This window comes from Pinus tabuliformis, chromosome X (genome assembly GCF_031772625.1).
Source record: "Pinus tabuliformis cultivar Carrire ecotype Pingquan chromosome X, CPIR1, whole genome shotgun sequence".
Classification (NCBI taxonomy): Eukaryota; Viridiplantae; Streptophyta; class Pinopsida; order Pinales; family Pinaceae; genus Pinus; species Pinus tabuliformis.
Window position 1 is genome coordinate 1,699,922,435 of NC_142308.1, and position 72,089 is coordinate 1,699,994,523.

Here is a 72,089-nt window from a genome sequence, read left to right on the forward strand (position 1 = left end):
GCGGATCTTTGAGTATGTGGCTTGACTAGAAAGAGCCAATATGCGTCAGAGGTTAAAGTATTTACTCCAGTAATTAACTTCCTCTGTTCCTCTAAGCCAGGATAACTTGCTTGTTCGAGCATATCTGCTGTTTTTATACTTCCAGGAGTGCATTTAGAGATCATATTTGCCAGATAAAGTGTATCATTGACTAGGTCGGTCGTGTTGCTGGTAATTATTTTACACCTGGAAGCCGCCCTTTCTGCCTTCATTACCTGAGTATTCCATTCAGTGAAGAGTATGTCCTTATACGTTTCATGGATTCGGGACAAATTCGCCGCTTTCCCTTCTGGAGTGTCTTGCCACTCAACATATTCGGATATGGCATCTTCGGCCTGATCTAGCTCATTTCTGGCCCTGTCTATTTGCTTACACACTGTCGATATTTCGCATAATGACTCCGCCTTAGCAAGTTGTTGACATAGAAGTCTGATCTGAGACAGTAATGCGGTATTTATTTGAGTTGCCTCTGCTCTGAAATTTTTTACGTTCTGTGTGCTCTTGATGCCTTCGAGCTGTGCTGATAGTTGAGCTATTCGCTCATCTTTCGATTGCATCATCAGATAATTTGATGCTTTCAACTGTGACAATGCTTCTGACAATTCTTTTGCCTTTTGCGCTTCACTTTGGTTTATCCTCTGTCTTTCAATTTGCAGTTGCTGGGTTAACAAATTGTTTTCCTGCTGTTGAGCCAGCAACTGCTCTTCCACCTGTGCTGCTTTATTTTTCGCTTCAATCACCTCTGCCTGCAATGCATATATTTCATGATCTTTAGTCTTCAACAGAAGACTTACCTCCGATGCTTTGTCGATGGTTGCTGCAGAATAAGCTCCTGTGAATTGAGATAGTTTAGTTAGATCATCGGAGGGATCTAAATCCTCCTTCCAGACCATATTGCCCGTGACTGTTTGCTCAGGCAAGATAGAAGGTTGATCAAGCCTTCGTCTTTTCTTAGAGCGCTTAATAACGGCTCTATGCTTTGGGCTGTAGAAAATATCCAGGGGAGGAATTTCTTCCACCTGGAGAACAATTTGATCGGAAGGGTCCTTATTGATGATCTCAACATCCTGTGAAATGGGTGGGCCGCTGGTTCCTCCTAGAACCTGAGAAGAAGTGATATCGGGCGCATCGCTTGTTTTAGAGGAGCCTGTGTCTTTGGAGCCTTCCTTACCACTGATAATGGAATCGAATTGATTCCATTGTTTAATCAATTCAGGATCAATGGAAGATTGCTTATGGGCTTTGCTCCGTTCTTTCTCTTGTTCTAACTTCTGCTGTTCTTCAAGTGATTTTCGCTGCTGCTCCTCTTGCGTTTTCCGCTGCTGCTCCTCCAATTCCTTTTTCTGCCTATCTGCTAGTTCTTTCTTTAATCTCTCTTCTTCCTTCTTCTTCCTCTGCTCTTCTTCCCTCTGTGCCTTTTGCTGCCTTTCTATCTGCTCCTTTTTCTGCCTCTCTGCTTGCTCTTTTTTCTGCTTCTCAGCCTGCAGCTTTTTCTGTCTTTCCTCCTGTTGTTTATCCTGTTCTTTAGTTGTAACAGGAGGTGAATGTATCTATTGCCGACCAGGCTCGCTTGAGGAAGACACTGGGGTTGTGGATAATAACTCTAGGGGCAGAGTTTGCAACCTCTGCTCCCTAAGTTTATTAAACTCAGTCAACGCCTCATCGTTGTATTTCATTATGGCAAGCTGTTTGACTTGGCTTATTGTCTCGGCACCTACGAACAAGTCATCAAATATATCCTCTTGATGATCAACTTTTGTTAATTTTGCTTGTTCTAGGGCAATGTAGGCAGTTTTCTTTGGATCATAGAGTCTGCTTGGGAGAGTGGCCAGGGATAAAGCTTGGATTTTTGCCGCTTCTTTTTCTGCGTGCTTGTAATTAAGCAGAGTAAAAACCCCAATTCTTAAAGGAAAAGAGGGCCAACCTTTCTTCTTCTCTTCTTTGAGAGTTTGTGTGACACTGTCGGCCATAATCTGGTAGCAGATTTCCCGGGCTAACAGCTTGTCTGGGATATACAAAGGGAGGACATGTGGCCTAGCCTTACTCCCAAAAACTCTGATATAGGAGAAATACTCTTCCCCAAACCAACTCGCTACGGCAGGTAAGTCAAAGGAGGCTTCATAAGAAATTCTGGAAATGGGTCTGTCAAAAATAGAATAGTAAATGGGCGCCATGAAACCATTACAAATTTGGTACAAGTGGTCCTTGTAAGAGGACTTCCACAATTTCTGATGGTATAAATGAATGGGTGTTGGATCCTGGGTGGTCCATCTCCAACCGAGGACAGGAAACTCAGAATTAAGACACAGGGTATCCATAATGTAAGCAGAATAATAGAATGGAGGGATTTTCCTTTCGGAGACTATAGTTTTGTTTCTGAATTCACGAACAGCTACGACCAATTTATCAGAAAGAATAGTGGCCCAGTCCATGATTATAGAATTGATAGCCGCTTTCATTAGGGGAACCATGTCAATATTGATATTAACAGAGTCCTGTAATCCCCACAATCTACACATCATAATCCCCGCATAGCAATAGGGAGAAGCCAAAGAAACATTGGAGTACTTACCCGAACTTTCATGCTTGTGCTTGGCTGGGTTCTGCCTCCAATCTCGGAGGGGTTCGGATGGTGATTCATTTTCTTTTGCGAATTTCTCCACGAAGGTTCTGTTGTAGACTAGCTTCAGTTCAGGCAAATGATACATTCGCTTCAGGTCATCAGGCTTGAATGACCCAAAAATCCTTCCGTCCCTTGTATGGAAAGTTCTATCAGTGATGGGGATTTCTTCGATTGCCCAGCGCACCACGTCTGTGTAAGGGAGAACCTGCTCTCCGGCCGCTATTCTGTGTAAAAAGGAGTCGGCCAAGTCTTTGAGCGTTGCATCAGACTTACTTAATACATCTACACTAGCCGTTCTCACTGTCACTTTTGGTTGCTCGGCCTCCAACAGATTATATGTGCCTTGCCATGTGGTCCTAGAAAGACCAACGCACGTAGTGTCCGAGATTAAGCCTTTCTTTGAAATTGGAGCAGCTTGACCTGCAACAGATGTTGTAGTAGAACCAGAACTCCTCTTATTTTTCTTCCCCATCATGTTCAGGCTTTCTTCAACAAACGAACTCTACACAAGTGCGAGAGAAATCGTAACACGAGGAATAATGAAGACAAAGCATAAATGGAAAGGTATATATCACTTGAAGCGTGGCGCTATTAATCTTCAAAAAGTGGCTGCGGATCCAATCACTGGTAAGAGATTGCATATGCATTAATGGTGATTTTAAGGCTTGCTACCCATTAAATGACCTTTACGCTGTTATTCAGTTGAATGACCACCCAACGCGTGCAACAGATATGATATGCCTTAGACGCAAGTATTCGTTAATCGAAGGGGCAAGGTTATTAAATACGCATGCATTACCTTATCCCTGCATTTAACGGCATTTTGAAATCTGCGCCTTATCAACTGGATTTAAATATAACTTTAAAGTTTAAAACAATCACTTTTTGAAAATGGCGATTACCGATGAACAATGTCGCATCGCATGGGGGGAGAGTGTTACATTATCATTTGAAAGTAGCCCTGGCGAACGCCGATTGCGATATCGCATCGGACTAGCATGTCAACCCATTACCAGATGCAATTTAAGTGATTTGCCGAACTCCGATAGCGAATTCGCATCGCATCGGGGAAAGAGCTGGGCGCCTTATAAAAATGCATGGGATACCACCGACGGCCGATAGCGATATCGCATCGGGTCGGGGTTTATAACTTAACGCATTTTCTCATAAGAGGCAGTACCGATAGCCGATCGCCGATATAGCGTCGCATCGGGGTATGAGATATGTGATCTTTTTGTGTATGCCATGAATACCGCCGATTGCTGATAACGATATCGCATCGGCAAAGGCCAAAGTGCTGTTTAAGTGCGTCTCTCTTGTCATTGCGATATGCGATCTTGCGATCGCTTTATCGCAATAACAAAAGATTGTTTTATTTTGGTAACATTGTTATTTGAAAAAGGCTTCATTTTACATACTTATTTGATTATCATGGCTTTTTCGAACAAATTCATTAATACCAATTAATTTCTAAAAGGGACCCATTTCATACGTTGTTTATTTGTAAATACAGATGATATGAAATGGGGGGTTGTTGTAGGACACAACAATTGGCGATTCGTTGGTAGAACCAGTTATCTCTGAAATTAACATAAACATTCAAGCCTTTTATAAATAGAAACTCAATCAGAAGGAGAAATTTCTAATATAACTAGATATTCATGTGTTCTGACAAAAGTGAATTCTATTTTGTTAACTTCGTCCCATTTAGTTTAAAGAAACCAAATACATAAAAAGTTTCTAAAATAAGTCTTTATTGGTTCATAATGATAAAAATAGAAAACTTTCCCATATTAGCTTTTATAATTAACTCCTTTGTCATAGGTAGAGCCTCTGTTGCCAGCAGACATTTATAGTCTCGACAGGGATACCTTTTAACCATAATATTGTCTACTTTTCCATTCACATAAGAGTGTGATTAACAGAACGAATCCATAAAATGTTTTCATATTTCACTTCTTCATCTGTTTTTCTTTGTAATAAATAAGATAAAAAGCCACTGTCCTGGTTTGGTAGCCAGCTTATGACAATGCCATTCACTGGTAATAAGTTAACTGATCAAGCCGGCTCGTGATGAGACCCCTTGTCTTGAAATTTCAAGCCATTACCCTGTTTTGGTAGGCAGTATTGGTAATGTCAGTTAAGCTATTTCCCTATGAACATGGTAAGCAGGCTTATGATAAGACCTCTTATCTTTAATCTTTTATATTTTAGAATTACACTCTGAATAATCACATCCTTTAGTGAATGGGGTGAACAATTTTCTCCTTAAGAGCCGATGGATGACAAGTGAAGAGTTGAAGATACTGAAAAATGGTTTTAGCCTCTATTTCTTTTAACAGATAACCTTTGGAGACTATTTTGGAAACAGAAAATGATTCAGAACTTTTACCTCCTGAGAGTAGTCTTCAAAATTTAGATTAAAATTTCAGAACACAAGGATATCTAATTTCCTAGAAACTATTTCTTTTGAGTGAGGATTCTATTATCTAGAAACAAGTATTTATATTATTTCTGTGAGACAGCTTTCTCAAACACAAGAAAAGGTCAATGTAGGTACTCTACAGTTTTATTTCCTACTAATCCTACAAACTACGCAAATCTAAAAAAGGAGAAGGGGTTACCTTCTCAGTTAAAGAATTTCTTCAGGATCAGGCCATTGACGGGGAGAGAATCTCTCAACCCTGATAAGCTTTGCAATATAAAAGTTGAATGGCCTATCTTTTCACAGATCTGAAATGGTCCAAGCCACATTTTCTGAAATTTGGTATGCTTGCCTTTATCCTCATGGGCCTTGTCCCATTTGAGAACTAAGTCACCAACTTGAAGTTGTTTGGAAGAGGATGATGCTGAGTCAAAAGATGCTTTGATGATTTGTTGATGCTTGGCATGAGTGATTCTGGCCTTTTCCCTTTCTTCTTCTAATTTGAGAATTTGGTCATGTCTAAGTTGGATAGAAGAAGGCGGAGTCTCTTGAATAAACTGCACTAGGGCTAAAGATGGAAGAACAAGATTTGTAGGCAATACGGCTTCTATTCCATATAACAGATTGAAAGGAGAGGTCCCTATTGAATCCTTTTGTGTTATTCTATCAGCCCATAGTGCAAAGACCAAAGATTTATGCCAGTTTCTATGATTCTGTTCAACAGTTTGCTTAATGATTTTGATGAGGTTCTTATTAGTAGATTCGGCTAAACCGTTTCCCTGGGGATAGTAATTGGAAGAATATTTCAGTTTAAACCCCCTTTTAATAGCAAAATCATATATAGCGTTTCCTGAGAAATAAGAAGCATTATCGAAAACAAGAGCGTTTGGAACACCGAACCTGGTAATGATGAATTGGTCGATGAACTCGATGATTGCCTATGCATTTGCTGCCTTCAAAGGAATAGCCTCTACCCATTTAGTGAAATAATCAGTAGCGGTAAGGATATACCTATGTTGTTTGGAAGATGGTGGAGTAATTTCCCCGATGATATCTAATCCCCATTGTTCGAATGGCTGTTCAATGTTGACAGGTTGCAGAGGGAAAGCGGGTTTTCGTTGTCTTCCACCAGATGTTTGGCAATTAAGGCATTTTCTTACATGCTCATGGCAATCTCTAAATAGAGTAGGCCAATAATATCCAGCATGAATAATCTTATGAGCTGTTGTGTCGGCTCCAAAATGTCCTCCAGCTGGTCCATCATGTAGCTCCTGCAGAACCTTTAGTGCTTCAGGTTTCTCAAGACATCTTAGCAGGATAGAATCATAATTTTGTGTAAACAACACATCATCAATGAGAGTGAAATTCTTAGCTTTCAACCTAATGGCCCTTTTATTTTTGTAAGATAAATTTGGAGGAGCGTATCCGTTCTTCAAATAAAATATCAAATCAGCATATTGAGATTCAGAATCAGTGACACTTATCTGATTGATGGATTTAATCTGATCTTCATCGCTTGATTCGTGAATGTTTGATGCTCCTGCCAATATCCTGCAAAAACCTTGGCCCCTAACAATCTTTGCTAGCTTTATTTCTAAGTCATACTCTTGAAGCGCTGTAACCCAATTGGCTCTTTTTTCACCCAATTCTTTCTGAATTAATAGTTGTCTTACCGTTGGGAAAGGAACTATAACTTTCGTATGGGTTTTCAAAAGGAAGGGTCTATAATGTTTGACTACTTTGAACACAGCAAAGGCTTGTTTCTCCACATCTGAATAATTTAATTCGGCACCTTGAAGATTTGAACTAAAAAATGATATGGGTGCTTCTAGGTTGTTATCATTCAGTTGTGTAAGTACTGCAGCATATGAAGTGTTGGATGCAATAGTATATAGTGTAAAATGATTAGAAAAATTCGGGGTATTCAAAGCTGGGGCATTGATTATTGACTGTTTGATAACATCAAAAGCTTGCTTTTCTTCTGATCCCCATTTGAAGACTGAATTCTTCTTGATCATTGTCTGAAGTGGTAATACAATCTGTGAAAAATCTGGAACAAATCGTTTGACAAAATTAATCTGACCTAAAAATGACTGCATTGATTTCTTGTTATGTGGGAAAGGGATTTCAGAAATTTCATTAATCCGATCAGGATCAATATAAATACCATTTTTGGATACTATAAAACCTAAGAGTTTTCCTTGGTCTAGAGCAAAGAAGGACTTTTTTGGGTTTAGAGAAATACCATATCTTTTGCATCTCTGAAAGATCTGATTTAAGTCGTGCAAATGATTATCTCTTTTCTTAGAATACACAGTAATATCATCTAGGTAGACGACTACTGATCGATTAATTAACCCTCTGAAGGCCATGTCCATAGCTCTCTGAAATGTCGCTCCGGCGTTTATAAGACCAAAAGGCATTTTCTGATATGCATAGGTTCCCCATTTTGTCCTGAATGTAGTTTTGAGCCGGTCATCGGGATGTACCAGAACTTGATTGTACCCTGAGAAACCATCTAGAAAAGAAATCAATTCAGAACCTGCCACCGATTGGAGAATTTGCTCCATAGTGGGCAATGGGAAGTTGTCTTTTAAGCTCGCTTTGTTTAAATTCCTGAAATCAATACAAATTCGAATGTCGCCATTTTTCTTCCTGACTGGCACCATGTTAGAGACCCAGTTTGAATGTCGGACTGGAAAAATAATTTTGGCTTTTAAAATCTTATTAAGCTCCGACTTAATCTGGCTCTCCAAATTTGGGTGTATTTTTCTTAATTTTTGCTGAATTGGTTTTTTATCAGGAAGCATAGGAATGGTATGCTGGATAATAGATGTATCGTATGTCTTTAAGTCATCATATTTCCAAGCAAAAACCTGTTTGTTCTTTCTCAACAATTTAATAAATCCTCCCTTTTCATTCTGAGATAGTCTTGTTCCTAAATTGATGTTTTGAGGAGATTCGTTGGTTCCTAGATTTATCAATTCAAACCTAAGGGTAGAACTTTGAAGCTTTGTGTTGATTACAGGTTTAAACTTGTCTTTGATATCATAAAGATCTTCTAATTTTACCACTGGTTTGGGGATCGAATTTTCTTTGGGCACTCCTTTCATCTGGGAATCATGATCATCTTCCTCAATAACTTGCTTATCATAAGAATTCTCAGAAGTTAAAAACTGCAAAATATCATCGTCATGATTAAATACTCTCCAATTAGTGACATTGTCGGGAATTGAAGGTCTGAAAAGTAATTCTACGAAAAATCTATCAAGGTTGTAGTCTTCAGAAGGTAGAAGCTTTGAAGCTACATTGGTTAGCAGATCTGCGGCTGCATTTTGAGATCGAGGTATAGAAGAAATGTTGAATGCAAGAAAGTGTGAGGTAAGCTCCTGAACGAGCGATTGGTAATGTTTAAGGTGAGTCGAAAGGCAATGAATTGCATTTCTAACCTGTTTGACAATGATCTCCGAATCACCGAATACCTTTAGATATTGTACCTTCAAGCCGATTGCTTTATATAATCCTTGGATTAAAGCCTCATATTCGGCTGTATTATTAGTGCACTCAAACTCTAACCTACAAGACAACATTGTCTTTTCTCCTCGCGGACTAACCAATATACATCCAGCTCCTGAACCTTCAGGGGACTTAGAGCCATCAAAATACAGAGACCAAAATAAAGGAATATTAACAAAAGTATCTACATTTTCCTCAGCATCATTAAAACATCTGGACCTATCAGTTTGTGAAAAATTTTCTATTTGAGATGTAAAATGATTGACTGAAAAAGGAGATGGTTGGGCAACAAAGTTGCCAAAGAATGATTCTACTGAATAATTCCCCAATATGTTATTATTGAATGCGACAGGCTGGTTTTCTTGCTCGAATTCAGTAACTGTGTGGGTCATATGTTTCTCACGATCGATCCTTATCTGATTTGGCTTTCCCTTGTAGGGAAGCCACATGTGTGACCAATCTGTAGAGATATACCCATGCAATTTTTCGGACCAATCTCTGCTCAATATTAAACCATAAAATTCGGGTATGTCAGCAATTAAGATGTCAATTCTCTGGACAATTCTGGGGTCGGCTGACAACCTGATGGTTACAGAATTAATTTCTCCCACTACCTGCACTTTAGTTCTATCCAACTGTACAATATGAATTGCAGATTTCTGGGGTTCAATGTTTAGCTTAGAGCAAACTGAAGCTGGCATTATATTAGATGAGGCCCCTAAATCTATTAAACAGTTGTGTAGGTTTCTATTATAAATCTCATAAGTAAGCAGGAAGGGTGGAGTGTGAGAATTTGATTTATCTCCGATCAAGACTGAATCGGTAATTTCAACCATGCCTGCAGGAGGCTGGCCTGAATCGTTGGCAGCTCTTGCACTGGGAAGGGGAATAGAGGGAACATCATTTAACTCTTTAAGAAGTTGCTTTTGCTGATGCTTCAGTTTACTGAGTTCAAACATGGTTATATTTGCCTTGGTTTTCTTCATATCATCAACAATGTTATATTCCATGGAATCGGATACCACTAGAGTCTTGGATGTTGAAGGAGAACTAAAAGTTGAAGGCTGATTTGAAGGAACTACCACAGGTGACTTCTTTGGGGGAACTTTTTCTTTTGCTGTAGTAGCGCCTGCGCTCCTCTTCTTTGAAGTTGCCTGGGGAAGTTCAGAAGCAATTTTACTTCTAGTAGTAACCGGGAAGGCTTCTTCTTCATTCTCAGTATCAGAGTTTGGGAGTATAAAATCCCACATTCCGTGACATTCAGCCACATCTTCATCATCATCGGTCTGTGAAGGTGTTTCCTCTTCCTCTTCTTCTTGGTCTGAATCGGCGTTAGATATAACATTAGGTGGCTTTGATTCGGATTTCTTAAAAGTCCTAAATGGTCTTTTGCTTGAAGTTTCGGCCACTTGATTTTTAATCTCAACCATTTCATTAGACAATGTTTTAAGGACCTTCTGTAAACCTTCCATGTCATATGGGTCCTTGGGGGTTTTCTTCTTGGAATCTTCTTTAAACGAGACTTTTTTAGCTTTTCTATCTTCTAGAGCAGCTTTCTTTTCAAGAGCATTGATGCGCTTTTCAACTGCAAGTGCTTCTTTCATATTTTCAGCTAAGGTAGGCTTGCCAGCCCTGTCCACAAAGATAGCTATGTTGGCGGGTAGGGCAGTGTTGTACCATTCGCTTCGGATTTGCTCACTTGGTTTAGAAGCGGTAGGGATTTTATTCAGTAGTTTATTAAATCTGGCATTAAATTCTTTTATTGGTTCCCTGTGCTCTATTCTCAAATTGGAGAGGTCATTTATTAAAGTTGCTAGGGACCGATCGTCTCCATACTTGGTGAGAAACTGCTCTTGGCATGTAACCCAACTGGTAATCGAACCAGAGGGTAAGGAAAAATACCAGGATCCTGCTGATCCTTGTAAAGTATAAGGGAACAGTCTTAATACGACATCTTGCTCTGTCACTCCTTTTAGATTAACTGCTAACATGAAGTTGTTGATGTGTTCTTCGGCTTGGGTTCCATTATCTGGATTAAATTTAGGCAGCCATTTTTCGGGAGCATCTGGTAGATCATGTAATGGTCCAGGCATGTTGACAGCACCCGGTCTAGTCCATGGATCTGCCATTATGCTAGCGACAGTTGTTGTCACTACTGTCGGGGTTCCAGATGTTTGGTGAGGTATTGAAGAGTGGATAGGTTGGGATATTGAGGCTCCTGTTCCCTGATGAACAACAACTTGTAATGGAGGGGTGGGTGGTTGACTTTGCAGATGAGGAGATGAAATGGATGATATGGAAGAAAAATCCCCACTGTCAGATCCTTCAGTGTTTTTCTTTGACTTTTTCCTTTTGGGTAAAGGAAACTCAGTAGGTTCAATACCAAGTTTTTCGCTCTGAAGTCTGGTAAGAGGATGAGTGAGGTTGAACTGCGAAGTCGCACTGCTTTTTGATATCTCAGATTTCTGTGGTGAGATCGAGAAGCTCTGAAGTTTATGGATTAGAGACTGAACTTCAGGAGATTCAAGACTTAGTTGTTCTGGGATATGATGGGATTGAGCAGTGGTGATAGATTCCTCTTCTTCTTGGTTATAGGCTGGTGAACCAGTATGTAATTGAGAAGAACGAGGAGATTTGGAGGGATAATTACTCTTAGAATGACTTGCCGATTTGGGTCGGCTTGCCATTCACAGTTGCCCTCCTTCTAGCGCCAATTTTGTTGACGCCTCGAAAATCGCTGCCACAACAAAGGGGATACCACCCGGTCCGGACCTTAATGCAGCTCCTTTTCCGTTTGGAATAGTGGTTCCGACTGGGGATAATGGGACCAGTTTCCCAAGAAGTATAAGTGAATGGGATGGATGAATGACTTATGAGATAAGATGGTAATGAGCGGACAGCTAAACTATAAACAAAATGTAATAACTATAATCGGATCCCGGGACTTATTACTAGGCAAAGCGTAGCGTTTGATGATCTGTGCTTTAAGGCAGGCATATAAATGACTCTAACACTTTAAGCATAGACGTTTGAACCATTTAAACATTGCTCTGCATAATTAGTTATGCAGAGTGATTAGAGCGAATTACTACGCTTAATCATTCATATCATTGATACATGCATGAGTGAAAGAGATAACAAATCAACACAAACATTCAATAGTGAAGCGAAATGACGATTCGCTGTTATATCGCATACATGCATTCAACAATAGCAAAGATAATAACACAGCAATTCATATAATCAGAAAGAACACAGATATAGATAATAGTACCATGTAAGCTGATCGATCAATCCAGTACATCAATCACTATGTCGCAGTCCTTCCTTCCAATCGGAAAGCATTCCAAACAACAAACAATCGTGCGCAATTGTATAAAACAGCCTTCTAATCAAAATTCAGAACCATTGGTCGAGTTTCACAAAAAGAATATAGACTGAAGCACAATAGTGCAAACTTCAGCCTTTAAGTCTTATTACAAAATTTTACGACCCTTTCCAAAACAATGAAAGGGTCTATAAATACTATACTAATCTAAAGATCTAAACAACTGAAAAGCTATTAAATTGGCATCAATAAATGTTTTTTCCATTTTCCTGGCGATCTGGAAGTTGGCGGCAATGCTTCATTCGGTGGGTTCTTTTCCTTTACTCCTTAGCTCACATATCGCCAGCATTGGCTCTACTTCTGGTGGAGTGTTGAGACGCGAAGTCAGCTGAGCATCATAAGTAGCATCTTGAATGTCGGGGATGAGGCATCCGAGGGCATCCGTTAAACACTTGAGAGCGGATCTTTGAGTATGTGGCTTGACTAGAAAGAGCCAATATGCGTCAGAGGTTAAAGTATTTACTCCAGTAATTAACTTCCTCTGTTCCTCTAAGCCAGGATAACTTGCTTGTTCGAGCATATCTGCTGTCTTTATACTTCCAGGAGTGCATTTAGAGATCATATTTGCCAGATAAAGTGTATCATTGACTAGGTCGGTCGTGTTGCTGGTAATTATTTTACACCTGGAAGCCGCCCTTTCTGCCTTCATTACCTGAGTATTCCATTCAGTGAAGAGTATGTCCTTATACGTTTCATGGATTCGGGACAAATTCGCCGCTTTCCCTTCTGGAGTGTCTTGCCACTCAACATATTCGGATATGGCATCTTCGGCCTGATCTAGCTCATTTCTGGCCCTGCCTATTTTCTTACACACTGTTGTCGATATTTCACATAATGACTCCGCCTTAGCAAGTTGTTGACATAGAAGTCTGATCTGAGACAGTAATGTGGTATTTATTTGAGTTGCCTCTGATCTGAATTTTTTTACGTTCTGTGTGCTCTTGAGGCCTTCGAGCTGTGTTGATAGTTGAGCTATTCGCTCATCTTTCGATTGCATCATCAGCTCATTTGATGCTTTCAACTGTGACAATGCTTCTGACAATTCTTTTGCCTTCTGCGCTTCACTTTGGTTTATCCTCTGTCTTTCAATTTGCAGTTGCTGGGTTAACAAATTGTTTTCCTGCTGTTGAGCCAGCAACTCCTCTTCCACCTGTGCTGCTTTATTTTTCGCTTCAATCACCTCTGCCTGCAATGCATATATTTCATGATCTTTAGTCTTCAACAGAAGACTTACCTCCGATGCTTTGTCGATGGTTGCTGCAGAATAAGCTCCTGCGAATTGAGATAGTTTAGTTAGATCATCGGAGGGATCTAAATCCTCCTTCCAGACCATATTGCCCGTGACTGTTTGCTCAGGCAAGATAGAAGGTTGATCAAGCCTTCGTCTTTTCTTAGAGCGCTTAATAACGGCTCTATGCTTTGGGCTGTAGAAAATATCCAGGGGAGGAATTTCTTCCACCTGGAGAACAATTTGATCGGAAGGGTCTTTATTGATGATCTCAACATCCTGTGAAATGGGTGGGCCGCTGGTTCCTCCTAGAACCTGAGAAGAAGTGATATCGGGCGCATCGCTTGTTTTAGAGGAGCCTGTGTCTTTGGAGCCTTCCTTACCACTGATAATGGAATCAAATTGATTCCATTGTTTAATCAATTCAGGATCAATGGAAGATTGCTTATGGGCTTTGCTCCGTTCTTTCTCTTGTTCTAACTTCTGCTGTTCTTCAAGTGATTTTCGCTGCTGCTCCTCTTGCGTTTTCCGCTGCTGCTCCTCCAATTCCTTTTTCTGCCTATCTGTTAGTTCTTTCTTTAATCTCTCTTCTTCCTTCTTCTTCCTCTGTTCTTCTTCCCTCTGTGCCTTTTGCTGCCTTTCTATCTGCTCCTTTTTCTGCCTCTCTGCTTGCTCTTTTTTCTGCTTCTCAGCCTGCAGCTTTTTCTGTCTTTCCTCCTGTTGTTTATCCTGTTCTTTAGTTGTAACAGGAGGTGAATGTATCTGTTGCCGACCAGGCTCGCTTGAGGAAGACGCTGGGGTTGTGGATAATAACTCTAGGGGCAGAGTTTGCAACCTCTGCTCGCTAAGTTTATTAAACTCAGTCAACGCCTCATCGTTGTATTTCATTATGGCAATCTGTTTGACTTGGCTTATTGTCTCGGCACCTACGAACAAGTCATCAAATATATCCTCTTGATGATCAACTTTTGTTAATTTTGCTTGTTCTAGGGCAATGTAGGCAGTTTTCTTTGGATCATAGAGTCTGCTTGGGAGAGTGGCCAGGGATAAAGCTTGGATTTTTGCCGCTTCTTTTTCTGCGTGCTTGTAATTAAGCAGAGTAAAAACCCCAATTCTTAAAGGAAAAGAGGGCCAACCTTTCTTCTTCTCTTCTTTGAGAGTTTGTGTGACACTGTCGGCCATAATCTGGTAGCAGATTTCCCGGGCTAACAGCTTGTCTGGGATATACAAAGGGAGGACATGTGGCCTAGCCTTACTCCCAAAAACTCTGATATAGGAGAAATACTCTTCCCCAAACCAACTCGCTACGGCAGGTAAGTCAAAGGAGGCTTCATAAGAAATTCTGGAAATGGGTCTGTCAAAAATAGAATAGTAAATGGGCGCCATGAAACCATTACAAATTTGGTACAAGTGGTCCTTGTAAGAGGACTTCCACAATTTCTGATGGTATAAATGAATGGGTGTTGGATCCTGGGTGGTCCATCTCCAACCGAGGACAGGAAACTCAGAATTAAGACACAGGGTATCCATAATGTAAGCAGAATAATAGAATGGAGGGATTTTCCTTTCGGAGACTATAGTTTTGTTTCTGAATTCACGAACAGCTACGACCAATTTATCAGAAAGAATAGTGGCCCAGTCCATGATTATAGAATTGATAGCCGCTTCCATTAGGGGAACCATGTCAATATTGATATTAACAGAGTCCTGTAATCCCCACAATCTACACATCATAATCCCCGCATAGCAATAGGGAGAAGCCAAAGAAACATTGGAGTACTTACCCGAACTTTCATGCTTGTGTTTGGCTGGGTTCTGCCTCCAATCTCGGAGGGGTTCGGATGGTGATTCATTTTCTTTTGCGAATTTCTCCACGAAGGTTCTGTTGTAGACTAGCTCCGGTTCAGGCAGATGATACATTCGCCTTAGGTTATCAGGCTTGAATGACCCGAAAATCCTTCCGTCCCTTGTATGGAAAGTTCTATCAGTGATGGGGATTTCTTCGATTGCCCAGCGCACCACGTCTGTGTAAGGGAGAACCTGCTCTCTGGCCGCTATTCTGTGTAAAAAGGAGTCGGCCAAGTCTTTGAGCGTTGCATCAGACTTCCTTAATACATCTACACTAGCCGTTCTCACTGTCACTTTTGGTTGCTCGGCCTCCAACAGATTATATGTGCCTTGCCATGTGGTCCTAGAAAGACCAGCGCACGTAGTGTCCGAGATTAAGCCTTTCTTTGAAATTGGAGCAGCTTGACCTGCAACAGATGTTGTAGTAGAACCAGAACTCCTCTTATTTTTCTTCCCCATCATGTTCAGGCTTTCTTCAACAAACGAACTCTACACAAGTGCGAGAGAAATCGTAACACGAGGAATAATGAAGACAAAGCATAAATGGAAAGGTATATATCACTTGAAGCGTGGCGCTATTAATCTTCAAAAAGTGGCTGCGGATCCAATCACTGGTAAGAGATTGCATATGCATTAATGGTGATTTTAAGGCTTGCTACCCATTAAATGACCTTTACGCTGTTATTCAGTTGAATGACCACCCAACGCGTGCAACAGATATGATATGCCTTAGACGCAAGTATTCGTTAATCGAAGGGGCAAGGTTATTAAATACGCATGCATTACCTTATCCCTGCATTTAACGGCATTTTGAAATCTGCGCCTTATCAACCGGATTTAAATATAACTTTAAAGTTTAAAACAATCACTTTTTGAAAATGGCGATTACCGATGAACAATGTCGCATCGCATGGGGGGAGAGTGTTACATTATCGTTTGAAAGTAGCCCTGGCGAACGCCGATTGCGATATCGCATCGGACTAGCATGTGAACCCATTACCAGATGCAATTTAAGTGATTTTCCGAACTCCGATAGCGAATTCGCATCGCATCGGGGAAAGAGCTGGGCGCCTTATAAAAATGCATGGGATACCGCCGACGGCCGATAACGATATCGCATCGGGTCGGGGTTTATAACTTAACGCATTTTCTCATAAGAGGCAGTGCCGATAGCCGATCGCCGATATAGCGTCGCATCGGGGTATGAGATATGTGCTCTTTTTGTGTATGCCATGAATACCGCCGATTGCCGATAACGATATCGCATCGGCAAAGGCCAAAGTGCCGTTTAAGTGCGTCTCTCTTGTCATTGCGATATGCGATCTTGCGATCGCTTTATCGCAATAACAAAAGATTGTTTTATTTTGGTAACATTGTTATTCGAAAAAGGCTTCATTTTACATACTTATTTGATTATCATGGCTTTTTCGAACAAATTCATTAATACCAATTAATTTCTAAAAGGGACCCATTTCATACGTTGATTATTTGTAAATACAGATGATATGAAATGGGGGGTTGTTGTAGGACACAACAAGTCCCTCCCCTTCATGAAGGATTTATGCAAGTAGGAAAATGAAACAGGCCCCCCTTACTTACAGACCTTGCTTTCACTTACATGAATAGTTGTATCTTACCAAACCAAAAAATGGTTCCTACCTTGAATTATGGAGTTTAATAAACCAATAGTAAAAGATTTATGTAACTCGGGTCCCCACCACATGAACACCTCATGACCCATCACAAATGAAGGCATGTTAAGGATTTCTTCATTAGTCTTCGTAAAGATAATTTCGATTCATATTCATCATGGCTTTTGCTAACCACTCATGTAGTGTTACTTGGCTTGGCAATGAAAATTTCTCATTAATGCTTCCGATCACTCGACCACCTTCAATCATATTCATTTCAACAATTTCATTTTGATTACATTTGTAAAATTTGTATGTGGTTTTTGCCATAAACAACTACTATTTTTTCTTGAATTTCTCCATCATATTCTTAAGTAGAATTACCATGTTAATCATCATCACCTAATAGATGATAACATCCTTGAGGTAGACTCAACATGTTTATAAGAACTTTTTCATCTTTATCACTAGGTATTTAAGAATAGCAAGCCCCAACTATATACAATAAGAAAGTAGTAGGTATCCCAAAGGCTTGAAGATAATCCAATGGAAAGAGGTGACCATTGTCAGAAGCCTTCCAATCAATATACAAATATATAAATGTATATTTATGATTATTTTAATTGGAAATATTCAATTAAAGAATAAAATTTAATTATGTCTATCCCAATCTAAATTGCTTATTAGCATAATTCACTACCTTTATACATCTTGCATTTTCTAAAAACGTTGTAACATGTGGATTAATTTCCTGTTTGGTGCACAACCTTTGCTTTTTAGGACAATATGATGCACTGGCCCAACCCCTATAGATCATTATGACAAACTAAGAATAACAGAGAAGATGAAAGGTTATAAAAACCGACATATTTTTCAAACAACTAATCCAACATCAGTACCTTAACCTTTTCATGAAGATATCATATTGAGAACGTTTGAAAAATGGTGGACAATTTGGGGAGCAACTATCTCTCTTCTATGGGGGTGTTTTGATTTTTTTGGTTAAATCAGAAAAACCAATAGTTATGGAGATATTGATATTTTCTACTAATTTTTTGAAGTGACTAAATGTAGCTTTAACCATTCACCTTAAGATGGTTTTTACAATATAATTTCTCAAGTATATTTAACATATTCATTATCATAAAAACCAACCTATATCCATGTTAAGTCCACAACTACCACTCTTAGAGGGATGAAATCTATTTATCCCTCGTAGACCCGGAATTAAGATGGATCTAGGTTGATAGAATTTCACCTTTAAATAGTCTATACTCACGTGAATACCATGGTATTACCATGGGTTATCATAAACATAGAGCTTAAAATCTACTATTAGTAATTTATAAAAATTAATAAAATTAATAATTGATCTTTAATTTATTTTGTTATTTTAACCGAATTAAAATGTTTAAGTGACATCAAATTACAAAATCCATTTTTACCCTTGATCTACCAAGCCCCGAGAGGGATCAAATATTTTTTCACTCTATGCTAGTTTTCATATCATGATATTTGATCCATCTCAGGGCTTAGTAGATCCAGAGTAAAGATAGATCTATGATGGTTTGATTCCGCCCTTTAAATAGGATACATTCCACGTGAATACCATGGGTCAATACCATGTGCCATCTTCTTTTTATTAATACTAATATCAAGGTTAATAATGTTTTTTTGAATGGTATTAGTAATAATTTGGCCCATGGTATTTGGCCCATAGGGTTCACCTAAATATAATGTGTTTCTTAAGTGATCTTAAATATAAGGTGACTTATGGAGTAAATATAAAAAATGTTTTATTTATTTACCATACCTCTCGTTTATTTATATTTTTATTAATTTACCATACCGCTTTTATAAATACGGTATTTGGCTCATACGATTCACTTAAATAAAACCTCTTCTTTTAGCATTCTTAAATAGAAAGAGGGTTATGGACTAAATATAAAAAGAGGTTTTATTTATTTACCATACCTTTGGAGTAAGTATAAAAAGAGGTTTTACTTGTTTACCATACCTCCACTTCATTTATACTTTTATGTCCTTAAATATAACGTGACTTATGGAGTAAATAAAAGAATGTTTTATTTATTTACCATACCTATCTTTTATTTATATTTTTATTAATTTACCATACCTCTTTTATAAATATGGTATTTGGCCGATAGGATTCACTTAGATAAAACCTCTTTTTTGAGCCTTCTTAAATAGAAAGAGGGTGATGGACTAAATATAAAAAGAAGTTTTATTTATTTACCATATATCCAATTTATTTATATTTGTATTTATTTACACCCTTGCCATCTATGAAAACCATATTTGAAAATAGGGAGCCGTTCACCGAACAAATCAGGGTGATTGGGACCAAATACAACCTCCCAAACCACTTCCCAAACCAGAAAATGGGCGATTGCAAATGCATTTAACATTGAAAAGCAGAAAATCTGGTGATTGTAATGGAATATAACCTCCCAAACCTGAAAATCGTGTCAAATGAGTCTTTTCATAGTTTATCCTCCTTTCTTTTTTGGGATAAAATGAAAAGAATAATTATTTTCTAAATAAAAGTTGGGCTAAATATATGAAATGGGTGTTTCATAAAAATTTTGCCCTTGGGCTAAAATTCACCGCTAAACTTACCATGATTATATCACCAGGTATCAAGTATTTGTGCACATTGACCATTCTGCCATTCAGTTTTTAATGAATAAGCCAATTACCAATGGTAGGATTACACACTGGCTATTGTTGGTACAAGAATTTGATATCACTATTGTCGATAAACCTGGAAAAGATAATGTAGTAGTTGACTTTCTTTCTAGGTTAAGTATTGATGATAATTGCATTCCCACTAAGGATTCTTTCCCAGATGAATATATTTTTTCTATTTCTACTTACTCACCTTGGTATGCAGATATAGCTAATTATCTTGTTGTAGGGAAGTTCTCACAGTACTTGTCCTCCAAGAAGAAAAGAAAGATCATACAGCAAGGTTCTACATATACTTGGATAGATGGAACCTCTATCACACTGGACCAAATTTCTAGATCAGAAGTTGTGTTAGAGAAGATGAGGTATGTGACGTCCTTAAAGCTTGTCATGAAGAAACTTGTGTAGGGCACTTCATAGACAAACACACAGGATAAAAAGTCCTTTCAACAGGTTCTTACTGGCCAACAATATTTCAGGATGCTGAGAAGTTTGTGAAAGGATGTGATAGTTGTCAAAGGATCGGCCAATGCCTGCAATCATATGAGATGATGTTACAACCCCACACCATCTTAGAACCTTTTGAGAAGTGAGATTTAGAATTTTTGGGACCAATTAATCCCCCATCCAGACATAAATCTTACATCTTGGTCTACACTGACTATGTCACAAAATGGGTTGAGTCAAATGCACTAACCAGAGCCATGATGAAGGCTGTATCAGAGTTTCTGTTTGAAGACATCTTTTTTTGCTTTGGCATACCCAAGGAGATAGTCACAGACGAAGGGCCTCAATTCACATCTCATAAGATCTAGAAGTTGGTTGAAAAATATAAAATCCATCATAGAATCACAACACCTTATCATCTACAAGGAAATGGCCAAGTGGAAAGCACTAGAAAATTCATTGAGGGTATCCTTACTAAGACTGTGGCCAGTCACCCAAGTGACTCGGCTGATAAGCTTCAAGAAGTGTTGTGGGCATACAAGACTACATGGAGGAATACCAATAGATTCTCAGCATATGAACATGTGTATGGTAAAAACCCTTTATTCCCCATTGAATTTGAAATCAAGACACTAAGAACAACATTGCGGGTCAATTTGGATTTGGCTACAACACAAATGTAGAGATTGAACCAACTCAATGAATTGGAGGAGAAATGTTTAGCTGCTATCAAGCAAACAGATATTATCCAGTAGTAGAGAGATAAGTGGCATGACATATTCATCAAGAAGAAGAAGTTCCAGAAATGAGATGATTGAAGATTTAAAGACAATGGTAAGCTCTACACCAAATGGCTAGGTCCCTATGAGGTAGATGCAGTGTTTGACAATGGAAGTATAAATTTGGTGACCATTGCCAGTGCGAGGACACCATTACTTGCAAATGGGCACCATCTTTAGTTATATCACAAACCTGCTTCAACGGATTCATTTTTCAACGTTGTCACAAATTTAGATCTACAGATTATAAGAACTGGGGAAAGCCCCCCTATGCTGCAAAAATTTTATTTTTTCCAATAAGTGTAACAGCTGAAAATCAACTATGGTTGGCGGCTATTACACCTTCAAAAAAATAATAATAATAACAATACTAATCTAGTTGTGAAAACCTTTTCCAGGCACAAACAATTTTTTTTTGAAGCAGTTGAAAACAACTTCGTGGCCGCTGTTACATACTCTGTAACAAAATCTGTTATTTCAATGCATACCTTACGATAAGTGTTGTTACATGATCATTTCTTCTCAATTTTCTCGTATAAATCAAAATAATATATATATTAGTTATCTTGGCTGTTACGCATGTAACAGTCGACGACTATTAAAAAACTAAGTGAGATATCTTATTTGAAATAAATAACAGGCATCACTGGGGTCCTTGTCATCAAAATTAAATTCATGCCTTGTTGTCAGAGCTTGGTTCACATGTCGCATCACCCATGACCTCTCCTCTCATCACCCAGGTACTTCATCAAAAGGTAATATTGAATTCGCTTTATTTGGTAATTATGGCAACTTACCATGATTTCTTATGGCCGAGGGCAACTGTCACATTCAATTCGGGGAGGGGGGGAGTGAATTATATTGGGACATGACTGTCACATGATTTGTGATTATTAAAAAGAAATCCTCCATTTAAGGCATGATGACTTGGTAGTTATTGTTAGTTAATGCCGATTATGCAAATAAGGGGAAGTGCATCTTCGACGAGACCTCCCAAAACTCACCATTAATAAGGAAAATTGACTGTGAAGTACGAATCATAAGTGAAAAATACAAATTTCAAATCCTCGCCTACACCACCCTACGACCCTACCATTTACCCTTGCTGGAACTGTTGAATCCCCATTTGGAGTTCTTAGAGAATTGGAAGATAATAGTGCAGGCTAAAACAACTAAGTTGTGTGTTGATGACCTTGGATCGTCTAGAGGAAGGGAGAAGGTGGTGAAACAACACTGAATTTTCATAAGAAATGGGTGGAGCATCAATACAACATGCACTAGGGTCCACAGAAGCCTTGGAGGATTGCCTTGAAGCCTGCTAGATTTTCAAGGAGGCTGGCTGGTTTGAATTCTTCGAGAGGTTGGAGGGATCAGACGATAGTGTTGCCATGGAATTTGCAAAGAATTTGGAGACAAACTAGACAAAAGTTGGAGGGTTGAAGCTAGAGGTCACAGAAGAGGTGATTGCTAGAGTGACATGATTACTACTGGAAGGAAAAAGGTGGTTCAATAGGAAGGTGAATGACCCCTCCCTAAATGGTGATTTCCTCCATGAAGAAGAGTCACTGGTAAAGAAAACAAGGGGAATTGATAGACTGTCACTCACCTAAACATGGGTTGATGTTTTCCTCTACCTCATCAAGCGCATTGCTTGTGAGGGAAGGGCATCACCTCCAACATCAACAACTGATCAATCTTCCTTACTTCTTGCTGGGAAACATTAGGCACATGGCCGTGGGTGTGAAACCAACTGCACATCCATAAATGTGTGTCACCAACCATGTTCTTATCAAACTCATTGTGTTGGACACTTTAAGCTTCCAGAGTAGGAACTAGGAAGAATTTATGAGGAAGAAGACTAGGACCACCCATAGGAGGCAAATCGAGATGTTTGAGGAAGCTCTAGTGGTGACAAAGGAGCAACCCCAACCCTCGACAATAAGGGTTAGTAAGAGGCCAGTTGACAAACCAATTAGTGACAAGTGGCCGAACCAAAGGATAACAGTTAGTGGGCACCGACAGTCCCCATCCATGTCAAGGAAGAACAAAGAAGTAGTAGAGCAGAAGGACAAGGAGCAAGCTCAGCTAGAGAAACCTTCTTCACCTGGTAAGAGTGAAACCCAATCCTTGCTGTCAAGAGTTGAAATTTTAGAAGAAGAAAATAGAGAACTAAGGGAATAACTAGTGGAGGAGCCAAGAGCCCAGGGCTAGATAGTTTAGCTGAGGCCATGGATAGGGCCAGAAAAGGAGATGTTTCAGGCGCTGTGTGTGCAACCTATGCTGAGAAGCTAGTGGCAATAGGATTTAATGTCTGTATAGAAAACACCACCTCGAGGGAGACCCAAACTGAAATATGGGAAGCTGATACACAAGAAACCATTGAGGATGTTGTTGTTACATAAGAACCAACAACCGAGATGGCACAATCTACAAAAACTGATCGGGTGATGGATACACTGGAGCTCTTGGCTGAGACTGTTGTTTCACTAGAACCATGTTCAGTTGAGGAGGAAGCCAACCAAGGGAAGGAAGGAGGATCTAACGTCCATGATATGATAGTCGACACTGTTGTTACACAAGAACCAACAATGGAGACAAAAGCCTACTCAGGGAAAAATGATATACAAGAGTCTCTGGATAACATTGCTATTACACAAGAACCAACAGTGGAAATGGAAGCTGACCAGGAAGATAAGGAAAATGTGACAAAATACACTGACGAAATAGTTGTTATACAAGAACCAGTAGCTGAGGTGGAATAGCTTCACCCTGAGGAGGCTGTTACACCTTCAATTGATAGTGCATGTGGGAGAACACTGGGTCTTGATGAAGTATGGTGTTCTAAGAAGATGTTGTTGTTACCAGAACTACAAAAATGGAAGCAGCAGGTGCTCTCTCTACAAGAGGGGGTGATCTTGCTCCAAGCTCACAAGAATATGATGGATTATATTAGAGAGAATTGGCTAAAAGAAGAATGGGAAAGAAGATTGGAAGCACAGAGGCACAAGGAAACTATAAAGAAGAAGGATGAATAGTTGTATCAGCTGAATCAACAAGTCTCAGACCTGATGAATGATAAGATTAAGCTCCGTGACCTTTCCCTAAACCTACTAGCATGTAGGTGGTCATCCTCATCATATCTAGTGTTCCTCTGGGAACGTTATTATTTATTTAAATTAAAATTTGTTTTTGAGAATATGTCCTACCTGTGTTCTTCAACTTGTACTTTTCTAGAGCTTTTTCGCTCTTGTGACTTTGATTACCAGAGCTTGATGTGCGAGATGTTTTTAGATAATATCATATTTGAATATGTTAGCACGAAGATGGTAGCAAGAGTCTTCTCCTACATGGGAGATTTGTAGTTGTGGGCCTTCCTTTCAGTTATGAGGAATTAGATTAAGTGGCATCTGGCCATGAAATTAGCAAAAGGGAATGAGGAAAGAACAACATTGTCGATCAGATCAGCTGAACCAAAGATGGTTTATGAACTCAGGCATGAGTTTAAGCTGTTCTTGAGCACTCCAGAAGTCAGAGAACAGTCAACCACCTATGGAAAAAGGATAGTGAGAATCTGCCTCAACTTATATGAAAATATGAAAAGCCAAGCACTAGCAAGATGTCTCTAGTGCACTCAGGACTGTAGCATTGAGTTACAAGAAGGGGATCCTTTAAAGTACAGGAACTTTTTAGTTGTTGTTACATGAGTGCCTGAGTATGGTCGAATTTTGAAGGAATTTGGGGGCATTCTCGATTGGCCTCCGATTCAAATTTCCTTTCTTTTGGTTGCCAGTAGAGGAGTATTAGCCGGAATACCACCTATGTGACTACGAAGAGGAATATTGGCCACAACAGTTGATGGCCATTCAAGGGTTCAGAGATCCGGGTGAAGATACTGCTGGTGCCTATAATTTCACAGACTTGCATTGGGGGTACAATAGGAGGAGCTGAGATTCTGCATGGGCAATTGCTTCAGTCAAGGGGAGATGTTGGGTGTGGCATTTTACCAATTTTTTTCACATGCTAAACCCAATTTTGACCCTTCTTTCCTCTACACCTATGACTTTACATGACCGATTCCCTTTTTTTCTCACCTTTATAACCTATTCTACTGTTATGTTACTTTACCATATTTTATTGAGTAATGCGATGCTTTATTCCTTTTTGTGGCTAACTGGGAGAGTATTGAAGGAGTATTTTGGGAAGCTCTTATTCTTTTCAGGTGATGGCTCGCGAGAACAAGCTATGAAGTGGACATGCAACACAGATTAACTACAGAGAATGGTAGAACATGATGCTATTACACATTGGATGTTGTTACAGGTTCTTCTTAAATATTGGATGTGGTTACAGGATGTTGTTACACTACACACTAATACAAGAATCCCCTATTATGCCAAAATTGTTGTCGCTAGCGATGCCATGACATACCAAGCCACTATTCACTTGATGTTGCTACCCCGAATATGGAAAATGCTGGTACTATTCCACATAACAACTTTCGATGGTACGGATTGTTTATTTTGGAAGCAACAAACCCAAGAAGTTGCAATCATAACTATTGTGTGTTTGTATTTAGAAATAGGTTGTAACTAATTTTATTTTTTATCAGCATGAGAATCGTGAGATTCTCATGACTAATCTGTTTTCTAATTTTGGGATGTAATAACTATAAAGGAACTCAGTTTTTCATATACAAGGGTATAACATATAGAAAAGTACTGTTACTCTCCTTCTGTAATTCTGAGTTTATTTTGAATATTAATCAGCACAGTGATGTTGTTTCTACTCTTCAGCTGATTTGTTAATTACTTTTGTGTTACTCCTGCTCCTTTCTGAGGAGGAAGGGCCCTCCTCTTTGGCAGGGATTGCAGTGATAGAGGTAGTGTACATTATATTTTAGCTAATTGATTTATGGTTTCTCGCTGCTCCTGTACAAATTGTGGATTACATTCGTTGTTGTTTCTATTTATATTATGCTATTATGTTGAGTTAATCAATATAATGGTAGTGACCAACTGGAGTAGATATTATTTCCTCTGTGGCGAGCCTTTACTTTAATAATTGTGAAGTGTCACTAATTCTGTAGAGTGTTTTTATGTCTACATGAATGGTTTCATTCAGAAATTTAGTTCAGCAACACCTTGTACTATTTTCTGTAGTTTCTTATTATTTGTTGTGGTGTATCGACAAATATAATACAAACTCCATTAAAACAAAAAGACCTACCCTAGGTTGAAAGTTAAATGTTGCAGTCTCAGTCAATTAGGATTCATTAAAACACCACTACAATTACCTTTCTCAGTAAAGGTCTTGTTGTAGCAACTACAACAATCCTCCAAAGTTCTGGCTGGCATGGAAATTTCAGAGCCTACATTGGATCCTACAATTCATCATCCTTGGTTACTTGCTTGTAAGATGATGATTTCAAGCTCCCCTCCTTAATATTAAGAGCTTTCCGGGTTCTCATCTTTATGCAACATGTGTCATCTTTGGGCATAGGGGTTGTTGTTTCTCATACAAAGGAAATGTTGTTTTGCTTCAAGGGAATTATGTGCATATGAGTAGTTGTCATCACATAGACATGGTTCACACTCACGTCACACACTCTTGGCATTAATCTTCCTACATCAAGTAAAGTATGTCTTATGCATTCTTGTTGGTTTACATTGTGTCACTAAGTATTTGTGTGTGATGACAGTTGAGTATTATCATTGTTTACATCTATTCGTAGGACCCCAACCTCCCTTGCCTACTCAAATCCCATAGCCTGCAAAGACCCCAGCCATAAATGATCTCCAGAAATGCGCAGAGAAGTCATGTAGCCTGCACTTCTCTCTAAAAATTTGCAGAGCGTTCCAATTGCAATGCACTAACAAATTGTGCAAAGGTGTCCTCTCATAACCCCCATCCCACAACACTATCTTGTGCCTCAAAACTATGTAGCATTTTACATGCTCCCATGTCTGTCTTGCATGTGAAACTGCGCAGATGAGCCTCCCAGGGCCTCATTCTGGCAGCATTCATTGTCTGCAGGAATTGCACAGATCACCTCTTAATGACTATAGGAAAGGGTGACATGCTGAAATCACTTCCAAGGAGTTGCTGAGAAGGACCAAGGAACCAAGAAATGGAAATGATTAGCACTGCATGCAAACTCCGTTGGATGCGTCTTGAGGGTAAGTATGCTAAGTAAAGAACACCTTTTGAAGTACACCTCTTAGTTTACTTTGCAATACTAATTTTCATTGTCATATTATACAATCCTTAGTAACGTGCATGTGTGTAAACACTAAAATTCATTTTATGTGTTTCTTATACATGTCTTGATACCTTTCCACTTGTTTGACCAACTTTTGTCTTCGACATGTTGATTACTATGTCATGCTTGCGACTTCATTCTAGTGATGTTGAAGGTTGTGTTTGAGTTGCGCTCGCTATGCAAACATCTATCGCACTAACACACAATGTTGTAAGCACTGTTGTGGAAGTGTTGTCACGGTCGACCGAATGTCTATCTCAAGTGTCACACTTGTCACTCACACCTGACGGTCAGTCACACTAAGTGTATGTTGTCTTGATGTTTCGAGGTGTCTTGTCGTCGAGTCATGTTGAGTGTGTGTTTTCAAGGTAATGCATGCACAAGTTCACTTTCTTAGACACTTAGTCATTTTTCTAAGACTCTGTCGACTGAGCCACCCCCAAATAGTGAAACCTTTGTTGAGTTGGACTATGTAGTCTCTACACTCAGTGATCATGTACTGCTACCCGAAATTCCGCAGATCATAATGTTGCCTCCCAGGGAGTCTGCACTGCGCAATCGTGGAGTTAACCTGACTAACTGTCACCCAGAACAATGCAAAAGTTTCTTAGCAACCCATCTCAATCTTCTTTACCCATAGGAAAATCTATTAAGCCTCGAGTTTGTTAACCGGAGAGTTTTACCAATAGTGACATTGGGTTTCACTCCTAAAACAATTTGCGCAGAAACTGCCAAGCATGCCCACCTCTAGTGACTGAAGAAATTGCACAGATATGGTGGATAGAAACTTGCTGCCTGTCACTAGACTATCCTCAAAATTTGTGCAATTATGTTAGCCAGTCACCTTGTCATTTAGCCTGTTGCTCCTCCTGAAAAATGCATAGTTTGCATGGGTTGTCACAGAGATGTCTGGCATCCCGTTTAGCCCAAAAAATGCATAAGGATGTCATGCAGGCTAGCCTCCCATCTCAGTGAAGTTTTTGCTAGCAAGCTCCTATAGCCCACTGCAACCTCCCCAGATAATATCTGTAGTTTTGACTATTGGTGTCCCCCTGCTGCTTCCATTGCCTCCCTAGAAAAATGGCCTACATTTGCCATATAGTCAAGCCAGATCTCACTGATAGTCACTTCTGATCTAGACTGCCCATCTCATCCTCCCAGTGACCTCTGTGAAATTTTCATTGGAAGTGCCTAGAGTCTGCATCCTGGCCTGAAATGTGCTCTCCACAGTTTCGGAGGCCTATCCTCTCTCTTGGTCACCTGCATCCAAAAATGAAATATAATGCATCATGGTAGACTAGGATATTTATGCATTTTATGTTGTCTCGTCATGAGTGATTGCAGATACAGGTACACAGATGAGACATGGCATGACGATGAATGTGATGATCATGGAGCATGCCAAGTACAAGCAAAGGAGAGGCATGCATGTGCAGCATCAAGTGAACACCAAGATCATCAAAAACACTACACACCTTTCCATGCGGAGGTGAAGCTATGATACACCAAAATCACATTTAGCACTCAGCAGCACTACAGCTCCAGATGGATAGCACAAATAGAATGAACATACAATTTTTGTTGTGTCGAGTCATGTGATGATTCATCTCTCATACATCACTACTATGGACCATACTATTGTAATCAATCTAATGTAACACAAAATTCCAAGAGACCAACGTGTAAAGTTCAAGAGTCATGTAAGTCAAACAGCCATGAGGGAAGTTGAACAATCACCAGGGTCAATTTCAACCTTGGCTATATACCCCTCATTTTCATATGTAAAAGGATTTTCACCTTGACTCCTCCCACATAGCCTTGCGAGTCTGTAATATTTTCTTTGTGGAGCGAGCAATGACTCCAATGCCCCACTATCGTGGTTAGTGATGTAACGGGGTACGAATGTGTCTTGGAACTTTCGCTTAACTTAGAAGCCTGCTAACAGGCCAACACATTTTCACACATGTGTTGTATTTGTTTGTAAGACTATTCTTTTGACACTTGTAATGCATGTTTCTTTGACCTATATTAAGATAGTTGAAATATTTCGGTTGTTTTACTACACATGTAATTGGAAATGTGTTGTATCATTTTTCAATGTTGTCTCTTCCGTCTGTGCTATCCCATCAAACACTCGACAAACTCATTCTTGTAAACTTTTTATAACACTTGTTGCACTCGTGTGGACTATTCCGTTGGGTGTTGTATATGCTACCTGTTCAACTTATGTTTCTCACTGTTGCATCCGTGTCGAATACACAGGAAGCTACGGATGTCCTATTATGTTGTGTGTCTCTAGCAGAGTTGGGACTATGCCCTTTCAACCTAAGACTCACTTCCACCCTCTCCCTGTGCACTGAAATAACTTTGACACAAGCAAAACTAAGCGCTCACCATGTATAGAAACCTCACTATTCAAAGACAAAGAAAACCGCTCTCATGTGCTAACAAGAAATAGCTAAGAAAAATCTTTAAGGTAATGACAACCTGGCCATCATGCCAAATGTGACTCCTACACTAAACAGTGTGAGCTCTAGTTGGGACTTCATACTGAGGAGATCCTCTGATTGTTGGCAGGTCCAACACTATCACCATTTCTGGTGTTAGAAGGGAGGTCAGATGGCAAGCTGAGTCCTCATAATCTATTTTGAATCTTCAAACATCTTTCATGAAGTTCATTGTAGTTCACCCTTCGAAATGTCTATCTAGTAGACATATCTTTAATGTCGAGAGGGAGTTGTGGGATAACTTGTCACAAACCATGTGTGATGGTGAAAAGAAATTTGTTTGGCCTACGAACTTAGATGACTTCCATGCGCTCATGGAGAACGTGGAATGTTTTAATGAAATAGAGGTATGTTCATTGCTTGCACACACACTTCAAGAATCCCCATAATGATGGTTCCACAACCTACCTCACAACTCCATGTACTCATTTAAGCACTTCAGTGATCTAATTGAATCCATTTTCCATCATTTTAATCTTGAAGCTCTTGAAAAAAATATGTTAAAACAATGGAAAGCCCCACAAGAATCGCCGATGGATTTTTGGCACACTTCCATCTACTCATGTTTGAAGCTCCGAATAGTTAGATGAAATTCCAATATATCATGGAAATATTTGAATATTTCCTTAGTAAATCACTCTGTCCCAAGGTGAAGATGAAGTTCAAACACCGCTTGGCATACTTGGGTGATGGAGCTCTGCAATCACAAGAGGACGCTGTTGTTTTCACAAGTGACTTCACACCTTCCCCTCATCAAATAACTCTGTTGCCGTAGAGTGGTGAGGGAGAACATGGACACATGTTTGTTCAACTGTCACATCCTCCCACCCTCACTATTAATTTATACGTAGATTTGGCTAGGAATCCCATGGGTTTTCATACAGACTTGTTACCTCAACCTCCATCTTCACGTTTTGCTGATCCTCTAGATTGCACTATCTTGTGCTCTTCTTTTCTAGACTCTACACTTGTTGTGAATGAGGATAAATCTATTGATGAAGTTGATGCTACACAAACAACATGCATTGTTATTTATGAAGAGTACAACCAAGCATCTGGGAAAAAATCCATGGTGAAGGATGACCTCCTTTTGTCTGCGCCTCCTCCACATTTTCCTGGCAACTCTAATGATTATAGTATCTTCAGTTTTCCTTTTGTAAATCCATCTAGGGATGCATCTACTTTTGATCATTTTCATAACACACCTAATGTCAGTCAATCATTTGATAGTGGAGAGAAAAAAAACTTTCATTAAGAATCCACTTGACTTTTCATCTACTTTTGTTGGAAAGGCGGAGGGTGAACATTATTACTTCTCATCTACCTCTCTGTATGATTCATCAAATCATGAGGATGCTGACAAACATCCCCGAATTTTTGGATCATGGTTGTCATGGAATTTGTATTGCTTCACTTCATCACGATGTTGATTCACTCGTTGTTAATATTTCTAAGTCACTGGTCCCCAATGATTTCTCTATTGATGAAGTGGAAACTCCATAGGCTGTCTAGGCACTTCAGCCTAAGCTCATGGTTATGTTAGGCCCTCATTCTCTCAAGGTTAGTTCCACTTCCAATCAGAAAATTTGTGAAACACCCATTGATCTTCATCACTCATCTATATTCACTGAGATCAATTCAACACACATATTTTTCTTCCTCCACCAGAATCACATGATCCCATCACTTATGCACTGGCGTAATCATTCATAGCAAGCACACTTGCAAGGCATAAGTTGTCTCCTTTTCTCATGTTTGCTTGTTTGTCACAGGCAAGAGAATGCATATGATTATCATCTATACACAGTGTGTCACAACACCATGGTAAGTCCACAGTGTGTTTGTCTTGTGTTTTCACTATTTTATTTTTTGTGGACGCGTTTAAAATCAGAGTGTGTTGGTATTAATTGTTATATCTATAATGTTTGTTGGTTCACTTGACTGTGGTTTTCGCAAACCATGCCATCACCAGAATGGGCCAGGTGATGCACCTGTTGCTGCATTGGAAAGATCACTTCATGTGAGTAGATACATGCACTATTTAGCATAGGAGTAGGAATAGTATTTTCTTCTTACTTTTCTTTTTTCTTCTGGTGTTAATGTTTTCTTGCTTGCTCACCTAGTTTGGTTTGCTTACCTTCTTGTTTTTCGCACTTGTTTTTCTCTCACTTTACTTCCACTTTTCTCTTTTTTCTTTCTTTTCTTACTTGTACCCGTAAGTTAGCCTCTCATCAAACTGTGTTTGGCTCTCAAGACAAGATGGGAAAATCTAAGATGACTTGTACAACTATCAACATTTGGTTATTTGCAGTCCTCTCTATTTATGAAGAACTTGTTGTCTTCAGTCGATGATACCTTGATGGAAAATATGTTCTATTCAAAGTGAGTCTTGGTGAAAACACAATGCTTGCACTCTAACTAGTACCACCTACTCTAGTCGGTTGTTTTGGGTTAACCCTTGTCAGATTAGCCAAGTAGAGTAAGGTTAGGGGAAAAACCTTAAGAAGTATGTTAGAGGTATATATAACATACTTCTATGAAGGAACAACCTCTTCTACTCTTAATAAGTTAGGATCCCTCTTCCGCCTCTGTAATAAATAATTGTGCATGCATAGTCCTTGAAAAAAAAATGAAAAAAAAGTGAATAAGGTGAAAGAAGAGAAAGGCTTCCTGCACAGAGAGGTGATGCAAGTAACTCTGTGGTGGTACTGACCAGCCTCGCTGGGAGCAGGGAAATGCTTGTGTTCTTGTATGACTCTGCCTAGGTATTTTCCAAACCTTCTAGTAGTGGAGCAACACAATAGATGAAACTTAAACTATGATAGTCATATCACTTATGCACCAATATACCCCTAATCCCTAATTGAAACAATTGAGTTGACTTGGCTTCGAATTTGTGTTGATCGATCAAGAGAACGGACGGTGCTACATCTTTCAATTAGTCTAGTGTGGAAACCATGATGATCAAAGAATCAAACAATTCTTCCGAAAGAGTTAGACTCGCTTTTCATGAAACAAGGTCCATTTAGTGAGTTGGACTTCTACCAATGTGTCACCAGGTGTTGTAGTGGCTACAACGACCCTTCAAAATTTTTTCTCACATGCAAATTTCGGAGCCTAACTTGGATCGTGCGAATCATCATCTTTGGTCACTTGTTGGTAAGCTAATGATTCCAAGCTCCCCACCTTGACCTTAAGAGTTGCTTGCATTCTCATCGTTACACAACATGTGTCATCTTTGGCCATAGGGTTTGTTTCTCGTCATGCAAAGGGAATTTTGTTTTGCTTCAAGGTAATTTTGCGTGTATGAGTAGTTGTCATCACATAGACATGTTTGACACTCAATTCACAAAATATTTTCATGAAGGTTGTTGCATCAACAAAAGTATGTCTTATGCATTATGGACGGTCCACATTCTCTCACTAAGTATCTGTGTGTGATCATAGATGAGTCCTATCACTGTTCACATTTGTATCGATAATCTCACACTTAGCCATTTCCTAAGCAACCTAACCTCATTCAGCTTCCCAGAACATTGCACTTCGCTTCTATAACCATCAAGCTTCCTCCCTTTCCTACTGAAACCACATAATGTACAAAGACCCCAACCTCCGTTGCTCGCTGAAACCTCATAGCCCGCAGAGACCCTAGCTAGCACTAATATCCAGAAATATGCAGAGTAGTCATGCAACTTACATTGCTCTCTAGAAATGTGAAGAGTAGTTCAGGTGCACTGCACTCACAGGTTGTGCAGAGGTGTCCTCCCAAGACCCCCATCCTGAAGTAGTTTCTTGTGCCTAAAAAATGTGGAGTGTTTTCCAAGCTACCCTATCTATCTCGCATGAAGAAACTGCGCAGACGAGCCTCCCAGAGCCTCATTCCAGTAGAATTCACTGTCCACTTAAATTGTGCAGATCTACCTCTAAATGACAATAGGAAAGGTGACATGATGAAATCGCTTCCAAGGAGTTGAGGAGAAGGACCAAGGAACCAAGAAATGGAAAATGTCAGGACCACATGCAAACTCTTATCAGATGCATGATCATCTTGAGGGTAAGTATGGTAAGTAAAGAACACCTTTTGAGGTACACCTCTTAGTTGAGTTTGTAGGACTACTTGTCATTGTCATGTCATCCTATCCTCAGTAACATGCATGTCTGCAAACATGAAAAGTCATTTTATGTGTTTCTTCTACATCTCTTGCTTACTTTTCACTTGTTTTACCAACTATCGTCTTTGACATGTTAATTACTACGTCATGCTTGCAATCCCATTTTGGTGATGTTGAAGGTTCTGTTTGAGTTGTGCTCGATATGCCAACATCTATCGCATTGAAACACCATTATAAGCATTGTTGCGTAAGTGTCATCATGGTCATCCACTGATTGTTAAGTCACACTGACTGTATGTTCTCTTGATGGGTTGAGGTGTCTTGTCGTCGAGTCATGCTGAGTGTGTGTTTGCAAGGTCATGCATGTAAAAGTTCACTTGCTCACACAGTTATTCATTTTTTTGAAACTCTATCGACCAGACGACCCCCCAATATCAAGATCTCTGCTAGGCTACATTACAACCCTCAATGATCATGTACTGTTTCCTAGAATTTCACAGAGCTTGAGGCTGCCTCCCAAGAGGTTTTAACTGCGCAATCCTAGAGTCAACTCGACTAACTATCACCCAGCAACGTAGAAATTTCTCAGCAAACCATCTCAATCTGTATTGCTCGCAAGAAAATCTATCAAGCCTCTAGCTAGTCAACCAGAGAGTTTGACTAGGTAGTGACCCAAGGCTCTCACTCCTCCACAAAATTGCAAAGAAGTTTCTAAGCATGCCCACCTATCTGGACTAAAGAGTTTGCACAGAAATGTCGGATAGACACCCGCTGCCTGTCACTACACTTTCCTCAAATTTGTGCATTTCTATCAGCAAACCATCTTTTCAGCCTACCTACTGCTCCTTAAAACTATGCAGTTTTCATTGGTTATCGCCCGGCTACACAATATCCTGCTCAGCCTAGAAACTACGCAGGGACATCCTACAGGCTAGCCTGATAGCTCTATGCCGCTTTGGCTAGCAAGATCCTGCAGCCTGCTGACAGCCTCTTTAGAGAATCCTCGTAGTTTTAACTACGAGCGTCCACCTCTTGTCTACATTGTCTCCTTGGAAAAATTGTTCAGATTTGCCATCCAACCAAGCCAGATCCCATTGACAGTTACTAATGATCCTGATTTCCCATCTTATCCTCCTAGTGACCTCTACACAATTTTCATTGACATTGCTTAGAGCCCGCATCCCAGCCTGAAATGTACTCTATGTCATTTCAGATGCTTGTCCTCTCTCCCAGTCACTTGCAACCGAAAAAAAGAGATAATGCATCATGGTAGACTAGGAGATTTATGGATTTGATGTCACCTCATTATGAGCGATTATAGATACAGGTCCATGGATCAGACATGGCATGACAACGAATGAGATGAATAAGCAGTGCATGCTATGAGACTTGTTCATGAATGGACAAACACATGGAGCATGCCAAGTAGAAGTGAATGATATACATGCACATGAAAAATCAAGTGAACACCAACACCATCGAAGAGTTGGCACACCTTTCCATGTGGAGGTGAAGCTATGATACACCAAGAGCACATTGATCACTCAGCAACACTGCAGCTCGACATGGACAACACCACCAACATGAACATACCTGATATGTTGTTTCAAGTCATGGCATGAGTCATGTCGACCACATCGCTACCATGGACCATACTATTGAAATAAATGTAATGTAATGTGGAAGTCCAAGAGACCCACTTGTAAAGTTGAAGAGTCATTTAAAGTTGAAGAGTCATGTAAGTAAAATAGTCACAAGGGTCAGTTTCACCCTTGGCTATGTATACCCATCATTTGTACATGCAAAAGGCTTCTCACCTTGGCTCCTCCCACATAGCCTTGAGAGTCTGTAGTATTTTCCTTGAGGAGCGAGCAGTGGCTCCAGTGCGCCACTATCAGGGTTAGTGATGTAATGGTGTACGAATGTGTCTTGGAACATTCACTTAATTCAGAATCCTATTAACAGGCCAACACATTTTCACACATGTATTGTATTCATTTGTAAGACTATTCTTTGAACACTTGTAATGCATGTTACTTTAACTTGTATTAAGATAGTTGAACTATTTCAGTTTTTTAAGTACACGTGATATTGGAAATGTGTTGTATCAGATGTTAACATTGTCTCGCCAGTGTGGGCTATTGTTATATACATTTTTGTGCCTTACAGCATGGAGCAAGAAATGTCCATAATCTAAGGGATCCAAAGTCCCTAAACATGTTGTTCCTACCCCTAGAGGAACAAGGCAAACTAACCACAACAATTCACAGAAGTTCTCCACCTGAAAACACTCAAAAACAAGCCAATTCTGGATCATGTCAACTGCTCCACTGAGCATCTGCACTGAATGTCAACTGCTACACTGGCTACCTGTGTTGAATGTCAACTCCAACACTAGCTACCTACGCTGAGCGAGTTTGGACATGTGGCAGAGTCATTCCTCAAGGTGTCAATGCCCAGGAAGCTTCCAAAATGACACTTGCATCAAGGAATTCGACTGGTGATGAGTAAGAGGTTCCAAATCTCCAAGTGGAAGCAAGAACCTCCAAGTGGACTCAAGAACTGAGAGAGGGAGAGGACACTAGTCAGATCTCAAGCTGACTCATCCTCTCTCCAAACATCTATATATGGATCTCTCCTCCATGAGATCTAGGGGCTGGAATTTGGTATTTGCAAAGAATTGTTGTTGGTTTGTGGCTGGAACATTGGGTGCATAATGCTTTGAAGGGAGCTGAAGAAGGAATTCCATTCTGCTGGGAAGGAGATGCTGGATTGGAGCCCCATGGGTTGTATCTCTTCCTGAACCCTGTTACTTTCAATAAAGCTATCTTGATTCTTTCCTATATGCTGGTGTATTTTGTATGATTGCATTAGTATATTTGATTTACCTCTAATCCTGAATCATTTATGAATATGTATATTTGCCTTTGTATTGTGTTCTTCTCTTGTTGCATGTAGTTGTTCTCTTGTCACAGGTAGCTGTTCTCTTATGATCTCGTGGGATTCAAGTAGTTGTTCTCTTGAGCAAGCGAGGAGACAAGTAGCTGTGGACACGCAAAGAGAAGAGGATCTAGTTCGAGGGACAACCGGAAGACAACAGTAAGTCTGCCGATCTCCCCTCTTTCACATTTCATAAAGGAAGAAATCATAATCGCTGTATTCGTTTGTTGCTAAGGCGCTGTCACACCTTATGTGGATAGGATCGTCCTGCATAGGCATTCTTCCCCACAACAAATTGGCGACTCCGCTGGGGAAGAACTTGTTTATTCATTTCATTTGTGTTTCCGTCATTTGTTTACTTCATAGACTTGACAACAACTATTGAACTGCATCTTTCCTGGATGCAAAGTAAAAGTTGCTGCTTTGATCCAGTTATGTGGACTTGTCTATGAACTAAACTAGATCCACAAATGATTTGATGATCCTTGTGATAGTCTTTAGTACCCTATCAAAGTATCCCTCTGTTTATACCTTGCTTGTGTTTCTGATTTGGCCTGAAACAGTTGATTTTTGAGCATTTTGTGACCCAGAAACCAAGGGAAACGAGAGTTTCTCTCTTTAGCACAGGCACTGTGAAGGCAGTCTGCATTTCAACGCAGGTCCCGAAGGGGCTACCTGCGCTGAATGTCAAACTGACAGTGTTAGACTTGCGCTGAACCAGTTTGGCCTTGTGCAGCTGGGGTTCTTTGTCCTTTGTTGCCCTGTTTTTATCTCTGTTTTTTGCAGCCTTTAACCAACATAGGTGCCAGTCTGATAAACCTTTTTCTTTGCTTGAATTCTGCCTCATTTTTGTACAAAAAGATTGTGAATGTTTTTTATGTGTTTGTGGTGTCATTTACAATCTTCCTTTGCATAAGTAAAGTAGTCATTCTGTAGCCTTTGATTCAGATCTGATTGATAGTGATCTTAGAAGAGAGTTCATTGGCTGTTTTTCAGATTGATTATAGTTTTACTTTTGCTTATTGGTTTCAATTTGTCCCTTTCAAAGTGTCAAAACAAGTCTTTGTTTCGAAAATCGCAAAGTGATTGTAATCTCTTCTACCCTTGTTGATTTCGAAGAAAGTGAACTTGTTTATATTGATCATCTTAAAAGCAAATTCAAAATTGTGCAAAAAGCTTTCTTTGTAGGCATTTATACTAAGAAAGTGGAAAACAAACACCTGCATTGTGCATTTTGCATTTGATAGTTTGCATGTTGGATTTAGGGAAAGTGCATTAGAGTGTGTTGATTGCTCTTTGAGAAAAGATAGTGTTATTCTTTTCCCTTAGTAGCTAGGATTTTCAAAGTTGAAAGATAATAAAGCTTGCTTATCATCTTAGACTTCATTTAGGAATTTGTATCATACATCTCGTGGTGAACCTTGAAAGGCAAACTTTAAAAAGATCAACCTAAAATAAACTGAATGAACCTAACAACGCTTTGTAACATAACGCACAACATAGAGGTCTAGGCTAGAGACGTGTTCCAACGTCGTTAAACATAGTGACTGTCGATCTCGAAGAAGGTGGGTGATTCCTCCTGAGAGACGGTAGCGCTAATACGGATTGTGCTCCCACGTACCGTCCCGTATATATTGGGAGACCCCTATAGGCATATATCTTTTATCCTTAGGAAGCCGTGTCGGCCGCCCTACTGATCGCAATGCAGTGAACACAGCATTCACGAAGATCGACCACCCGTACCGTAAAAAGTATTCAGTGGTTTTGCGAAAAGTTTGGCACACCCTCTGCCTAGATCTCCAGAGCATTTTCTTTTGGCCTTTTTCAGACTCTATAACAGAAAAAGTCCATCCGAGCATTTGTCACTTCGGGCTCGTTAAAACATCGAAGGAGACTAGAGTCATCTTTAGCTTTTTCTCGACTCTTTAAAACTGAAAAAGCAAGTTGTGTCTAAAGCGTCGTTAACAATTTATTTTAAACGGAACAATCACCCTTTAATCCTGCGTTGATCTTTAGGTTGAGAAGATGGAGCACACCAACCAAGGAGTTCCCTTGGGTGGAAATCCTAGTCCTTTCTCCTCTTGGGGAGATGTTGGTGCGCCCCACATGGCCACATTGTCGCTTCCAGGACTGACAATTGGCCTACCAGTTTGGCTCTTTTCAACCAATTTCGTTCAGAATACCACCATTCCTGAACAGTCGAGTCAACAGTTAGATCAGACAAGAGTTGCCTCCCAGCCTTCAACTTCATCTTCCTCCCCTCCTTCCTCTTCGCTTGACGAAACTGGTCGAATTAAAAACCAGGTTCCTAAGGAGAAGAAGGAGAAGAAGGAGAAGAAGAAGAAAGAGAAGAAGAAGAAGGAGCCTAAGGCGACTGGGGGCAAGCAAGTGTCATCTAACAAAAATCCACACACCGCACTCGTAAGGCCTAAATCGCCATGCGTCATATGCAGGGGAGACCACTTCCATAGAGATTGTCCCTGTATCCCACGGATACTAAGAGACTAGTCACCCCGTTTGCACAATTCAGTAGCATCGACCTCTGATAGGCATGTCGACTGCTCACCGTCAACTAGTGGGAGTGAAGCTCCAAGACAGAGCGGGAGAGCTAAATTTCCCTACAAACTGTGTGAAGGCAATCACGCCATCCACCGTTGTCCCTTCTTAGACGAGGCAAAAAGAGTTCTAGAAGATCGTCCGATTTTACGAGCGCATCTCCCTCCTGGATATCAAAGACTCCTGCCAAGTCCCTCACTAGTTGAGAACCCGGCTGACCCGCCCAGGTGGTCAGCCGAAGCACCTGTCATTGAAGATGAACCATCTGGATCCATGCCTAACGAAAGTCAAAAGGTTGATACGGCAGTTGACCCGGTTTTGCCTTCAGAGGCTCCATCTTCGAATGACACCATCACAGAGGAGAATCAAGACGACACCGTCCAGATTCTCTTCATCAGCACTGACTCTGATGATCAAGGCGTCAATGCCACCATTCCTTTATCGCAGGAAGGAAGTTCATCGGAGCGATATCCGGCCGTATATTCGGTCCCACCACCAAGCAACCTGGTTGTGTCCTTTGATTGGAACCAACTAGGCAGACCCTGGTTGCCAGCCAGTATACCATTCAGAATTATTTGTCAAATATACAGAATGGTAATGGCTAGCACTATCATTGATGAGGGGGCATCTGTGAGTATCCTTTCCTCTATTGCTTGGAAAGCGCTTCGTTCGCCAGCGCTTTTACCTGAGATGAGAAATCTATCAGGTTTTGATAAAGGAACCAGTCGACCTTTAGGGATCCTCCCCAATGTGCCTATAACATTGAAAGGGAAGACCATTCAAATGAACGTGATGGTCGTTCAAGGACCCTTGGATTATAACCTACTCCTTGGACGAGACTACATATATTGCATGGGAGCTGTAGTCTCCTCACTCTTTAGAGTAATATGTTTTCCGCATGAAGGAAGAATGGTCAAGCTCGTGGACCAACTTTCGTTTCCCGGATCACACATCGCAAATAGTCATGTGCCGTCCCTAAATGGTCTATTCACACAAGTGTCTCAACCCACGATCCGTCCTCCTGATGAGCGCGAGTAATCCGGGAGGATATGGCCGGAACCTAGGGGGCATGCGTCCTGGCTTGCTTCGGCAGGAAAGCTTTCGGTATAGGGTAGGTTTCCGCGGGAGAATATGACTAATCCGTACCCCGTCCGTTATTTGGAAGAGGGGTTGTTCTAGAATAGGATTCTTTTGTCAAAGTTACGTGTTTGGCACCAGTCATTCACCATTGTCTACTTCGGTAGACATTGTCGAGGAAGTGTTTTGTTTGAAAGATTAACGAGACAATCTTTGGGTAACCTGAAAGAGGTAAGCCTCTCTCGATTAAAACAAATGTTTTGGCGGAGGGTAAGTAGAGGTAACCTTGAAACTCTATTTTATACCTGGTGGCATGCAAATCTTTTCGAGTGTAAGCAAGGAGCGACTATTTATTTTTTAAATTTTTGGGTCCTCCCTTTAAACCTGTAGGTCTAACCCTTTAAACTCGTAGGATTAGTCATTTCCGAACTTGCATAAAGAAAGGAGAGGGAGCATAGCTTTGGTAAGGCGCAAGCTCTATAAAAAATGGGATCTTTCATGAGACACTCTTATCTTATGACTGGGTATTCGAGCAGTTTTAGCATAAAGTTCATGCTCGTTAAAAAATAAACGCAAGATTCGAGCAGTTTTAACGCGGTCTTCATGCTCGTTAAAAAAATAAATAAAAGCAGTGAGCAGAGTTTCCTCTAGTGTTTAAGCAAATTTTTATCTAAAAAATGAACCTATCTCGGTAAATGACCACTGTGAATGTAATTTATCAGCCGTTAAAGCCTTGGTCGTGTTTGCACCTACCAACTCCACTTTTCATCTGGTCGATCGTTCACCTCCATATGATTGTTTACCCATTTTGAGGAACAGCTACGAAGAGTGATTTCACCTAGCCATCCTTGTGACACTGCCGTGATTGGAAAATTCCAACCTGTACCTGGAATCAATTGCTATCCCTGTTTATCACTCGTTCCTCAAAAGACGAGTCTTCTTTAAGCTCTTTTCAATTGACTCGTGAAATATGAAAAGATTGCCGAGTTTTGGCCTTCCAGCTTGTTAAAGGACAGGAAGAGCTATCCCTCCTCTAGATTTTAATCTTTTTGGACCTGAGGGATTATTGCACTAAAAGGTCGAGCGCTTGTTTTATTCGGCTCGTTAAAGTTATCAAAAACTCATCCCTTCTGTATTGTTTTATACTTTTTCGGACTTAAGGGATTAGATGATGAAAAAGGAATTTTGGAGTTAACTTTATGTACCTTTTCAGACTCTCTAAAAATGAAAAGGACCGAGTTATCCTTGTCATTAGACTCGTCAAAAAGATAAATAGCGACAAACTTGTCTTTAGACGAGAACGAGTTTCACTATCGCTAGGCTCGTTAAAACATAGCGATGGGCTTGCCCGAAGGGCAGGTTATAGAACAAGCATATGTTATCCTCGTCAAGCTTGACAAAAATAAAGAGGTACTGGTCAGCAATGACTGGGGAAAAATTGGGAAAAATCAAGAAAAACTTTGATGGTAGCAGGTCGCTCTTGAACATGACACTTTTCCTCCGTACCACATTCGGGTTGGGTTGTTTCATTCACCAGTCACATCACCATGGTCTCGCCATACCATCCATATTTGGGGTAATGCTACCAATCCATCGCATCAGTGTCGCCATATGTTCAAGAGAAGTCGTTCAGAAAGAGTCAACCGGGTCCCATCCACTGCCATACATTATCCTTCATCCATTCATGACGGCCACCCTGAATCATATGTCACAGATCGTTTTCACCTCTATTAAAATCATTAGCTCCGTTCCGTGTCACTGATGTGGGATTCATTAAGGCCCTCCTCTGACGGATCGCTTCTTGTCGACATCAGCTCGTTATCCAAGAAGTTGATCTAGGAACAACCCCTTCAGTACTTTGAAGCTTGCATGCCTCAATGGCAAGTTTCTCACTTCCGGCGACAGGTATACATCAATGACCTTCGACCAGAAGATTTTGCGTGGTGTTCGACGCCAAGTCCTTTATTCACACCACGTGAATTGTACTGCAGTACCTTGAGGGTCATCATCATTATCGGTGATTCCTCTCGCGCTTGTTAACGGTTTACATCACTGACCGGTAATCAAGCGATGTCTTTCCATGTTCGACTTCAGCGCAATTCTCACATGGGTCGACTTGTACTTAGAGTGAAGATCGAACGAGTTTGAAGACCCCGGATCTAGTTTCATCCATCCGGGCTGCGATATATATTCAGGAAAGATAAAGACATTTGGCATGTACATCATTGCAGCAGATGATCATCCTACTGAAAGGATGATAATTTCACTAAAATTATCATTCTACCATCAGACGATCGTCTGTTCTATGTACAAAAAATGAATTTATAAAGCTGAGCATGGGAATGCCCGCCTCAGCTAGATCATGAAAGCAGTATGAATCATAATGTATTGTATTGTATTTTATTACAGGTCTCCTCCCAGCAGATGGATGAACTTCGGACCCTCCTAGATAAAGCATTTCACCCGATAAACGGCCTCATACTTTAGGGGGCAACTGTTATAGAAATTTTTGTGCCTTACAGCATGGAGCATGAAATGTCCATAATCTAAGGGATCCAAAGTCCCTAAACATGTTGTTCCTACCCCTAGAGGAACAAGGCAAACTAACCACAGCAATTCACAGAAGTTCTCCACCTGAAAACACTCAAAAACAAGCCAATTTTGGATCATGTCAACTGCTCCACCGAGCATCTGCGCTGAATGTCAACTGCTACACTGGCTACCTGCATTGAATGTCAACTCCAACACTAGCTACCTGTGCGGAGCGAGTTTGGACATGTCGCAGAGTCATTCCTCAAGGTGTCAATGCCCAGGAAGCTTCCAAAATGACACTTGCATCAAGGAATTCGACTGGTGATGAGTAAGAGGTTCCAAATCTCCAAGTGGAAGCAAGAACCTCCAAGTGGACTCAAGAACTGAGAGAGGGAGAGGACACTAGTCAGATCTCAAGCTGACTCATCCTCTCTCCAAACATCTATATATGGATCTCTCCTCCATGAGATCTAGGGGCTGGAATTTGGTATTTGCAAAGAATTGTTGTTGGTTTGTGGCTGGAACATTGGGTGTGTAATGCTTTGAAGGGAGCCGAAGAAGGAATTCCATTCTGCTGGGAAGGAGATGCTGGATTGGAGCCCCATGGGTTGTATCTCTTCCTGAACCCTGTTACTTTCAATAAAGCTATCTTGATTCTTTCCTATATGCTGGTGTATTTTGTATGATTGCATTAGTATATTTGATTTACCTCTAATCCTGAATCATTTATGAATATGTATATTTTCCTTTGTATTGTGTTCTTCTCTTGTCGCAAGTAGCTGTTCTCTTGTCACAGGTAGTTGTTCTCTTGTGATCTCATGGGATTCAAGTAGCTGTTCTCTTGAGCAAGCGAGGAGACAAGTAGCTGTGGACACACAAAGAGAAGAGGATCTAGTTCGAGGGACAACCGGAAGACAACGGTAAGTCTGTCGATCTCCCCTCTTTCACATTTCATAAAGGAAGAAATCATAATAGCTGTATTCGTTTGTTGCTAAGGCGCTGTCACACCTTAGGTGGATAGGATCGTCCTGCATAGGCATTTTTCCCCACAACAGCTATCCCGCTAGACACTTGACAGATTCATTCTTGTAAACTTGTTATAACTCTCACCACACTCACGTGGACTATTCCACCAGGTTTTGTAACTACTATCTTTTCACCTTGTATTTGTGACTCTCGCATCTATGTGGACTACTGCACTGGAAGCTGTGAATGTCTTGTTGTGTTGTGTGTCTCTAGCAGAGTTGGGACTATTCTCTTTCAACCTAAGACTCACTTTCACCCTCTCCCTTAGTAGTGAAAGAAATTTGACACAAGTGACACTAAGTACTCACCAAGCATGCGAACCTCGATGTTCGAAGACAAAGAAAATCACTCTCATGTGCTGAAAAGCAAGAACTAAGGTAAATATTTAAGATAATGGAAATCGGCCTATCATACCGAATAGGACTCCTACACCAAACAGTGTGAGACCTAGTTACGAATTCATATCGAGGAGATCCCCTGAATGTTGTCAAGTCCAGCACCGTCAATAGGTCAGGCGAAGTGGGAGTATCAATTGATGACCAATTCCTTAATGCAGATTTGTTTTGGATTGAAGCAGTAGCTAACTATTTGGAGGATATAGTGCTATAGGTAGCAATTGGAAAGTGCCCTAAGGACTACACAATGCCTTAGAAGAGGCATATGGTGGCACAGGTTTTGGAATGTCTTCTTATTGCAGGGCAATTTTACAAAATGGGGCTTCAACATATTTTTTGCAGATGTGTTTTGGATCATGAAAAAGAAACTGTTTTATGGGAATGCCATTATGGTATTACAAGAGGTCATGTTGGAGTAAAATTGACTGCAAGGAAGGTATTACAATATATACTTCAGTGGTCTTCCGTTTTAAAGATGTAAAGGGATATGCTAGGAAGTGTGATGTTTATCGGTTAGTTGGGTGACCATCACATTGTTATGAAATTCCACTCCATCTAGTTTGATCTCTTGGGGCTTTTGAGAAGTGGGATATTGATTTTGTAGGGTCCATCAATCCTCCTGAGTGATATTGTCATGATCACTACATTATTACAGTGACTAACTATTTAATGTGTCGGGTTAAAGTAGCTGTTCTCAAATATTGAGTTGTTGATACTGTTGCGAGGTTTATATTTGAACATACGATCAATAGATTTGGTTGTCCAAGGATATTTAACAGTGATCAAGGATAACATTTTGTTAATGAGATGTTTCTACAATTATGCAAGAATTCTTGATCCAACACCACCAAAGCATCCCATATCATCTGTAGGAAAGTGGAACGGTAGAAACCTTTAATAAAATTTTCAAAAAAGTGTTTACTAAAGTTTGTTCTAGTGATAGGGATGATTTGGATGAGTGAGTTTTAATTACTCAGTGGCCATATCATGAAAATTTAAAATTATTGCATTCGTGAACACCATTTCAGCTTGGTAATGGATGAGAGGTTATGGTACTACGATTTTCATTGCTCCAACTACAAGAATGTGTGGTGATGAATCCATTGGAGAATGGTTACATGAGTTATGAGAGTTGGATGAGGATTGGTTCCTCTCAAACTTCCATTAGACTGTCAAGAAGGAATGACAAAAGTCTGGCATGATAAACATATAAAGAAAAAGTACTTTTATGTTGTAGATCTGATATCACATTATGACAACAAGTATCTTAGCAATCTTGGTATGTTACAAATGCATTGCTTGGGTCATTTCTTTGTTGCAGATATAAGGGGTTATGGAGTTGTTAATCTTTCTCAGCTTGATATAACTCTGTTTCCTGTTTGGGTGAATGGCACATGTGTGAAGCCCTACAATTGTTAATAACATTTCTATGGTAATTCTCGCTCTTTGAAAGGGGGAATTAGTTTGATTTAGGATTGATTAAGTTATGTCAATCATTCATTTAGTTAATTTAAGTTGTGATAATTTGTCTGATAACCTAGTGATCTGAAATCACCCGTAAATGACCTCAGAGAAATAATAAACGTTTTACAGACTCAACTATTGGGGTGTGCCGATGTCATTTTATGCAATGGATCGATAAGATTGCAAAATACATAGACACTGAAAAAGTAAGAGAACACAGTAAGCAAAGAAATAAACACAAAAAATTTAATAAGGAGATCACCCAATCCTCCTCGGCTACATCTCCTGGTCTAGCCTTCAGTGGTGGCCTTTCTATTGTGTCTTAAAGAAGAGTTTTTATAATAAGGAGCTCAATTTGAGTCTCACTTAACAAATGATGATCAATAGGATTGTACCTGGATTCCCCAAGTCTCTAGAGTATACAGATTTCCCTTACTGAATCTAGACCTCAACTAGTCTCAATGGTATGAGCCCAATTTGGTACTCAATACCTAACAGGTATACACAGAAGAGTTGCTTGAGCCTCTCAAGCCTTCTCTGGAGTTCACAAACTCTTGGACTCTCTTTGTCTCTGTCTACTTGATATTGTCTTTTCTATATAGGTTAGCTCGACTTCTCTGTTCAATGTATTTTACTTCTTTCTTGGCTTTGGCCTTTCTACTTCTCTTTCTCTACCCCTTTTCCTACTTGTTTGTTTATGGCTTAAAGCCAATCTGCTCCCTGAATGTTCGTTTCTACTTCCTGTCTCTCTGGATCTCTTGCCTCTGTCTGCTTGGATTCCCCTGCTCCATGTCATCATCATTGTGTAACGCTTCACAAAGAGGTGGCCACTTGTTTTCTCACGAACTAAGTGTTAGTTCTCTTTGAACGATCGTTAATTCTGTCGCTCCAAGATTGCCCATGAAATTGATTCTTCTACCAACTCATCAGTCATGCCAGACCTCAAATCTTATATGACTCACCCTATTTCCCATCAAATTCAGTCATCCATTGGATCATTTCTTTGTCGTTGATATAGAGCCTCCAGATCTTATGGTCTTTGTCCATATCGCGTAGTTAAGTAGCATGACCTTTACCCACGTGATGTGAGCAGTTTTCTCTCTCATCTGCTGGACGCATGTCACCCAGTGTATGGCATCAGGTGGGACTTGGTCGAACCTACTTACATCTTGAAGCCCTCCCGATATCCTACCGGTTTTAGTGCAGTACCCGCCTTCTGATGGAATCGGTGATTTCTGTACGGTTTTATGCTTCTCCTCATGATCGAGCTCTCGGGGCTTTCCTTCATTGAGGGGGATGTCCTGTGATACGCGATTAGCGCTAATCACATATCAGAAACTGCCTTTGTTTTTTTATTTTACCTCCCATTTGTCAGTTTGTGCCAGTGCGCAGTCACCATGGGCCAACGGTCTGCCCACTTCGACTGAGGGTCCTCGTTGTTCCGTTGTTGCAATAGCCTCTAAGCAACTGGATCACTATCACGTTGACTACTTCTGTCTTGCCATCTGTCTGTCGATGAAAGGCTATGCTTTTCTTCAGTTTGGTGTCCATCAGTTCCCATAGACTCAACCAAAACTTCCCAACAAATTGAGTGTCTCAATCAGATATAATGGAAGTGGGTAATCCAAAATGAACCCATACATGCTGAAAGAACAAGTTTGCAGTTTGCTCAGCTGTAATCTGTTTTTTACAAGGTATTAAAACACACATTTTGCTAAACCTATCCACAACAAAATATAAATAGTCATGACCTTTCCTAGATTTAGGCATTCCTCCAACAAAGTCCATGGAAATACTTTCCGAAGGATGATAAGGAATTGGTAGTGGAGACTGCAAGACTAGTTTTCTATTGTTGGGCTTTCTTTTAGCACACATGGTACACCCTCTTACATATCTAGAAACTGTCTCATTCATGTTTAGCCAGAAACAAAATCTTTGGAGTTGTGCAACCATTTTACTTACCCCAAAGTGACCTGATATTAGAGAAGTGTCTCCTTCTTGAATTATCTTCACTCTTTCTGTTTTTGGAATGCATAGCTTCCCATAATGATACAAGAGTTGGTCCTTAATGTGATAATCCATTCTTCTACTTGTTTGCCTTGACATAAAGTTGCATATACATCTTGAAAATCTATATCTTGAGCATATTGTTCTATGTAGCTCCCATGCAATACTAACTTATGCTTACGTATAGTAGATGTGTTTATAATTGGTCTAGATAAAATATCTAAAACTTTATTGTGTATGCCCTTTTTATATTTGATGACTAAATGAAATTGTTGTAGAAAACCCATCCATCTATAGTGTCTTGATTGTTGCAACTTGGTTTGGGAGTGTAGATATTGAAGTGGTTGATGATCAGTATGCATAATTGTCTCTTTGTCCATTAATTAATGTTCCCTCTTTTTCACACTCTGTACTAATGTATACAATTCTTTATCCTATGTGGGATAGTTAACTACTGTAGAATTAAATGTCTCAGAGTGATAACATATGGGTTTACCGTGTTGTATCAATACTGCTCCCATGGCGTAGTCACTGACATCCGTTTGGATCTCAAATGGTCTTTGAAGGTTAGGCAATGCTAGTACTGATGTTGTACTAATATTTTCATTCAAGGTGTCGAAGGATTTTTGTTGTTTGTGTCCCCACTGAAACACCTTGTTCAATCCTATTAAAGCATGTAAGGGAGCTGCAATTGAGGAAAAGTTAGAAAAGAACTTTCTCCAATATTGTGTTGCTCCTATGAAGCTTCTAACTTCTATAGAATATATGGGTTTAGGCCAGGTTACAATGACTGCCACCTTAGAGGGATCAAACTTCAATTCACCGCCCCCTACTATATGTCCCAAATAATTCAAATGTATTTTTCCAAATTCACATTTTCAGAGTTTAACATAAATTTTTTCTCTTTTTAATACATCTAGTGTCTGCTTAACATGCTTTAAATGTTCTTCTCATGTTTTTCTAAATATAAGAATGTCATCCAGATATACAATAACATAATCATCAAGAAAAGGTCTGAGTACATCATTCATTATTCTCATGAAAGTAGCAGGAGCATTAGTTAAGCCAAAAATCATAACCAGCCACTCATACAATCCCTGCTTTGCTTTGAAAGCAATCTTCCATGCATCTTGTTCTGCAACTCTGACCTAATGATATCCACTATGCAAGTCTAACTTGGAAAAATAAACAGCTTCCTTTAACTAATCTAATAGTTCATCTATGCAAGGAAGTGGATAACGATTTTTGATTGTTATCTTATTCAGTTCTTGGTAATTAATGCACATTATCCACGAGCCATCTTTCTTTTTCACCAAAATGATTCGAGACCCACATGGGATGTGCTAGGTCTGATGAACCCCTTCTCAAGTAACTCCTGTACCTTCTTCTTGATTTCTACATTTTCTAAAGAGGACAACCTGTACATTCTGATGTTAGGCAACGAGGCATCTTGCTACAAATTAATATCATGCACTATTTCATTTTTGGGTGGAAGACGTTTAGGTTCTTGAAACGAGATATCATATTCTGAAACAACTTTTTCTAAATCAGCTTGTTGTTTAGCATCACAACCCTCAAATACATTGGTTTTATCAGGTTTATTTTCCTTTACAACCATCAATAAAAATTGCTTGCATGAATTTACAATTCTTTTCATCTGCCCTGAGTTTATGAGAGTATAATTATACTTGAGCTTATGAGCTCTTACAATATATTCGATTCCATCTTTAATGAGGAGATACTTGTTCTTAGCTCTATAGAAAATAGCTTTTCTATCATACAAATAGGGACTTCCTAAAACAATTCCACATATATCAAAAGGAACTGTATCTAACTCAACCTCATCTACAAATGCTGACCCAAAAGAAAACTTACTTTTACATTGTCTATACACTTGTAGTTGTGCTTTATCACTTAACCAACCTAATGGGTATGGCTTCTTGTGAGTTGTAGTCAGTAATCCCAACTTCTTTACAATTGCTTCAGAAATTAAATTTACTTGTGAGCCACTATAAAAAAAAAGTATCAATCTTTTGATGCTTGGAAATAACTTGAATATGGAAAAGCTCATGTCTTTTTCTCTCATTTTCTTCATTATTAGTGGATTGTGCAGAATTACTAGTAGATGTTTCAGAATTTTTACCTTTTATACCTGTGGCTACAATTGTTGTTTCATCTCCCGATTCTAACCTCAAATATTTCTGAATAGCTACAACAGTCTTCGTCTTCTTGCCCTCGAACTTCTTAGGTGTCAGCTCCGGATGCAAAATCCAACAGTGCTCATCATCATGCCCATCCTTTTTACAGTGAGTACATGAAGACTTGCTTTTATGTGCAGTGTTGGCCTTCCTCTCTTTCCATTTCTATTTTTTTCTCCTTATTATTGCTTGCAATGGGCTTGTCTGATCCCCAAACTTCTAGGTTCTCATTCTTTCCTCTACCTTCCAGATGAATAGCTTGAATAGATACCTCATCTATACTAGTGGGATTAAACATGAGGATAGTGTGCCTCATGTAACTATGTAGACCACCTATGTACTTCAAGAGAGTCTTAGGTGAGTCTAATGAAATTCCTAGAACCAAAGGTCTTTTCCTAAATCCTTAGGTGTAACCTTGTACACTTTGCCCTTTCAATTGGCGAAGAGTTTGCTAGCTCATCATGGCTTGCTGTATGTAAGCTAGTGGATAGAACTGGTTTTTTATTGCAAAAACAAATTCACTCCAGATGGAAAGTCTCTTACCATATTTCTTCGTGTCAGCCTATGTCCTTCCTTCGCACCATACCAAGGCAGTGCCTTCGAGGCGTTGGCTAGCCAGCTAAATCTTCCTCTTTTCTGAGTCAATGCTCTGCACTCTGCAATAAACATCAATCTGTCTGATCCAATTATCCAGCTTCTCTGCATTCAACTCTCCATCATATATTGGTAAATCAAATTTAACATCTAATTTAATCAAAGATGTCTTCTTTTTACGTTCACGACTATTAGGAGGTGTGAGAAAGTTTTCTTCTTTCCCTTTTCCTTTTGAGTGGTCATGGAGGAGAGACTCTTCTTCTCCTTTATCTTGTTTGGAGCCTAATGAATCTTCATATTTATGCTTCCTAAAGTCCCTATACATTTCCTCCACCATGGACCTCATGGCCAGTAAACTATCTATAAATTGTGGGTCTGGTCCCAAGGGACTTTCTTCTAACATTTTCTTCTGAGGATAGACTCTTCCAATTTTCGGGTTAGTTTCAACCAATTATCCTTCTCCTAATTTAAGCTTTGATATAGTTAGCATTCAACAACAAAATCCAGAACAAGCTTGTCTAACCTTAACAACCTAGTGCTTTGATACCACTTGATCTTAAATCACCTGTAAATGACCTCAGAGAAATAATGAAGGTATTACAGACTCAAGTGCTAGGGTGTGCCTATGTTATCTTATGCAACGGATCAATAAGATTGAGAAATACATAGACACTGAAACGGTAAGATAACACAGTAAGAAAACACATAAACACAAAAAATTTAATAAGGAATTCACCCAATCTTCTTACGCTACGTCTCCCAATCCAGCCTTCAGTAGTGGCCTTTCTATTGTGCCTTAAAGCATATTTTTTACAATAAGGAGCACAATTTGAGTCTCACTTAACATATGATGATCAGTAGGATTGTACTTGGATTCCCCAAGTCTCTAGAGTATACAGGCTCCCCTTACTAAATCTCGACCTCAACTAGTCTCAGTGGTATGAGTCCAATTTGGTACTCAATACCTGACAGGTATACATAGAAGAGTTGCTTGAACCTCTCAAGCCTTCTCTAGAGTTCACAGACTCTCGAAATCTCTCTATCTCTGTCTGCTCGATGTTGCCTTTGCTTTGCAGGTCAACTCGGCTTCTCTGTTCTCTGTAGATTAATTCTTTCTTGCCTTTCATCTTTCTGCTTCTCTTTCTTTGCCCCTTTTCCTGATTGTCTCTTTGTGGCTTAAAGCCAATCTGCTCCCTGACTATTTGTTTCTACTTCCCGGCTCTCTAGATCTCCTGCATATGTCCACTTGAATTCCCCGGCTTCGCGTCATCATCACTGTGTAGCACTTCACAGAGAGGTGGCCACTTGTTTTCTTATGATCTGAGTGTTAATTCTCTTTGAATGGTCATTAATTCCATTCGTCCAATATTGCTCGCAAAACTGATTCCTCTACCAAATTATCGGTCATGCCGGACCTCAAATCTTATATGACTCATCTTATTTCCCCACCGAATCTAGTCATCCATTGGATCATTTCTCCATCGTTGATTTGGAGCCTCCAGATCCTACAGTCTCTATCCATATCGTGCGGTTAAGTAGCATGACCTTTACCCACGCCATGTGAGCAGTTTTCTCTCTCATCTACTGGATGCGTGTCACCTAGTGTATGGCATCGGGCGGGAGTCAGTCGAACCCACTTACCACTTGAAGCCCTTCCGATATCTTGCCGATTTTAGTGGAGGACCCACCTTGTGATGGAATTGGCGATTTCCATATGGTTTTATGCTTCTCCTCGTGACTGAGAGCTCTGGGATTTCTTTCGCTAAGGGGAACACCTTGCGATACGCGATTAGAGCTTTAGTGCTAATCACGTATTAGAAACTACCTTTGTTTTTGGATTTGACCTCCCGTTTGTCAATTTGTGCGAGTGCACGGTCACCATGGCCCAACGGTCCACGCACTTCGACCGAGGGTACTCATTGTTCCGTGCTGACCACAAATTGCCATTGTTCAGAGGTAATTTGTGATAAGCTTCAACATCCAAACTACATTAAAACTTCGGTATGATTTTTACAAAGTTCATGGAACTTTAAGAGTGTTTAAGGATCCAATTCGGATCACCTAGTTATGTCAAATCCTTATATTACATTAGAGTTGTGATCCACCATAACTCATTTTGGGTGGGGAGGTACATGTAAAGTGACATTTTTGTCAATTTCATAATCATTAATAGGGCTATTTGTATACATTATGCTAATATTTCCCATAATAATCACTATTTGAAGATTTGATTCTCCACTTTACAACTTTCAAATCATTTCCTGTTAGTTTGTCAACATGGTATTTCCTTTTTAGATATTTTACGTCATGCCCTGGGAGTTTTTGTCCTAGTCATCATTAATATCTTGATTATATTTGATTTGGTAAATTGTCGAATATAGGAAATAACAGTATAATAATTTTTCTTCCTGTCAATCTTTTCTATATAGGTTGAACTTTATAGTGTCAATTCTTCATTACGTCTATGCATCCCTTAGAGATTTTCTCCGTAGATTCTGTATGGAGCCCCCTACTTTCCAAGGCCATTATTCCTCCCTAATTGAATTATTTTCAGTCATCAATCATCCACTATGGGTTTTCTCACCACACTTATCATTCACCTTGGTTTCTTAGATACTCATATTGGGCCCACGGAAGATAATTTGGGAAACTATGAAAAAGCCACCTTGGCTAACAAGGACTTTATTGATCACACTCTGTTTCTAGCTCTAAAATCCAAAGTATTTATGGATTTTGTGGCTAAACGAAGTGGTAGTGCTTCTTGGCTTAAACCTGTATTCTAACCTTTACATCAATCTTCTTTGATGAAACTATGTTGGGTCCCTATAATACTAGTGATTACCCATTACTATTGTAGTTATACCCCTTATTTATATTGTTGTGCCCCTATTACCCCCATGTTGTTATTTCTGTGCCCCATAGAATCCCTCTATTGTTATTTTTGTGGCTTTATATTATTATTGTTAGGTCGGCTGGATTATATTGTGACTCCTTAGACTCCTATATATAGAAAGGACGTTTTGTCATTTGTATCATCGAAGAATTGTTCATTTATGTAATGTAAAGGACGTTGCCCCCTAGAAGAGGCTGAATTCTAAGGCGTTGATCTATCTTTTCTATCTTTTCTTGAGCTGGTTTCATAACATTTGGTATCAGAGCTTTCGATTCTAGGGTTTCGCTGCTCCAAACAGGTCATCGTGGCATTTCACTATAAATTTTTTTTTGTGACGTTTCAGAAGTCGCACAAAAAATAGATTTGAGAATAAATCGCTCTGAACCTTGGGTCCAAATTTCAGAGCTTTTCGCGCGATATTTGCAGAGATATTATCTGAGGAAGTTGGTCTTTTTGCAGATTCCTAAATTACATTCAAAACCGGTGACCGAGAGAAAATCGTAATAACGTTCTCTCTGGGGATCGGATTGAAATTTCGTAAGAAGGTATAGAAAGAGGACGGATAGTAGTTTCTTGTATGTGTGTTTCAGATTCAAAGGTTGAAACAGTGACTCGTGGCATGTCGTACAAGTTTGCTCTACTGAACTAGTCTAAAAGCAGGTCACTGTGGGAGATTTCACATAACTCTTCCTTGGAGAATCCAATTTGGGTCAGACTTGTAGCGTTCGAAAGAGGACATAGAAGGCTACTACAGGTCACAATTTCAGAACTGGATGATCCGAAATTACAGAGATACATCAGATTCAATATCAGGCTTCTATAAAGTGAAAAAAGGTGTGTAGTTTTTTTTTTAATTTTTGTGTAAGCTTGGTTTAGCGAAATTCAAAGGGCATAGTAAAGAATTATTATCGGTAATTGATGCCCCGAGGAAAGAAAATGCAAAAACCTAGTAAGGAACCTAAAAGCTCTAGCATGATTCATGAAGAAGAGGAAGAAATGCTACATGATATATCAAAATTACAAGAACAAGTTCAACAAATGTCACGCTCACAAAAGCTAACAGAAGCTAAGATAAGTGGCGTGGAATCTAAGATAAAGGGCATAGAAGCTAAGATGGATGATTCGAAGATAGATTTGAAAAGAGACATGGAAGATTTGAAGACAGGTTTGAAGACAGACATGGCAGATTTGAAGACAGATTTGACAGATTTTCTACAAGAAATACTTACTAATGGTGAAAAGGTTGTAAAGGAAATTCATGATGTGAACAAAAGTAATGTTAATCATGATTCCATAGACGCTAATGTTGGATTGAAGACCCGCCATATTCCAAAAATTGATATGAGGAAGTTTGATGGCAAGGATCCCGCCACATGGATATTACAGATGGAGCAGTTCTTCGATCTCAATAATGTGCAAAACACACAAAAGGTACGTATGGCAACTATATATTTGGAACCAAATCAGTTTGTATGGTATCAATGGCTTTGCTCTCATAAAAAAATTTATCACTTGGGCAATTTTTACGGAAGAATTTATAGCAAATTATGAAGATACAAAAAGCAACATTTTTTTTATCCAATTGATAAGTCTCAAACAAAAGGGTTCAGTAATGGAGCACATTGAGGAGTTCCAAAAATTGAACATAAGGGTAAAAGATATTCCAGAGGATTATATGATTGATGTGTTCATAGGGTATTTAAAGGATAATATCCAACATGATGTTCGCCTTTGGGAACCTAATTCATTAGAGAAGGCATTCAGGTTAGCAAGAAAAATGGAAAGAAAAATTATGGCAACCAGGAAGCATACGACTCACAACTATAAAGACAGAAGTGTTGTTGCCCCTAGTCTTCCACAACCTATAAGGTTGACACCACAACAATTGGAAGAAAAAAGAGCAAAAGGGCTTTGTTACAGTTGTGATAGCAAATACACTAAAGGTCATAAGTGTGCTAAGAAGAAATTATTCTACATAGATTGTGAAGAGGAAGAAGAAAAGGAACAAGAAAGGTCAAAAGAAGAAGATATACTCCAGGAACAAGTCCTAGATGAAGAACAAATAAATCCGACCATATCTTGTAATGCATTGACGGGAATTACCACTCCTCAAACCATCAAGATAGAAGGACAAATCAAGAAGAAAAAGGTAATAGTGTTGATTGCTTCAGGGAGCACCCACAATTTTATTCATTGTAGGGTAGCAAAAGAATTGAATTTCTTCCTATATCCAGCACCAGAGTGTCAAGTGATGATTGCAAATGGAGGAACAATAAATTGCTCTGGAAGGTGGCATAATATCAAGCTATCCATGGGAGAATATGTATTGACTAGCCCAATGCTTTCCATTCCAATGGGAGGTGCTGATGTTGTACTAGGAGTCCAATGGCTACAATCCTTGGGTACAATAGCTTTTAATTTTCAAGAACGTTTCATCAAATTTTCTAGAGAAGGAAAGGAAGTAGAATTAAGGGGTATTGTAGGGAAACCAGTGAAGATAATTAGCTCTAATGGTATGACAAAGCTTCTAAAAAAGGAGCAAAGAGGTGTAATTGCACAATTATGTTCGCTAGATGTTTCCACATCGGAATCATCTATTTCTTTAGATCTCAAAAAAGTCCTGGACAATCATTCCAAGGTATTTGAGACTCCCAATGGTCTCCCACCTATGCATGGTCATGATCATGTTATTCATCTTATTCTAGGAACTATTCCTCCAAACATCAGGCCGTACAGATATCCCTATGTCCAAAAAAGTGAAATTGAACGTATGGTTGCAGAAATTCTAGAGGCTGGTATAATTCAACCAAGTCAAAGTTCTTTCTCTGCTCTAGTAGTATTGGTGCACAAGAAGGATGGATCATGGCGCATGTGTTCGGATTATAGGGAGCTCAACAAGCTCACTATTAAAGATAAGTTCCCCATTCCTGACATTGATGAATTACTGGATGAATTGCATGGATCAATTTACTTCACCAAGTTGGATCTTCGTTCGGCATATCACCAAATCAGAATGAAGATTGAAGACATTCTGAAAACGGCATTTAGAACTCGTGAGGGTCATTATGAATTTTTGGTCATGCCTATTGGCCTTACTAATGCACCTTCAACATTTCGAGGTTTGATGAATTCAATTTTCAAACCATTCCTTAGAAAAATTGTGTTAGTATTTTTTGATGATATACTAATCTACAGCAAGTCTTGGAAGGATCATGTTGAACATGTTGACAGGGTGCTACAACTATTGGAGGAGAAACAATTATATTCAAAAAGATCCAAATGTTCCTTTGGAGTCCAGGAGGTGGAATATTTGGGTCATATTGTATCTCATGAAGGAGTTAAGGTAGACCCTAGAAAAATTAAAGCCATTAAGGAATGGAAAATCCCCATATCCATAAAGCATCTGCGAGGATTTCTTGGGTTGACAGGGTATTATCGCAAGTTTGTTAAGAATTATGGGAGAATAGCAGCACCTCTAACAACATTATTGAAGAAAGATGCATTTTCATGGACTCCGGAAGCAACAAAGGCCTTTGAACATCTTAAAGAGGCAATGTGCCAAGCACCGGTCTTAGCTACACCGAAATTCACAAAAACCTTTATTGTGGAATGTGATGTTTCAAGAAATGGAATTGGTGCTATTCTAATGCAAGATGAAAGACCCATTGCTTTTGAAAGTCATCCAATCAACGGAAAGTTTTTAAGCAAAGCTATTTATGAGAAGGAAATGTTGGCAATACTCCATGCACTTAAGAAATGGCGACCCTACCTAATGGGAAGACACTTCAAGGTAAAAATAGATCATGATAGCCTTAAATACTTTTTAGCACAAAGATTATCCTCTGAAGAGCAACAAAAGTGGGTAACAAAGATGTTGGGTTATGACTTTGAAATCATCTACAAAAAAGGGAAGCAAATGTGGTGGTAGATGCACTCTCAAGAAAGGATGAGGATGTGGAAGCATTGTTGTGCGCCATTTCTATTATCCAACCAGATTGGATAAACGAAGCAAGGGAGGAATGGAAGAATGATGAAGAAGTGTGGGCACTTATTCGAAAGCTACAACAAGATTCCAGTGCGTCTGATACATTTAGCTGAAAAAATGATTCATTATGGTACAAAGATCGCTTATACCTCTGTAAGAATTCCTAGCTAAAACAAAAGATTCTTATGGAATTGCACACTTCTCCCTTAGGAGGGCACTCGGGATTTTTAAAAAATTACCATAGGGTTAAGAAGGAATTTTTTTGGGATGGCCTTAAATCAGATATTCAAAAGTTTGTGGTGGAATGTTTGGTTTGCCAACAAAATAAAGTTGAAACAATTAAGACAACGGGTCTATTACAACCTTTATCCATTCCAAGCCAACGTTGGGAGGAGGTTTCAATGGATTTTATCACAGGTTTACCCAAGTTGGAGGGAAAGAGTGTCATCATGGTGGTAGTTGACAGACTTACCAAGTATGCACATTTTTGTGCATTATCACATCCATTTAAAGCCATTACAGTTTCTATTGCATTTATGGAAACAATTCAAAAGCTACATGGAAACCCAAAGATTATTGTAAGTGACAGAGATCCCATTTTCACTGGAAATTTTTGGACATAATTATTTTCTTGTCTTGGTACTCAGTTAGTTCATAGCTCATCTTATGATCCTCAATCTGATGGGGAAACTGAGATAGTAAACAAATGTTTCGAAGGATATCTTCGTTGCTTTGTATCTGATAAACAGACATAATGGGTGAAATGGTTGCCTCTGGCTGAATGGTGGTATAACACTTCCTTCCATACAACAACAAAAATGACCCCATTTATGGCACTTTATGGGTATCAACCACCATCCATCACATCATATTTAAGAGAAAATTCTAAGGTAAAGGCAGTGGAACATCACATCGAACATCAACAACAAGTCCTCCAACTCTTAAAGGATAACGTCGTGTTGGCACAAAATAGAATGAAACAACAGGCAGATCAACATCGCAGTGAAATAAGTTTTGATGTAGATGATTGGGTATTCCTATGGCTACAACCATATAAGAAAATGTCCCTAAAGCAAGCTAAGAAGGATAATAAATTATCACCAAAGTATTATGGTCCGTACAAGGTGTTGCAAAAGATTGGTACTATGGCATACAAATTGGAGCTTCCTGCAGCTTCTCGATTGCACCCAATTTTCCATGTTTTATGTTTAAACAAGGCTATAGGCGACAAGCTCCCAGTGCAAACAATATTACCAAAACTTGATGAGGAAGGAAAAATTATATTGGAACCGGAAGCAGTCACAGAAACAAGAACTCGACAGCTACGAAATCGACCAATTTCAGAGTATCTTATCAAGTGGAAGAACTTATCCGCTGAAGATTCCACATGGGAGGATGAGAATTTTATGCAGAAGTATCCAGAACTACTCAAGCGTTGAGGACAACACTTTTTTGAAGGAGAGGGGCGTGTTGGGTCCCTATAATACTAGTGATTACCCCATTACTATTGTAGTTATACCCCTTATTTATATTGTTGTGCCCCTATTACCCCCATGTTGTTATTTATGTGCCCCATAGAATCCCTCTATTGTTATTTTTGTGGCTTTATATTATTATTGTTAGGTCGGCTGGATTATATTGTGACTCCTTAGACTCCTATATATAGAAAGGAGGTTTTGTCATTTGTATCATCGAAGAATTGTTCATTTATGTAATGTAAAGGAGGTTGCCCACTCGAAGAGGCTGAATTCTAAGGCGTTGATCTATTTTTTCTATCTTTTCTTGAGCTGGTTTCATAAGAAACTACGTAATTTTCCTACTTTTGGAACCAGAGGAGAGGCGTGTACTGCATCGGGTTTCTCATTAGAAAAATTATTAGTGGTTCATTATCGTTCAGTAGAGAATATACCGTTCACATTGCGGATATTTACAAGCTTATGGGATAGTCACCATATGATCTAGAAGTTTTGTCTACATACCAAAGTGTATCCAAACGGGGAAAAAACTGGTCAATGATAACTTGTACACAATATATGGCGCTCAATCTAAAGGTTGTGGCATCATCATTGATATGATCAACAATTTTTAGATGATATTTGCATGCCATATTATCGCAACAAACATTATGTGGTATTATGAAAAACGTGAGTGTACCCTAGATTTTATTTCTATTGCTCAAGCCTGTGCTAAAGGAGAATCATAAAATTGGTGAAGCTATCTTTTAAATGAGATTTTTGAAGTTGGCAAAGATGTCCTGAATTGAGAAACATATTTTATCTATGGATATCTACGTATTTCCATTGTTATGATGAAGTGGTGGACACCTGAAGGTGGAGAACTAGTTGAAGTCATTGAAGATGAACCACTTTCTCTTGCATTTTATTTATGGAAAAATTATTTTCATTCTAGAAATGGAGCTCTTAATGAATAGGCATTTGTGAATTTGCATACGAAAATGTTCCATGTTACTCAAACATTGACTACGGTTCCAAAGCCATTTTTTTACAAGTATGCACATCAAATATGGCTTCAAATTAGTCATGGTCATACATATCTTCGCCCTAAGACTACTAGCCTCAAGGCATTAAAGATGAGATCATTATCCTATTGTGTATTGGAGGAAGAATTTCATAATGAAGTGTTATCATAGCCTCAAGTTTAGTGCATGCAAATGGAAGGAAAACTCATTTATTCTATGGATGAGATGCACCCTCATGATTTCTCTATCGACTGTCTATCATCTTTTAGGAAGCACATAGATGAAACTAAACATGGTCTTTAACTATGTTTAAGAAGTTGTAAGAATTTGTGTCTTTTGTCTGTAATACCATGTTTGAAGTCGGTTCCATGGTAATTTTTGTTCATTATACTTCATAGGTTCCTAATTTTGTTCCTCTTATTGGTACATCAATTAAGATGCCAATGCTACCTTTTATTTCCATGAGCCCAATTTCTATTGTTGCACCTACAATATATGTTATTGCTACTTCCACCTTTGGTACATTTTCTTTCATTTGAGCCTATTCACAAACCAATCCAAATTTCCAACATTCCATATTATTGAACTTACTACCGATGAACCTAAAGACCTTATTCAGTGAACCAAAATAGTTGAGGAACCCCATAATTCTTCTCGTGTCCATTCTATACATCCAACTGGTTCATCACCACATAGTGCATCACAATTTACCAATATTTTTGATATCCCTAACCTTGTAAATATGGGCAGAGATATTGTTGAGATAGATATTGAGTCAACCCTCAAGGATACCGTACATTAGACCATATTTGGACTTGAATCACATGCATAGGTAGAATGCTACCTATACAATTGTCATCTCGGGTACAAAAACACCTTGGTAAATTTCTTTCAACAACTTAGGTTCTTATGTTTAATCAAGACCCTAATAAATGTCGAGAAATTTTACATGTAGTTTCACAATCCCATGATAACATTCCTATTTTTCTTTCAAGTGTCATTTCCAGGATTCATAATGAATTTAAGAAGGAACAAAGTCAATAGTCGGAAGATTTTCCTTAAGGACACTCCAAAAAACCTTTTGCTAGTGGTCAGCCCATGTAGGATTGGTTCCCTTTACCTCATACTTTATCCACAGGTGACTTTCAGACATGGTCTGCATCCCAAAAATCTCAACTTATTACAACTACTACCTTTCAATTGTAAGACCTTTATAATGCACTAGTCTCTACTTATGAGAAATAATAACAATAACTCATTATTGCAACAGAGGAGGAAAACTAGTTGCGAGCCGAAAAGGATTTATTAGGGAAATAGATTGGAGATACTAGTTTCAATTTCTAGAAGATGTGGACAACCATTGTCAAATTTGTGCATAATTCTCTATAGGACTTATCTATTTCTTAATCGGCTGAGTATTACGACTTCCTTGAAGTTGTTTGTAAAGAGTTATTTTCCACCAATAGAGTGTTGTGAAGTAATGTTGCTGAAATGCGTAGAGCACTCCCTGATCTAGTTAATCATTTCACCCAACATATTTTGCAAGAGATTTCATAGGTATCTTCATTTCGTGGGAATCTTGAGCAATTGATAAGTGATTCTCAGGAAATATTTCGACAAGGGTAAGATTTGCCTAGTCTCATTACTAAAAAGAACCAACCATTGTACCAGTTTTGGCAACAAACTCAACTAATGCTTTACCAAGAACTTTCCTCCACTAATCTACAATAGTAGTAGAATATTCTCATTCAAGTTGAAGTAGTGGAGAAGTAAATCCACGAGTTGGAAGAAGATTTGCATGCCAACAAATATGTATTGCATGATATTTGCCCCCCAACAAAAAACCAGTTTTTACATATGAGAAAACATAACTCTGAGGATGACGCTAAATGGCAGACCATCCTTATGTCTCATCCCGAGTAGCCTACGACTGATAATACAACTTATTTTTTTGATATAGTTGTTGTGCTTCTCACTACCTGGAAAACTACCATAACATAGTATATTGATTTTAAAGCTCAAGTCCTACAAAAATTACCAGAGTTGGTTCCTTTGTTCAAAGGAAAAAAAGTATATCAAGGAGAAGATGAAACAAAAAAATGGGAAAGGTAGTGCAACCATAATTAGATATGAATACGTAGCTATGACATTTACTTAAGGTAGAGCCAATGGATTTTGGTCAGGCCTGTTGATTCCTCCATTTTTGGATAATTTTTTTATAAATATTTAATCATAAAAAAGGTTTCAAGAATGGTCAGCACAAGTGGAAGAGTAAATTATCAAATCGACCAAAAGTTGAGAATAGAAAAAGGGGATAAATAGACCGAATTTAAAAGTGATTATTTTGGGACTTGTAGAATTTATGAAAGATGGATCTATGTGTTTTGTTTTGAAAATATCAAAGAGATATGGACCAAAGAATTAGGGTTTATCAGAATGGAGCAAAAAACAAAGAGAATTAGGATGAATGTGATCAAAGTGGACCAAATGAAGCAAGTGAGATTGAAGGAAAATCGATAAAACCTGTAACGATCAAGCATGAGAGACATGAGAGAGAGATATGCCAAACTTCTATTGGATTGAAGCTAAAAACTCTATAGATATCTTTATATTATACTTTGGTGTCATTGGAGCCACACCCTGATATTTATATTGAAGGATCTTACAGGTTTTCACTAATTTGTAATGTAATGGTCCATTTATATAAATAAAGAAGGATTTCCAAGAGTAATTTTGTATCTGAGTGCATGAAACAATTACAATCTATGTATGCCCCTTTTTAAATTTTGTTACGATGTGTTGTTGTATGCCCTGCTATTTAAATGTTGTCGTTTCTCTTATTTTATGTATGTATAATGAGCTTTGAGTATTTATGTGAATAATGTACACATGCCTACCAAATGAATGGTTTGTCTATTAAGTTGTTCCTTGACATTTTTCTTTTATCCCTTCCTTCATTTCATGTCTCGGCATGCCTCGGGTGAGACTTTTCGCATTCAAGGAGTAATGGAAATGCTAACAATGTGCTAGGCTACAACATATATCCTTGTTGGAAACCAATGGCAAAACCCTAGGTCTTTCCTTCTAAGTTTCATGCCGACATTGGGAAACCAAGTCTAGGTCTCTACAAACAACAAAATTACAAAATACACAACACCAAATTTCCTAAGCCCTCGGTCTTTAGGTCTTTCTCATATGTGAGTGTGACTTCAAAAATGCATCCTTGACTATCTGAGGATTTTTCTTTGTTGATATAGTCACGTGGTTGTCATCTTCCCACATGTCATCCTATGAATGATGCCACATGTCATCGAGAATTAGGCCACTTGGCCATCCAATCAGGCGAAAAATATTTTCCACATGTGATGTATATGGACCTGTGACGTCATGGCCACCTATATGCCACATGTCACTTTATCAATTTCCAACATTGGTTGTCTATCATATCACCACCACCATTCTCTAGTATGAAAATGGGGCTAGATTTGTTGTATTTTCACAAATTTCTTTGTTACTAGAAAAGGGAAAGGGTGCAAAATTTAAATTATCAACTACAGTTCCTATTTCAGGAAATTGTATGTCTCATGCCTTTGTCAACCACGCCATACTCCATGTAACACTCCTTAGCAAATACTCTGATTTATGATGTGAATTCATTGTGTCCGTCGATAGAAATATGTTTGTCTCATAGTTTCTATTAATAATGCCAGCACCTCATCATCCATCACAGAAAGAACTTAACTTAATCCTTTGCGGCGTGATGTAAACTTGTACATCCGGTAATATGATATTTTTTGTCTCTCGTATCCTATCAACCACACCATCATTCCATCTCCCATCGCACCATTCCTCTATAACCTTTTGAATTGAAACTTCCACAATGCGATGACATGTCAACATTTCCATGTTGTCATGAAATATTCCATACCACATAATCAACATATCATGTGTCACCTTACGACTGGTGCCACGTGTCACTTGGGAAAGAACCACTTGGGTACATAAAAATGTCAAATGAACATGCCATGCATTGATACCACATGATATCACATCATCATCATGATGACCTATCATACCAACTCGCTACCACATCATCTAATTCCATGAAACACACCACCATTTCTCACTTATTCCACTTCATCAAGTAAAGAGGAAGGTCAAGGGTCCAGTGGTGTTTCATGTTCCATTATTAAAATTTTCAAAGGCCCGGACGTCATTTATGTCATTAACTTATTTATTTTGGGAATGGAACAATTTATGTCCATGACATCTATTAACCACACCCTCTAGCATCATGTCTTTGTAATAATTCTCACCTGGACCTCCATGGTACTACTTCAAAACATGTGTTTATTAATTGGAAAATTCCCATTCCATGGAATCTGATAGTCATATATTATGTCAATTGTGACACTCTATTACCTGCCACCATGTCACCCATTGAGTCGAGACTGGCCACAACATCATGTTGCATAGGTTCCACTTGTGATAAACTACATAGCTCACAGATTTATCATTGGTCGATTATCCATTGATCAAAATAATGTTTTATCAACATCATAGTTAATTGCGTGACCCCCCTACCTATTCAATAATTAAAAGGGGGGGGGGGGGGGGGGGGGGTGGTTGGGTCCACTACTTGTCGCTTATATGACTAGCTCCCTCACAACTCTACTCGCATGCTAATGCATGGACTGCCTAGTGCCTCAATCTAATAGTCTATTTTAATTTCACTCCCCCCTTATGATTGAGGGATAATGGATGGGGGTTTGGAATTTTTCTCTATGTGAAACCATGACCTTCAAAAACCAACTATCACTTCAAATTGATATATTCCTAAGTGTTTAGGAGTTTTTATAAGTGTCATATACTATTGGAAAGGTCTCTTAGAGGAGTATGTGACTATGTTCCTTGAAAGCGAATTCGAACTAATACATTACAAACAAGATTCCTTTATGTATAGGAAATTAACTCTCTACGAGCTCGCCATATACTTGTATTCAGTTGTTCACTTGACATCAATGGCTAGACTTTAACATTAATGACACAAATTTTCTCAAGAACCTTCACCTTTAGCATTAATGGAAACACGAATTAACATTTTTTTCCAAATATTCTAGGTCATTGATAGCAACTCCATCACTTGGTTTTACATTCATACTACTAGTTTATAGTGTTATGTTTCTCACTCTCCCCCTATCCTTATGAGAAACCATGTGCATCATCTTTTTTCTTCTTCTTCCCGTGAATGCAAATGTTTAATTAATGTTTTCACATTTTCCCACTTTGACATCAATGGAAAAGAGTTTATATAACCCCCCGATACATCTAATCTCCCCATGTGATCATGTTGTGCTAAGGTAAGATTCATGTGGACCTTTCTACTCATTTGAAACATGATACCTTCTTGTGAAGAATGCTAGCTAAGGGAGGAGACAAAAATTACTCGCAACTTATACCTTAAATAATCAAGAGGTTCTCACCTAAGGGGTTGGGTGAAGTTGCAAGCAACCTATTCTTTTGAGGGGATATATTCCAACCTCACAACCTAATTTGTATCCTGTCATTTGAGAAAGTGGTACCTTATGGGAATATGTATGGTTTTTTAATGTAGAGAAAGATTTTTATCCATGTTGATAGCAATTATGTTGCCACAAATAATGGAATTAGTATCTACATAAGTTATCTTCATGTCCTATAAGGTTTTCTTCATCCCCAAATATTGAGTGCAACCAACTATTATGGCAATGTACTTAGCGTCTATGGTAGAAAGAGAGATATATGTTTTCTTCTTTCTCAACCAAGCCATTATACACTCTCCAAGAAAGAAAGCACCACCACTTTTTCATTTTGTATCATCTACATTTCCATGCCAATAAAGATCTGTATATGCATTTAGTGAGAATTTTTTACATCATGGATACCATAATCATAGTCCATTATATCTTACATATATCGTAGTATTTTCTTGGCTAGCAGAAGATGACCTTGTTTGGAAGTTGATTGACATCTAGAAATAGCACTAACAACATGCATAATGTTTGGTCTAATAGTTGTTGGATATAAGAGTCTCCTTATTTTTGACCTATAGATTTTTTGATCTACCTCAAGTGACTCATCGTCATTTCTAAGCTTACATCTAATGACCATATAAGTACCAACTAGTGAAATTTCTTCCATTCCAAATTTCTTTAAAACTTCTTGGAGGTACTTGCCTTGGGAGATGAAGATCCCTCTAGATGATTGTGTAATATATAAACCAAGAAAGAATGAAATTTTCCTAAGAATGGAAATTTCAATTTCATCTTGCATATTAGCTACAAACTTTTGACTAAGTGCATCTGCATCACTACCAAAAATGATTTCATCAACATAAACAACAAAAATTACAAAAATTTCATTTTCAAATTTGATATAAACGTTATTGTATGGTTCTCCTCCTTTGAACCCACATTGTTGTAGATATTTAGGTAGTCTGGAATACCATGGTTTCGATTCTCATTTATGGCCATACAATTTCTTTTTTAACCTACATACATCATCATAATTATCTAACAGCTAAAAAGCTTTAGGTTTCTCAATGAAAACCTATCCCTTTAGTTCACCATTCAAGAAGGCTAATTTCACATCCATCTAACACATCTTGAAGTTTGTGTGACTGACAAAGGTTAAAAAAATTATGATATCCTCTAATCTAGTTGTACAATTGAAAGTTGCATAAAAATTTAAACCTTCAACCCGAGAAAAACATTTGCACACTAATTCGGCCTTATTCCCCACCACTTGTCCGCTGTCATTTAATTTATTCCTTAAAGTCTATTTGGTGCAAATGGAAAAAAAATTATGTTCGTCTAGTAACCAATTTCCATGTTTAGCTTTTCTCAATTTGATCTAATTCATTTGTTCATAGCCTTCATGATATTTTCACCTTATCTTCCTTGAGAGAAATATTTTGACTCAGCCATAGAAAGAATAGAAACATGTGCTTGACTTGGGGGATTCATCACTCTTCTTCTAGTTTGGACTTTGACATCCAAACTACCTATAATTTGATTATAAGGATTATTCAATGTACCTTGAGGGATATTTTGGTTGGAGGTTTTCATCCGCTTGATTGACTTCTTGTTCAAGTTGCTTATCATCATATTCATTAGTGGCCTCTTCCTTCAGGAGATATATGTTGGTTTTTTTCCTAAATTCAATTATAAATATGGCATGAATTTCAAATTGTATTTTATGGTTTAGATATATGTGGCAAGTCTTGTACAACATGCTTTTTCTCAACATCACAACTTGGTCGAAGTTGAGATGTCCTATTCTTTTGTGCCATAGCCATATTTCATCATACTTTTTGAAACAACATATCTCATTCTATTCATATAAAATAATACATTTTCCTTTGTTATTGTAGCTTTCGCCACAATTTCTCATATGCTTGATGTTCTTATTTCATAGTATTTGGATTAGAAGAGGACAACATATCATTGATCACACATTTCACTCGCATTCAGGTTTTTCTGAAGTCCATATACAAATATCATGTTCTTGTATTTTCCTTTTCCATTTACCAGGCTAACTACACATTTTCCCGTGATGCTACTTGTGGCATCATTTCCAAAAGTGACATTACATGTTATGTGTTCTTTTCAATATAATAATTTATTCCTATCACCTGTCATATGTTTTGAACACACATTATCCACACACTAATGACTATTGTCATTTTGGGCATACAAAACAATACCACACTTTTAGTTACCTTCTTCCTTTATCTATTGCCATATTTTGGGTCCTTTGTTCACTTGTTTGACCTTAGGAGTTGGTCTGAAATTTCTAATGTTGCACTTGGTTGCCTTATGCCCATAATTATGGAATTTATAGCATGTTATCACATCAAGTCGAGGGGGAAAGGAATTGCTACCACTAAGAACATTTCTTTCTAAATTAGAAAATATTATATTTCGCTGATCGGATTTGTCTTTTTTTGTTTCTCGTTTTTGCTTCTAAGATATACTCTACAACTCCTAGCCTTACCTCCATAATTTTTGCATGCAAATTAATATCCATAAAATATATCCGTGTACAGGGTAGCATTTTTCATGTTGAATTTTTGTTGTCTTCTTCTTAGAGGCACAAATATTATTTGTTGAACTGTGTGATTGTTTCTTCCATCTAATTTTTGTTTCTTTTTATTTTCAACCATATTTATCTTGTTCTCCTTAATTTTTCTTTATTTTTCCTATCTTTTTTTTTTATCTTTCTCTTTAGTTACAACTCTATCTAGTCCCTTCATTGCATCAACAAATATGATGGGTTTATTTTCTTTAACTTCTTTTCATATTGACTCTCCTCGATATCCCAATGTATTTTTCATATAAGGGGATCATTGAACATTAAGAATTTCATCCAATTTACTAGTTCCTTTGATAATTTTCCAATTTGGACTGAGTTTTTCCTCATTCTTTTCTAACTCCTTTCCCAAGGTGACTACCTCCTCCTTGATATTTTCATATTCCTTTTCTTTCTCTTTTAGTTTTTCTAGAAAAATATCTTCTATTTTATTTGTTTCCTTGATTTGTAGGAGAAGAGGTGCCAAATTTTCAGAGTTACTTTCTTATTTTTCAAAATTTTCCAACATTCCTTTGTACATATTATTATTTATCCTTAGCCATTGAATTTATTATAAAGCATTGATCAATTCACCTTCCAAGTATAGTTCACCTAAATCCACGAGAATGAACTCTTTTGTACTTCCTTTAGCTCTGTCATCATCATAGGGTTGTTCACCTTCATCTCTTGAGGAACTGTTATCATCTTGAGTATGGAAATTCTTCTTTTTTGTATGATTATCCTTTTTTACTTTTCTATAATTATCCTTATGTTCATGTTTATTATTGTTTCTCATTTGTGGACATTTAAATCCATAATGGCATACTTTACCACAATTAAATCATTTGATAGGAAACTTACATTTGTACTTTTCAGATACTCTCTTCAACTTCGAAACAAACTTTGCCTCTTATTCATCTTATTCACAACTTCAATCATATTACTCTTATTTTGACTTTCTATCATATTTTAAGGCTACCTCCTTAGATGTAATTCTCCCTTTTGTAATCCTCATTTCATTCACAATCAATGTCCCATGGAATTGATCCAACATTATAGTGTTGAGATATGTCATTTCCTTAATAACTAACACCTTGGCATTGAATCTTTCAGGGAGTAACCTCTGCATTTTTTGAGCTACAAGTAACTTAGCCATTGTTTCATCAATTCCTCCTATTTTATTGACTACTTCATCCATGTGAAGGAAAAATTTATATATGTCCTCATCTTCATGCATATTTAGGGATTCAAACTACATTTTGTAGCACTTATCTTTAGCCTTTCCTACTTTAATATTTGTTGACGTTGTTGTAACTTATTTTACCCTATTAATATCTTTTAGTTTTTCCTTTATGTTCAAAATAAAATAAAAAAATAGAGAGATAAAGAATAATAGAACAAAGGGAGAAAGAAATAAAGGATATAGAAGAAAAGAGAATAAAAAAGAGTCAAAAGAAAAAATAAATAAAAGAGATCACAAAAATAAAATCCCACTAAAGTGGCATGCACATTTAAATGTAACCCCATCGTAATTTAATTGTTTTTTTAATATATTTTATATAATAAAGGTGTTGATGTGATTGTCACTCATTAAAAAAATAATGAAGGCACTGTAATGAATGGAGAAGATCAAGCTCACTTTGATCAATGGTTCACGACTAATAGCGAGACCCCCTCCATCCTCGAACATTAACGAAGGGCGGGGGGTGGAGGCTGCAAAGTGGATTCAATGCATACCACTTTTACTACATGGAATCTCCACAGCCATTGCAGCCATCTTTCGCCAAATACCATTTACCGTGGCACACAACCCTGTAAACCACTCATCTGCCACTTTTCTTTCCTGCCATCCACACTTCCTACCATCTAACATTCGCACTATTTGCACCACCTGCTAATATCCTTCCATATTAGCCATCACCATCCCTTCCTGCTAAATTTGAATATGATCATGGTTAATTTAATCTCTCACTATCGTTCACTTCCATTAAATACCCTGCACCAATAAGAACTATTATCTTGTTCAAATTTCCATTTTTCCGGTTCTTCCTGCCACTGCAATTCATCAAGAACACCACTGCAAGTCGAATCCCGCCGAACAACATCCTCCAACCACCATATTTTTGCTAACTCTATCTCAATTTCTTAGTAATTTGTTTTCCAAATGGCTTCCCATAAATGAAAATAAAAAGTCCCTGTAGATAATCCTTTAGTGCCCCTTGTTATTTATTTAAATGAATTGCCACTATTTGACACTCAATTTTAGATTGTAGTGACCAATTGTGATTTTGATTTGTAATAACTTCACATTTTGGCATAACAAAAGTTCAGGGATGAAAATGATGAGTTCAGTTTTTTGGAATCCCTACTGCCGCAGTATTGATCAGTGGTTGTCATTGATGTCAACCAAAGCAGCACCAAGGGCTACCCCAATCATTCCTGGGAATTTTGAGTTGACAACTTACTCTATTCGGATTCAAGGGTATTCTATATGGTTTCTATTCATCGAGATGTTTTCGTTCATATTTGGCACACCAAGTAATTCTTCACGGTTTGAAAGATATTCATGTTTTAATTTAGTAACCCTGATTAGTGGGGTAAAACCCTTGGGGTTGTCGCATGGCGCTCATAATTGGTTGTGGTTAGTTAATAGTAAATAATTAATAATAAAAAAATTGCTCCTAAAATCCCTCCAACATTCACTTGTTGAGGACATCCTCAACTAGAGACATTCATATAAATAGTGGCCCTGATATCGTCCTCTAGTAGGTATTTTGTGGCTTCAGATAGGTCATCATGGCAGTTTCAATATAATGTTTCTTCTGAGATGCTTCAGAATCTGAAAATAAAACCCATTTGATCTGAAATCATGACGAGCTGCGTGATCGAATTTCAGATCTTGGTTCATGATATTGTCGGAGATATGATTTGAGGAAGTGAGGGTTTTTGTAGGCTCCCAAATTTGATGTCAAATAGGTGACGCTGGGAAAAGGATCATAACATTCTCTTTGAGAATTAGATTAAAATTTTGTAAATATTGACAAAAAGAGGACTACTTATTGTTTGTTTAGTAGCATTTTTTGGGCCGAAGGTCACAACAGTGACACGTGACACTTCGTACAAGTTCTCTCTACTAAACTAGTGTATAGTCAAGGAATCATAGGAGATTGGGCATAACGCTTTATTGAAGAATGTAGTATTTAGTAGACCTATGGGGTGGGAAAGAGGACTCATAGGGCTACCACAGGGCAAAATTCTAGACCTTGGAGATCCAAAATTATATAGATACAATAGATGCAATATGGAGCTCCTAGAAAGCAAGAAATGGAATGCATTCAAGGATCACTACAGTAAGGAGCACACATCAACAATCAAGGGTATGTGTCCTATAGCAAGATATGTATGATTAGTGTTTACATTTGAAATATGAGTATCATATCTAACATATATTTTTGCAAGACAATGTAAGTAGATACAAGGTCTCCCTTATATCTCTATGTCTCTATATCTCACAATTAGTTTTGGTACCACATTTTGGATGTCCTATTCTTGATACTACACATTTGATGCTACACAAAGTCTGATAAATCTACATGGTGTTGTAAGTTCATGTTACTTGTCTTGTCATAGTTGATATAATGGTCTTTTTCATTGTACTTAGAACTTGTTCCATCACAAGTCTAGGGTCTATCATCAGTGTTTATTGTATATATATCTTTAGGTCAGTTTCGGATATAGTCTTGCATATAATCCAGGCCTATATCATGAGTGTGATTCTTTTTCTACTGCTACAACAAGTCAACAACAAAAATAACAAGCACACTTCACATACACATTGTAAATAAAATTTGTCTTTATTCATTATTATGCACTTGCATGTGTTTTGCAGGCAGAGGTACGTTGAAGGGTATTTTGTTTTGTTTTGGGATTGGTTTTGCTGCGAAAATTTTTGATGCAGGTAGAAGAATATTGATGTACAGCTTTAAGAAAGAATTCAAGAGCATAAGTATCAAATTAAAGGAAGCATTGTAGTGGGACGTCCTTTGAAGACATGACGTCCATATATATATTGTGAAGAAGTGTCAATGCCAAGAGTCATCATTGTAAAGTTGTAAAAGAGTCATTTGTAAAAGTGTCATCATTGGAAGAGTCATTATTGTAAGAGAGTCAATCTGCCTATAGTCGAAAAGGAATCATTTGGAGGTATAGGAGTCACTATAGGAATGTTCTCATGGTTGGGTCACTAGTCATATAGTGATTGGGTATTTGGTCAAGAACATGAAAATCATTGTACACATTATTGTATCATGGATTGTTGTCCCT